Below are 72,089 nucleotides of genomic sequence, written 5' to 3' on the forward strand. Positions count from 1 at the left end.
GGAACTGAACCCAGGCTGCCAAAGTGGAGCATGTCAAACTTAACCACTATGCCCCCCCAGGCTGGCCTTTAACATTTCTTGTAGTGTGCATCTGCTGGTGTGATGAATTTTTTCAGCTTCTGTATGTCTGAAAAGTCTTTTTATCACCTTTGTTTGTGAAAGATATTTTCACTGTGTATAGAAGTCTAGGTGACAATTTGTTCTTTGAGTACTTTAAAGATGTTGTCCCCTTATATTCTCAAGCATTTCTTTCAACAAGAAATATTCTGCCATCTTTATCTTTTTTTCTCTGTGTGCATACATCTTCTTTCTCCAGCTGCTTTAAAATTTTCCTTTCTCACTTGTTTTGAGCAACTTGATTACAACATGCCTTGGTGTAGTTTTCTTGTTCCTGGGCTTTGCTGAGTTTCTTGGATCTATGGATTTGTAGTTCCATCAGATTTGAAACTGTTTCCACTATTTTTTCATTACACATTTTTTTCTGTTCCTCAAAGCCCCCTCGTCTCATTGGAGGTCTCCAATTACACATAAAAGAGGTCAACACTTCAAGTTGTCCCACAACTCAGTGATTCTTTGTCTAATTTTTATTTTATACTCTCTTTTTCATTTTGTATAGAAGTCTTCAATCCCATTAATCTTTTCTTATGTGATACCTAGTCTGCCGTTAATTCCATCCAGTTTATTTTTCATCTCAAACATTATAGTTTTCATCCCTAGATGTTTGGCTATTTAAAAAAATAACTTCCATGTTTCTGCTTAACAGCCTCAGTGTTATCACTAACTCTTAGAACATAGGAATGTGGCCATTATAACTGTTTTAATGTCCTGTCATTTGTGACATTTCTGAGTTGATTTTGATGGATTTTTTTTTGTTTGTAGCTATGGGTCACATTTTTCTGCGTTTTTGTATTCTTGATAATTTTTGATTGGATGCCTTGTGAATTTTACCTTGCTGGGTGCTTCAAACTCTTGTTCTTATAAATATTCTGTAGCTTTGTTCTGGGATGCAGTTTCTTGGAAATAGTTTGAGCCTTTGGGTCTTGCTTTTAAGCCATGCTGGCAGGACCAGTGAAGAGTTTATTTTAGAGCTGATATTGTCAGCCCTACTGAGGCACAATCCTCCTGTGTGTCCTACTCGACAGCCCATTAATTATGAGGCTCTCCAGGCTGTGAGGTGGAGACAGGCACTGTCTAATTCCTGTGTGAGCTGTAGGCACTATCCTCTGTATTCCTTTTAGAGAGTTCTTTCCTGAACTTTTGGTGGTTCAGTCTCTCAGTCTGTCTCACACACGCAGGGATCAGCACTTGGCTGAAGGCTTGGCAGGGCCCTCAGCAGGACTGCAGAGCCTGTCGGCTGTGCCCCGTCCCATGCAGGATGCTGCAGGGCGAGCGCTCCCTGCTTTGGCCTCCTAGACGCCCAGCTTTGTTTTCCCCACATGGACTGCTGCACTCCAGCCATGCCCCTCTCCTGCCTTGCAGCCTGAAACTCCCCTGAGATATCAACCTGGTGTAAGTGTGGGCCTCACATCCTGTTTCCCTTCTCTCGGGGGAGAGAGTTATCTAATGTCCATTGACTTGAAAACCGTGGTTTCATATATTTGTCTGGTGTTTTGTTGTTTCAGTCCCCATTACTTCATCTTGTATGGAAGTGGAAGTCAATTTTTTTTGTAAGAAAGAGGTTATTTTTCTAGCAAAGTCCATGCTTTGAAACTTGTTAATGAATCTCTGGTAAACAAATTTCAGTTCCCTTGAGTAAGATGTTGCCCGTGACTAATAAGGGTCATTTGGGACCACTTTCTCTGAAACCTGAGTTCTTGGATGAGGAAACTGAAACAGAGAGGTTAAGTGAATTGTTGAAGTATATACAAGTAGTGAATGACAGAGACTCAGTTTAAATTCGGGTGTGTCTTTTACCGAAGCCCACATTCTTTTCACTTCTGCATTATGCTTGCTACACATGAGTTATTTAGACCATGTTTTGTATCTAAGACTAAGTAAGTGACTGTAGTCTTATAAAAACTCCAATATTCTGAATTTCAAAGGCCAAATTACAAGGAGGTTCTCAATTGAGAATAGAATTGACCTCTACAAACAAACTAATTAACTAAATTTCTTCCAATTCTTTCTTTCCTTTTTTTATGGTTTTCTGACCATGTACTTATATTGAATTCACCAGATTCAGCACCTGACACCTAATTGAGATCAAAATCCTCTGATCAGTCACAAAAGTGGTGAAGTGGTACGCCAGCCAGGACCAGAGAAGAAAAAGCAATGAAACTGCCTATTGACGCACTGGTAACGTGGGAGCTGATCAGCAGACATACTGTTTATAAACAGACACGTTCATAAACAGACATGATATTTTCTTCAGAAACTATGTTTGTCTATTATTTAGAGTTTTTGAGCAACTTTGTTTCTCATGGAAAGAAACTTGGGAATTGGCTGACTCTGTTTGCCACTTTCAGTCTAGAGGTCCTGGCATTCGATCCCACCTAATGTGAAAAAGGGCTGAAGAAGGAATAATAAGAAGGAATAAACAGACTGCATGTCATTAAGAGTTTGAGCATGTGGATAGTCAGATGTTTGGACCATAAATGATTGTCCCTAACTGAAATGGAAAAAAGGGGGAATAAAATCTTACGTATTTTTTTTCCTTCCTCCAGATTTACAAAGGAGAAGCAGCATAGTGTACAGAAAACTGCTTAGAATATGTGTGCCCTGCTTCGATCTTTTTTAGTTTTCCTAAATCCCGGATGTTGTTCTAGTTTATCTTAAACCTTGGCTGCTGCTTTTCACCTTAACCCCTTGGATTTGCTCTAAATTTAGAAAGATGACTTTGATACACCTGGGTGCCACTTCCAGGACCCCTGAGCTGGCTGCACACACAGCAAACAAAAGCCTAGAGCCCGCCCTGCTGCTCACACACTACCAGTGCTCAGACTCCCGCACAGGCGCTGAGGGGTAGCACATGGAATCTGGAATCTAGAGGCCTGAATTTGAGCAAAAACACCGGCCTCTGCTGAATCCCTTGCTTCAGGAAACATAGCTGGGTTGAGTCATTTCAAGCACAGGTCTTCCTGTGAGTAAAACCGTTCCAAAGACGACTCTTTCTGAAGATAACTTTTATCCCTAAGTGCATCTGTGGAGGGAAATTTTCTATTTAAAGGCTTATTACAACACATTCTCTGATGTAAAGATTGAGAAAATCAATTAGAAGACCTTGATTTCGGGTGTGTTACAATGCTTGACCAAATTCCAGTATCCTACCCCAGAATGAATTAGGGTTCCAAAGCAGCCAAGAGAGATTTCAAGAGTGGAAACGAGAACAATCAGGTACAGATAATTGCATTTCTGAAATTCAGTCGGCGTGATTGGAATGCTAATAAGGTTTGCAGGCTTGGCTTATCCCAGAGGTAGCTGATAAGTGTACCTTATTGGATGGCGTCATTCAGTTATAATCATTCTGTTTTCCAAAAGTCTTTCCCTAATGAACAAAAGAGAGGCTGTGTCTAAAACAGAGTAACTAACTAACTGTCTCTAAATATCTAAAGAGGTCATTACAGATTTTATACAACTGTATTTATTTCACTTTAAGGTAACTAGGAAAACAACTATACGACCCATAACACTTTAAATGAAGAAAGTGTTGGCTCAGAAATCAAACCAATAGTAAGCTATTCTGAGTCCCAGGAGGGAAATCCCTGGTCTATAAATTGGTACAGGGGTCTGCAGTCTTTCCCATGCTTGGCAACAGGGCACATTCTGTGATTTGTTTAGTGGCAAAGTGGTCAGAGCTGTGGAGAGCCATATGCAAGCAAGCGCATGGACATGAGGAAAGCACTCTACCAGTGCACCAGTTTTGTGTTAATCTCTTGTCACTCTTTCCCTTTACATCTCAAATCTTCCAGGTTTCTGGATAGCTGAAAGCCTGAGGCCCAGCTTGGCTTTCTTCTTGATTGTCCCATATTTCTGGGGCAACCAGGCTCTAAGGAAGACAGAATATTTGCCACAGGTAGTATTGCACCTGGAACACGAGGAGATATTCAATAAGTGTGGTCAGTACTTGTGAAGCAAATGCTGACTGACTTTTTTGTCTCTTCACCTTGATTTGCTTGCAGCAATCTCGACAAGGACTTGGCATATCCCTAAATTGAAGGGTGTAGTGACACAATTGACTATAAGCCTGTAATAATAGGAGGAAGGCCACCCACTGACTTGCAGTCATGCTACTGGATAAAGACTGATATGGCCGGGGGAAGATAGCTGACTTAAAACACAAAGAATTTCTCAATCACAGGAATTTCATGAGGTTTTGTGTGTGAAACCAGTTTTCTAGATGGCAATGCTGTGGGAAGGAAGGAAAACATTTAGTTTGTAAGTTAGTTGGTTATTCTTAGTCCCAAATCTCACTGGATATAAGTATGACTATAAATAATCCTATTATGAGTGATGAGGATTTTAGGCTAGTTAATTTTAAAACTGCAGATGAGAAGCAGGCTCCGAGGAGTGGAATTTGCTCGCCCTTTGATGAGAGACAGTTGCATTTGTGAAGGAAATCTCCATGCCTCCCTCTCTGCGCCAGGAGGAAGGGGGGATGGACTTATCTCTGGAAACTCTTAATGGGGAAGGCAAGAACTTAAGTTGTTTACTGTCTGGCAACCTCATGTAACTGACCCCCCCCCCCCCAAAATCCTCCTTTGTCTTTAGCTTAAGATAATATTTAAGTGGTGACTTCTGCCATTTACTCAATCCGGTTTGATTCTTATCTAAAAGTTGTGGGACCGCCCAATGGCTGGACCCTACCGGCACTGGTACCATTTTAACTTTTTTTTGTCTTGTAAAGAGATAACTCACATACCTATGCCTTAAATTTAGCCTTACTCTCCACCCAGGTTTGCAGCAGAAGCGGCAGCAGCAGCGGCTCCTCCTGCCCATAGGCCCTGTCCCCATCCAGCAGCTCTGACTGCCTATGGGTCCTGTCCCCATGCTGGCAGCAGCAGCTCCCCGTGCCAGCAGCAGCAGCAGCAACATGCTGGCAGCAGCTCTGCCTGCTCATAGGTCCTGTCCTCATGCTATTCTATACTATTCTCTAAATAAAAGAGCACTACTGCCAGATCTTAAGAGTCTAAGAAATCTTTCTTTCGACTCCTCGGCTCACTGACCCCGCATCATGAGGAAAAAATGTATTACTTTGTGAAAACAAAAATTAAACACAATAAAAGTAGAAACAAAAGAGCTGATTGTCTATTATTTTTTGCCTTACTAATGTCTAGAGGGGAAAAAAGAGGCTTCCCTCCAAATGTAACCTCCCCGGGTTCTTTTGAAACATCGTTTTCTAAATGTTTAATTTATTAAAAAGCAAACAAACAAACAAAATTATTAGAGGCTCATCTATCAGGTAAACTATGTGTATTAGTTATCTATTGCTGCATAACAAATTACCCCCAAATTTAGCAGCTTAACACAATAAATATTTATCGTTTCACAGTTTCTGTGGGTCAAGGATCTGGGAGTGTTTTGCTGCATCTCTCATGAGGGTGCGTTCAAGCTGTTGGCTGGGGCTGCTGTCTCTGTAGCCTGACTGGGTCTGGTGGATCCACTTCCAAGCTTAACCTTTTGGCTACTGATGGGAGATGTCAGTCCTTCACTGTATGGGCCTCTCCATAGGGTTGCTGACAACATGTCTTCCCTCAGAGTGAGTGACCCAAGGGAGAGATGGCTCAAAACAACAACCAAAATGGAAGCTGCAGTTCTTTTATAACCTAATTTTGGAAGATATGTACTATTACTTCTACCTTATGCTACTGGTCACACAGATCAATGTGGGAGGCGACTACCCACGGATGTGAGTGGCAGGAGGTAATGATCTTTGGGGCCAACTTGATGGCTGGTTACTACACTATTCCAATGGTCCTGTATACATGTTTGGTCTGAAGACATGTGGCTCCTCTGTCTAGAACGCTGTGACAAAAAAGTAAGTATCTGAGGTGCGATGAACTAGTTGGTATCCATGGTACAGAGTATACCTAGTGAGAGGCCTCACTACCAGACACGTACTGTGTCATTAGTCACAAGCGAGTGTGATGGGAGTAATTCTAAATTTCATCTTATTAGAAGGCCCAGGCATGTATCTGTTAATAGTAAATTTATTGTGCTATGTTTGTATATAAAGCAAACTCATAATTAAGCACACAGTTTATAATGTATCTGGGAGACAGGATGATGTAAATGAAGGAGGATATACTGAGTTATTCATTAGTCAGAATCAGTTCTACTTTCACATGTGTTAATAACTAGCAATACAACATCAGGCAAGTCACTTAACCTCTTTGACTTCATATCAACTAAAAAATTAAGGTGTTATATTAAGTTATTTCTAATAATACAGATACTTGTAAAAATGGTTGTTTGATGGTATTCTAATTATAGAAAATTCCTGGTAAGATTCATTTCAGAGTACAATTATCTGTATAATAGCATTTCTACAGTAAGAGAAATGTATCACAAATGGGCCTGCAGTCTAACTGAATCAGGGCTAAAATAAGACATTTCTAATAAAACAAGGTTATGACAGCATTCACTTATAACAAACTACCATGTACTGGACCCACGGGATACACAAGGCTGGTATTAGAGGATGAGGGATAAGCACTGCAGAGGCTCCTCCTGTAGGGGCAAGAGGGAGTGTCCCCAAATATAGTTTTCCAAGGTCACACATGCACCGTGTGGTTGTGTCCATCCCCATAGGTCTATGTATTATACATTTTTAAGACCTTTATTGAAGCAAAGTTTACATGCCATAAAGTTCACCTATTTAAGTTACAATTCAATGATTTTTAGTAAATTACAGAGTTTAGTAAATTACAATCATCACCACAATCTAAATTCCATCATCTCCAAAAGATTCCTTATATCCATTTGTAGTCAATAATTCTTCCAACTCCCATCCCCAGGCAACCACTAAATCTACCTTTTGTTTCTATAGATTTGCCTTTTCTGGAAACTCCATATAAGTGGAATCAAACAATGTGTGATGTTTTGCATCCAGTCCTTTCACGTAGCAAGAGGTGTTTGAGGTGCCTCCGCGTGGTGGCATGTATCAGCAGGCTGTTCTTTTAATTTCTGATGGCTACTCCTTGGTGTGGACAGACCACATTTTGTTTCTCTCTTCACCAGTTGATGGGGATTTGAATTGCTTCCCCACTTTGGAGCTGTGATGAACATTTGTGTCAAATCTTTGTGAACATATGCTTTCATTTCTCTTGGGTATATACCTAATAGTGGAATTACTGGGTCATATGGGTTAAACTCTATAATTAATTTTTCAAAAAACTGCTAAACTCTTTTCCAGAGTGGATACACCACTGTACATTCTCATCAGCAATGTATGCAGGTTCACATTTCTCCACATCCTTGCCAATTCCTGTTATGTCTGTCTTTTGTTTACGTCAAGAAGCATTGATAGGCAGTGAGCAAAGTGTAAACAGGGAAGCCTCTTCCTGTCAGGGAGACCCCAGCTCCAGAAGACCCTATGCCTGACAATGAAGGTTTGGGTCAGTGGCCACTGAAACAATTGTATTCTGAACTCAATTCTTCCTGACTGTACTATGGAGCAACCCCTACTTAACTGCATAGATGGGCTGTGTGTTGTTCTTCTTCATTATCAAGACAATCCAAAGCAAAGTTCTAAAAAAGGCACCCTCTCATCTCAAATAGTTCATTTTATTGCAAAAATGCCACTCACTTTGTAGCTAATAATTAGACCTCAGAAATAGAGACAATGTATTCCAGAAAGTGGTCAAAGACATTTTTTTATTAATCTAACATTTTACATATGAAAAAGTATCCTGCAGGCAAGAAAAGTCAGGTGTATTTTGTTTAGGAAAAATTCTGTATCATTTTCCTCTATAGTTAGTGCAAAGGTTCTCTAAGGCTTTGTACAAATGTAAATATAAAACATAAAATATAATGTGCACTGTAATTTTTAGAAGCTATATTTTTTCACTAAGAAGAGCGGTTACTCCATAAAAATTTTCTGAATGAATCTGCCCTAAGAATAGATTTCTTTTTTAGAGAACTAAAATGATACAAAATAATGACTTAGTGTTGTAATAAAATTTCATCCATTTCATTAAAAGCAGATTCCATTTCTTAACATAGTTAAGTAAGTTTTGTTTTAAAAAAGCCCATTTTATTACATTATTTCCTAAGGGTAAGTTGGCTAAGTGACACTGTCACTAACAAAGACATGTACAAAGTTAGCACCACATGTCTATAAATGCAGAAAGCCACAACAACCTTTCCAATACATACAATCTCCTTTTACACGTACACATATATATATTTACAGCTAATAAATAACATTTAAAGCCAAAGCATTGCTGATACATATATTGAAGTCTGTAGAAGCCAGAGTTCCCAGGGCCATACCCCAATTTGATTCATATTTTCTTAGGTTCATGCACCATTGCTCAAAATTCAAATCCAGAAAATTAAGAAATTAGCAATAATGGGGATGCCAACAACAAATCACACAATATTTTATTTTTAGAGAAAATTCATTCCAAGCCAGCTGGCATCAATCACATTTGTCCTACTTTGTGCAGGCACAACAATATTTCTCAGATGAAGGGCTGAAGTTCTGGCAGCTCTGGAACAATTTCTCCTCCAACATGTTCCAGTACATCTCTTGATCATTTACCTTCCAAGCCATGCTGAACACTGAACATACACGTTGGGCTTCAGATGTGAGGACGTGTTCAGATGCCCACACATGTTCCCATTTGTGACTCCCAGCAATAGCCTCTGAGATATTTGACTTCTTTCTCATTCTATACTAATATCTAGAAAAACATTCTGAAAATATGAGACTTAGTTTATAAATAATTGTTGACTCACTCTTCACTAGTTGTTAAAAGCAACAACTCTCATGGCATTTCATGTCGCTATGACAATTGAAGCGTCTTTTAATTGCCCACGACGGTTTTAAGCACTGTTTATGAATACAGCCTAGCAACTTTCCCATCTCTTTACTTAATAAAAATGGTCCTTGTCTAAAATTTGTAGGAGTTTGCCTGATGCAAAATTTGACCTTGAACACATTTTCTTATCAAAACCAGGGAAGAAGGAGACATCCTCAAAGTATGACTAATAAATGACTAAGACAGGCCTAAAATTAAATAGTAATTATCAGATATTAAATGACTTCAAATTGATAAATATAATTTTGAAAGTCTGATAATAAAATTATGGTATTTTCTTTCTCCATAGTTAAAATTATCTGTAAGCTGAGGATAACAGGCTGATTTTAAACACCTACCCAGAGAACATTGTTAAAATACAATCGAGAAAAGCAGGAAAAGGAGGGGAGAGATGAAGCAATAAGCTGTAAAGCCCAGTAAGACTCAATTATTTAAATTTTATTTCTCCTTTAGTTTGTAACTTAGTTACAATGTAACCAACCACAGGGAGCGTTTAAGGATTCAGTGCTTTATGAGCGCCGTTCTCCATCCCTCCCTCCACGGCACTAGGCCCTAGCTAACCACCTGGGCTACCTCCCAACGGCAAGAGAAGTTTCCAAAGTAGTCAGGTGTTTTGACTGGTAAGTAAATGGGTTCGACTCATGCCGTAAAAATCATTTTCTATATTCAGACTTGGAGAAAACTTTGAGAAGGTATCAGTACAGAAAACGAAGAATTTCAAATAAAATAGGAGGTTCTATTAAATTTTAGGCTATGGCTAAACTCACTACACTAAAAGGTTTTATTATTTTACCATGGGCCCAAACAATTCTTATTTCTTTCTCAAAGAGCAAAATGCAGTGCTTTTCATATCTACTGTCTTTTAATATTGGAAGATGTGCTATTTGACTACTATGTTCCTTAAACTGAATTAGCCACTTTTTAGTATTTGATACTGTCTTCTAAAATAACTAATAAGGATATAGCTGGAATTAATACTCAGGAAAATCCACTTTTAACTACCTAAAGCACTGGGCACCTTTTATAAAAGTTACTTCCTTCTTTACAGAATTCATGTGATGTTCTTCCTTCTGAAGATTTGCAGTTTCTGAGAAAAAGCAGAGGAAGAGAGAGATTTATTATCTACTCAGCATTTTACAACCCTCTCCCCTCCCCCACCACCTTCATGATGAGAAAGTATTCAACTGTAAGTTCAGAACAAAGGTTGTGAGAATAAACCCAAGGGAGATATGGATAATGAATCAGAGTACATGTCAAGTTTGTAGGAATGAAAGACATTCCCATCTCTATTTAGCTATGTCGCAATAAGGGGTATTCTTTTCAGAGGACTGACCCAAATGATTTCAAAATTTAGGATGAGTTCTTACTTCTGAAATGTATCTAATGAAATGCCTGTTTCTTTTTCTTTTCTTGTGGTATGAGACTTCTAAACAGTTATATCAGAAGATAAGAGAAAGAGAGCTTTTTATCTGAGTGATGAATTTAGTCACAGAGAAGAAACTGCAGTGGTTGCTGGTTTGATTCATAATTATCTCCTAGATAAAGTTCAGATGCATTAAAAAAGCTGCCTAAATATCTGTTGTCTCAGTGATCTTATGGCCAGACCACTAATGTATCATTGGCTTTTCTCAGATAAAGTTTTGCAACTTATGTAAATAATATGACCAGAAACACTTTGTAAACAGCTACAGTTATTTCCTAATGTTTCAGGTTTTGCTTTTCCATTCACGTATTGATTTAAAGTTATGGGTGATTTTTGGATAATGTATGTGTACATGTGTGTTTGTGTATGTTTGTGATGTAAATGCACATATAAAACTTTCCAGGAGTTCCTTCCTAAGAGGTAAAGCAAATGTGAAATTGCCTTAGGTTTGTGACGAGAAAAAAATGAAGCAATGAACCTCTTAGTAGAACAGCTTCCACTTAGATAAGAATTCAGTTATTCTGTCTGGCTCAATACCAGTAACTATTTTCCCTTTTAAGTTTATCTTGAGTGTTCTTACATTAATGTTTTTAATCCAGATGGCTTCATCTTGTCACTCAAAGTATATATGGCATAATTGCAATTTTGTAAAAAATATAACTATTATATATGCATACAGAAAGTCTGAAAGGATATAAATTAAAATGTTAACTGGGGGCTGTTCCTGGGGGATAGAGCCACAATGATTTTATTTTCTTTTCACCTATTTTTCCATGGATAAATTACATTATAAAACAGAAATTAAAAATAATAGATATAAGATAAAATAATAGATATAAGGTCTTTAATATACTTTTCCTGATTAGGCAATTCTTATTTTGTACTTTTGTCTATAAATGTAACTGGGGAAAGACAAACCAAGTCAATTGCTTTTTCTATTTCCAGATGATATTGTGACCAGCCTTTCCCATTGTTTCTTGTGACATTGGCTTATATGACATGGTCTAAGCTTTCCCCCCTTATACTTGTAACCCATTAGCACTTCGCATCTGGCAGGGCAATAAGTGGAGGAATGAAAGTGGCATACTGTGGGAATTCAGGAGGGGGCGGGGAAGGTCACATGCTTAGTCTGCACTTAGTCCTGACACTCTGGAAAGATTCAGCTGACAGCTGCCATGTGGATTAGCCTTAAAGGTCAAGCTGGAAAGAGCCAGGGAGCTGTTTTGAGATGGATGCTGGTGGCTGCCCCTTCGGCTCTCTGTCCTGGAGTCTGCCGGCACTTGAGAATCAAGAAGGACTGTGTAGCTGCAGCTGACGTTTTGCTCCCCTGGACACATCCCGGGAGGGGCTGCACGCACAGGCACAATGATGACTACTAACTTGTGCTGCACACTCTGCGCACAGGATCTGTCAAGGTAGCAGTGATTCAGCACGGGAAAAAAGCAGAAGTGAGGATTTTGTGGTAGTTGCAGAAGAAAAACAAAATCTAAAAAGTGCACGTGGGATGAAGGTCAGAGCTGGCAGAAAGAACAGAAAGCAAAAGTAAAAAGAGGAAATGCTGCCAAAAGCAAAGGGACCAGCCTGACGTGTATACGGAAGGGCTAAGAGAGACCAGGTGAGGTTCTGATGACAAGAATCAGTGCAGGCCTTTAGCTGTGGGTGAAGAGCAGTGCATGAAGAGGACCCCTCTGCGTGCGTGCTCAGGATGCCCGAGAGCCTCGCCATGGCGCTCACCAGCCGGACTTCTTATTCAGAGACTTGTCATGGCACTTCACAAATACCACCGGGGCCTTTCCTTTCTGCAGATGAGACACCTTCTCCCTGGAGCAGAAGATCACCCTGTGGAAGAAAGTGGTGGTGAGACAGCCACACAGAGCAATTAAAACGGCTGTTGAGAAAGGTCTGGTTCCGCCAGGGTTGTTTAAATCCTACACGATTGCTCTGATTGTTTTCATATTTCCAATAATTAACTGTTTACCTTCAGGCCATTCTGGTTAGCCACACATCTGAATCAGAGGCTTATCTGAGGGCCAAACCCAGTGTTCAGCAATAATTAGTCAATCTAGACAGGCATACAGACAGCCTTGACATTACAAGGCTTTCTCCAAGAGAGCTGATACAAGACTGACCTCACCACCTCTCAGTATCTGTAGCAGGGAATTTGCAAATCAGCCTTCCAGTGGCCCTGCTAGAGAAACAGATGCTTTGCATAGCCTCTCCATCCACAACCTATCTTTTTTTTTCCTTTTTGGTTATAAAAGAAAATGACCGAAGAGAAATAATTTAATAATTCTAATTTAAAGAGTCAATTTTCATTAACAATAACAGCACACTATAGTTTGCAAAACCCCAGGAGATTAGTATAAAAGTTTTAAATCCTATGGGGCTCTCTATGCAATTCATTTTATAGATATATGGGGGTGGAGTGGGGAGATAGGGTGAGATTATCTTGGAATCTCATCCTTCTTGAAGAGGTTGGTTTTAATCTTTGTGTGTTAAAGTAACACCTCCACAATTCTTTCCATAACTGTTTTGTGCTTGAAAGAAACGGTGCTAAACGACAGGCTGAGATCCTTGCCATCTCATCTCTGCTCTTACTCAATAACTGGGACCAGGTCAGGGCTTATGTTTTCTTTCCATGAAATGCACCAATACTATTACTTCCCTAGTATGATAATAAAAGACCACTCCCCCTAAAATTATAGGTGTAATTATCTAGGTGATATACTTTCAAGACAAAGCTTACTAAAGTCTTACTTGAATGTTGAAAACTCCGGAAATACTATCTCTAGGCAGTGACATTAGAGTGAGTTTAAAGTGAATGGAGAAAAATAAACTTAATTACTTTTTCTGAGTCTCTCCTGCTTTTACTCTGATCTTCTGAATAGTAAAGCCAGGGCTGTTCCACCAGTTTGACCAGCTGAAGTATGAATCGCTCTTCCATTTGAGTTTCAACATTAGCAGTTCTCCAATATCCACCTCCGTGTAAATCAGGAAGGAGTATGTCTTATTTATGGAAACTTCAGGGCTGAATAAAAAATAAACATATTTGATTAGTTCTGGAAACCAGGTTTTTTCCCTTTTTCTTCCTTCCAAGATGTAAATAGCTTTATTGTTTGGGAGATATTTTAAAAATGCAAAATATGTCTAACAAAATACTCATGATGAATGTCAATGCATTTAGTGTATTTTAAAAGACATCTACACCCCTTTAATCTATTCCAATTTTTATCCTAACAATGCAAACTATTTAAGATAATTCTTAAGAGACAAAAAATCCATAAGCTGACCATTCAGAGACATCATTTTCATTTTCATATATTCTCTTTTAATTTGCATTGATATGTGAACATATGTTTACTTTGTTACAATCATAGTGAACAGACAATTCTCTATCCTTTCTTTGTTCACTTCATATTTTATTTTCTGCTTTTGGCCGTGTTTTACCTAGTTTTCTATAAATATACTTTTTAGAGGCTAGATTGATTTTATTGATTTGTTAAACCACCATTCACTCAACCATCGCCTCAATGTTGGACACTTGGTTTCTAATTTATGCTGTTATACGTACATTATATACACATATATTATATATACATTATATGTACAAATTATGGTATTATGTATATAAAGATGTTCACTGTAATGAACATCTTTTGCCATATAGGTTTTTTAAAAATCTCTGTTGAAATCATATGATTTCACTCATACATGGAAGATAAACAAACATAGGGACAAAGAGAACAGTTCAGTGGTTACCAGGGGAAGGGGGTTGGGGTGGGCACAAAGGGTGAAAGGGCACACTTATATGGCGACTGACAAATAATGTACAACTCAAACTTCGCAATGTTGTAAACTATTATGACCTCAATAAAAATAAATAAATAAAACAAAAAGTCCTTATTTTTTAGACATAAAAAAAAATCTCTGTTGGGGCTGGCCTGGTGGTGCAGCAGTAAAATTCACATGTTCTGCTCTGCCGGCCCAGGGTTCGCCGGTTCAGATCCTGGGTGCCGACCTACTCATTGCTTGTCAAGCCATGCTGTGGCAGGCATCCCACATATAAAGCAGAGGAAGATGGGCATGGATGTTAGCTCAGGGCCAGTCTTCCTCAGCAAATAAAAAGAGGAGGATTGGCAGCAGATGTTAGCTCAGGGCTAATCTTCCTCAAAAAAAAGAGATAAAAAGAAAAAAATAATCTCTGTTGAATATTTATTTCTTTTTCTGGGTGTCCCACTCTTCTGTGCTCCTCACACCAATGGTTACGGCTGGCAGCACTGCCATGACGAACCCACTTGCTGGGGTGATGTTGTGTGGCTACTCACAGTGTGAAAGGGATGTTCTCACTCTCGGCCACAGTGCCGTACAGAGAGATCTCGAAGGCCTGGTTGGTGTGTACATCACTTTCAGTCCCAGAAAAATGTATCTTTACTTGGTAATGGAAGACTATAGGGAGAAAATTGGAACAAGAGCTGATCAGTCTTTATGGAAACACCAAGCCCCCCAAATAAGCAGGCAATTCAGAACCATAGACCGTATCTCATTAATGATCCAGTAGGAAGTGCTCACACATGACTATCAGTGTGGCTTGGAAAGATTTCTTCATGTCTGTACAGTGTTTCCTACCAGAAAATTCAGACCTTGAATTCTACTCTCTTTCAGAAAAGTGTGGTCATAGTGGATAGGAAGAGTCCATGTGTTTCTGAACTGCCAAGCAGTCCTAGAAAGTAGTCACCTTTGATGGGGTACTATGGAGGTAAATCAAGAGGCCAACATACTCTTGATACTTTCTCCATGGACTCCACCCTTCCTTACCATCTATACCAAGGATATCTGGTATTTTTTACTGTCACTGTATGTGACCATGTTTCTTCATGTTTTGTGGGATGCCTGACTCTCTATCTTGTGTGTCAGCTCCTTCAGGTCAGAGGATCATTTCATCCTCCTTATTCCCCCACCATCTAGCACAGAGTAGGTATATATCAGGCTCACAATAAAACTTGTTTCACTGAATCGTCAGTGAGGCTGTAAAGACTGCTAGCTCCTAAATTATTCTGTATTAGGTAGAGCCTCAGAAGCAGGTACTTGAACTTCTACATTTCCCCTGCTCTCGCCAACTCTACCAGAAACCCTGAGGAGATGGGATGGGGAAGGGTTAAAGGGATAGGAAAGGCAGCAGGCTTAAGACACAGCTACTACAAGGTGAAGACAAAGAGTGTGGGGTTAAATGGAGCCCTTGCAGGAATCACCAGAGACCAGAGGAGGAGAAGTTGGGACTGGCACAGTACCCTCAGAGAGCCCTGATGGGTCACTGAGTGGCATTAGCAGGACACCTGGGGGCAAGTGAGACCGGTCCAAATCTTCATCAGATTACAGTCTTCCCTGTACCTCACACACACTTCCTTGTTCTGAAGAGTCAGGGAAAACAAAGCACAAACAGAGTACTCCTTGCTTAAAAGGTTTCCTTGGCTTATTGGTGCTCCAAACCTCTGGGCCGCCAAATGCACCTCTACAAATTCTAACAAACCACCTTCAAACGGGTGTCTCTATCAGAGATATTTTACATTAGGAAACTGTTCTTTAATGTCACCCCTTCCCTTGGACTTCCACCTGGACTCACACATAAGCCAGTCTTTCTGATACTAGTCGCTCATGCCAGATTCATCTGATTATCTCCTCTCCTGCCCCCCTCAATTCCTATGTCTTACTCTAAATAAGCTGCTAAGTTCGAAATTCAACTCTGAACAAATTCATGACAAAGTGGAAATATCTTAGAGGTTTTGGTAGATTCTCCCCTTCCAGGAATAGGTGGACTTTAAAATACAGGTGGTTCTTGCCTTCACTTAAAGCAAACTTTAGGAGTTGGCAAACTTTTTCGGCAAGGGGCCACATGGTAACTATTTTAGGTTTTGTGGGCCATACAATCTCTGTCCCAACTACTCAACTCTGCTGTGGTAGAATGAAAGCAGCCTCAGTCAGTGCAGAAACGAATGTGTGTGGCTGCATTCTAATAAAACTTTATTTACAAAAGCAGGTAGTTGGCTGGATTTGGCCCATGGACTATAGTTTGCTGACCCCCGATGGATGGGTGCAAATGGAGCATGGCGCTAACGGGCTGGCCCAGGCTAATGGTCACAACTGCATGGGAGAGTGGCAAGCAAGGCTGCTGCACAGGGTAGCACAGGTTGTGCACTGGGCCTTACAGAAATGGGAATTAAGAGCTTCAGAAAAATGGCTCAGTGAAACTTGCTTTCTATCAACAGAAACACAAGTGAGGACTCATGGTGAAGTAAGAACATTTCACTATCCCTGTTGCAATGGACAGAATCAGTACATGTGATGCAAAGAGCATGATGAAAATAAGATCAAATTGATTTTCCTTACTTATAACAAGTCTCCAGCCTACCTTTGTATGGCATCTGAGAACGAGTCTTCAGGTACATTTTGCTACTTCTTTTGGCTCTGACCTTATTGATCTCATAGCCCAAGTTGTTGCAACGGTTCTTTCTGCAGCTCAGGCAGAGCCCTTTCTCAAAGGCTTCCTTTGAATTACACCGGTAAGCCTTACTTGGATTTTCTTCATTCAACAGAGAGTCAATGAAGAGATGAATGGAGCGCTCGTGGGAGCACTTCACTAGTTGGTCCACATCTGGGGAGAAAGAGACACAAAGGAAATTGAAACTCTGTGAAAGTTCACAGTGGGTGTTTCATCTTGCATGTTTAAACTAGTTTAGGTGTGGTGTTAGAATAAAATGACCTCAGGATTTGGTCCTATGACTCCTTGATTCTAGGTCCTATTTAAGGAAGTATTCTCGGTGGCAGTTTCTCACCTACCTCCAAGAGCTTCAGAGTTGCAAATTTATAGGGAACTTTTGACTTTTCTGCTATCTTATATTTGTGAGTATGTTTATGAAACTATAATAAGAGGCATCCAAGGTAAAAGTTGATTCCCCCAGTTTATCACATCCTTCTCTTAAATTGAAAGCATATAATACTTCTATATGCTTCTGGAAACATACTTCTAGAAACCACATCATAAAGGACATATTGCTAACATAGTATTTTATCAATGATACTATATATAATTGAGAGCTGTATCTCTACTAATGATTTTTACATTAAATAAATCAGAGAAATAGTCAGCAATGCCATAAAAGTGTATCTACTACCATAAGCTTTTATAGCAAATGAAAATATTAACATTATGCTGTAAGTTCTATAATGTGTGCACAAAAGGCCGGAGCATCTTGACTACAGGAAGGTCCATGGTCCAAAAAGTAGGCAAAGGTCCCTTAAAACAAATCATAAATTTAACACAAACTAATACCATTATTAAAGCAAATATTAAGCTAATATTAAATTATATTTTCTTCTTAAAAATTTGGAATATTTATTGTTAGAGAATGGTGATTCATTTCTGATTTGGACATCTCTTGGAAAGACTGAAAAAAGAAATTTGGACTAATTAATATGCCCTTCATTTTGAGTAAAATGCAAAATAACTCTATTGGTTTCACAACTGTATTCAAAGTATAACACCACGTGGCCAGATAACATTTTATGCTGCTGTTATCAAAGGCAGTGGGGTTTTCTTGTCTAAATTTCACCTTTATCTTCTTTTATTACCACAAGTGCAGTACTCAGTGTAGTCTACAGTAGAATACATAAAAGATAAAATGTCTATATGTCTGCCCATCAGAGTACTAAAGCTCTAAGGTGATCGGGCTGAATATGACAGATTTCTTCAGACACATATCTTGGCTAAATGAGTATATTAAAACTATATTCTTACAAGAAAGGGTCGGACACTAAGGCAACGAGAGTTAACAGAAGTCATGTTTCATTATCTTCTAAGTCATAGTTACCTCCAAGGCCTCTCGCTGCAATCACACGGATAGCCTCCCCAATGTTACACCCTGGTTGGAAAGTGCCTCCATTAGGGTAAATGTCAACATGCCCTACTGGTTTCTGGATCCCAATGCTTCGGCCAGGTGATCCTCTGGTGAATGTGTGTAAGACGTCTACAAAATCCGCATCATCAGGGGAAAGGCGACTTGGAGCTTCTGCATACTCAAAGTTGGGGCCAGCTGGATCTAGACCTTAATGGGGGAAAAAAAAAACCTCACAGATTTTTAAATGCCAATTAGTTTCAGTCTCCATCAGTATCACCTTAGCACCACTGCTCATCATATGAATGTAGCTGGCAACCACACAGATTCTTACTAGTCCCTATGCTATCGGGATTGGATCTTTAAATTACTGAAAGCCACAAAAGTGGACTCAGCTCTTTCTAAAATGGAATTTGAGTATCTTAAGCTAGCTGTTGAATGGCAATTTTCACTCAGGATGACTTGATTTCCTTTTGTAAATTATTTCTGAACCTGGTGAGAAGGACTTTAAACAGTGTTGGGTTCTTTCTTCCTCTCTGCACAAGCCAAACCGTCTATTACCACTGGCCCAGATGACTGTTCTCCTTTTTCCAAATGCCCTCTCATATCGGTCCTTTTTCATTTTCCCAGTACTGATGTGAGAGGTGACACACGCACGTGCAACACACTACCAGAACACGGAGTGGATGTTGGGGGGGGTGGCGACTGAGCTTCTCAGAGACTCTGCAGGACTCTCCATGCTCAACTCCACTCCTTATCTTCTACTGCCAGTGGATGGTAAGCCCATAAAAGCAAGGGTCTATAGTCTATTACTCTAGGAAAAAAGCTCTCCCATGAGATAATCAAGTGGCCAGGCATACCCGGAAGAACACCACACTCATGTGGGTATTTGGCATCTCACTCTTTTGTGATAAGACAAATGACACTGCTTTCTTACCAGTAATTCTGTTGACCTTCTTATTGGTCAGACTTCCTGCAATGCCAGCAGCATGGGCTCCAAGGCTGTATCCCAACAGATGGACATTGTCCAGAGGATAGTTAAATTCCTCCTTTGGAAGAGAAAAAGAAAAAGAGGTTCTTCCTGTTCTTTGCAAAAGATCAAAGATAAAATAAATAAAGTGAATATAAATATTGTTTTCAAAATATAGGCAATACTGAAAATTAATTCTACTTAATTTATAAGTGCTACAGAAAAGAGGAATATATACTCCAGTGTTGAGATATTTTTTCCTTAACAACATATTTAAATTAGACAGTTTTTCCATATATCTGAAATTGAAATGTATGTACATCTGAATTTCCATACATCTGAAAATATGTGTATTTATGCATAGGTATCTGTGTGTGTGTGTGTGTGTGTGTATATAGATAGATAGATAGACAGATAGGTGTATGTATATGTGTGTATCTACATATAGACACACACACATATAAATATATATTTAACTTTAACCCATTATTCCCTACTCTAAATACCCTGCATCACTTTATTCTTTAAGGTTGACTTAAAATTAGAAATATTATAGGGGGAAGGGACCACAAACACAGATGGTCCAGTCCTCTCATTTGGCAAATGAGAAGCCTGCGGACGGGGAGGTGATCTGATTTGCCCAAATTCACTCTCCTGGTTAGCAAAAGAGTCAAGAAAAGAACTTTTATCTTTTAATGGCCAGTCCAAAAACCATCGCTTATTTTTTACCTTCAAGCATCTGGTTTAAATAATTAGGCCCTGTTAGAGTATCAGGTTCCTTTCAACCCCAAGACACTTTTCAAAGGTGATTTTCAGAGGATGGCCTCAAAGAGCCAAACTGGGTAAAACCAGCAGCAAAATCAGACCCCCGACCCTCAGCCACCTCATATCCTGCAGACTTGCTCTGCCGTTTTCTTTCTAGCTCTGGATCCTTAATCCACATTAAGGAATAAGTACTATTAATATTTTCATCAAAGAGATTAGTAGTCTAAAGAGTCAAAAGCAGGATGAAATTTCCACTTGCCAGCTAACTAGTTGGCAACATGCCACCTTCCCTCTGCCCTAAAATAACAAGCTTTCGTCTATGTGTCCACTTAGTTCTCGGTCTCAGCAAATCTGTTCACTATGGAAATATCAAAGAAGAGGGCAGGGCAGGACTGCACCTCAGCTTTATAGTCTTACCATTCTTATAATGCTGCTTTTGGCTTAAAAATAATGCCATGTTCATTCTGAATATTTGAATTGCCCCAGAAAATATCTGTATTTAAGTGAAACAGCACAAAGACCAGTCATTTATCCAGCTCCAGCTGAGAGATCTGTTTTGGACACACAACACTTCTTCCCCAGTCTTACCGCCATCCAGTTGATAAACCGGGCCACATCCTTTCCCACCAGCTTGGTGTACCCCGCAGACACTGGATAATGCTGCTGGGCCCGTGACAGCCAGTCCACCACAATGACATTGGAGTCTGGTTCCCTCTTGTACAGAGCAGCCACAAGTTTTGGCACCCAACTCTCATACATTCCTGTCACCTGAAGGATGATACAAGCTTTCTTACAATACCCACTACAATTTGTGATAGAAACGTCAGCCCAATGCACCTAAATTAAACGGAAAAAAAACAACCGACAAGGAAACCCACTGGCTCAGAGAGAAAAATCAAACCATACAAGAGAGTTCAGAGGCTTGTGCTTTCCCTTCTGAGGCCAATGTGAGTCTGCCAAAGAAGGGACAGGAACAGCAGACTGCGGTTTACCATGCTCTCAATGTTAAAAGCACATTTTATAAATTCAGTAAAACTTTAATAATTTATACTATTAAAAAAAGATGAATCTGAATAAGTTAACATTTTGCAGCAGAATTACAGACTATTTTAAAAGAAATTTAGTTTAATTACTTTCATTTAGGCTAATAAACGTTTCTCAATAGAATTATTTGGGGAGATATAATGCACTTTTTTTCCATATAAAGAGCCATATACAGACAACAGTTGATGTGTTAATGAAAAAAAAAAAAACAGTTTTAAACATACTAATCTATCCAAACAGAAGGTAAATTTGTTTAACAAGCTCTTTCTAAATACATAAGAAAATAATCAGCTTTAGCCCAGACTTTTTCACAGTTGTCTCAAATTCTTAATTATCAGAGTGGAAATTAATGAGCTTTAACAGTCACATTTCCAAATTATTAGATTGGTCCTGTTTGGAAATAAGCAGACTGCCAACTAATTCTTTGCTTCTTGTTAATAAAGGCCCCCAAATTCAAAGTCAAAAGAACTAGGGAGTCCTTAAATTAATTCTATTTAAATAGAATTTTAATTTATGTGTTCAGAGGGAAGACAGTGGACACCTTTGCAAAGATGCCCACTTTCAAACAATTGAAACACATTAGAAATTGCAGATTATGAAATCCTACACCATTCTGCCGTGAGCTTGTACACAGCAACAACCTGATTTAAATCCCCAAATCTAGCCATCCCTAATATGCCAGCAGCTACAGTAAAGATAACTAGACTATGTATCAACAAAGAAGATTCTGGAATCCATATTTAAGGCATATTTTAAGGGAAGACCTGTAAAACCTATGTTTTTCTTAGAGTAATTCCAATAGAAAAAATAGGAGTCTTGAATTCCCAAACTTAGGGACTTCATTTGGAACTTTGATCTCATCTAATGGGTTCTTTCATTTATGCTTCTGTTTTGTTTACTCTGTTTTCTAGACTAAAACTACCAAAACACGAGCACTTGCTTCATACTTGACAGTAATAAACTGCCAATTTGTCACCACATTGCTGAGCTTCGTGTAGGAAAAAGCAAGCCTGGGACTCAGAAGATCCTGGTTCCAGTTCCAGCTCTTCCACTGGCAACTTATATGAACACAGGCACTGTTCGAACCTTACAGGCCACCTACAAAACAAACGGCTCGGATTCAGATGATCTGGAAGTCACCTTCCACCTCACAAATTTCTTCTTGAGACCATTCTGGTTCCCAGTCTACTTGCAATGATAAAATGCCAGCATGAAGAGAAAACAAAGATGAAAAGGTACAAAGGTGATGCTAGTCCATTAGGAACTTATTTAAACCTTCTTTGAGCATGTCTCAGAGAGGCTGCTTCAAGTCTGGGTGCAGCCTGGGTCTTTGAGGCAACCTCCTGGAGCACACACCTAGCACAAAACCCTGAGGAATTGTCCTGTCCCCCTTCTCCTCTCTTGGAGATTGGGGGCTGGCCACCTTTTGTAGCTGCCATTCAAGAGAGGATGATGTCATTTCTTCAGAACGCCATGTCAGCTACTCCTCCTTTTAGCCAGGGGTGAGGACCTCTTATGTCACAATGAGAACCCTGTGCTTAAAAGCTCTGGTCTGTGAAACCCAAGCAGGTGGCAGAGCTCCAGAACAGCTGAGTCTAAGCTGCCTTCTGGGTTGTGCCCTATGCGCACATACGCTAAACATTCTTTTGGGCTTCTCGTGACAAATCTGCAGAACCTCCTCACTTCCATTAGCCCTATGCCTGTGAGTCACTGAGCAGCTTACCTCAGATGAGCAGGAAAATCTCGTTTGCCCCAAGCCCCTGTTATAAATACTTCTGTACTATCCATGTTTCCAAGTTAGGCAATCTGTCAAAGGGCAAATAACCCAACTTACTACTACAATGACAGATGCTTTTATTAACTACTTAACAACTAACCTAATCCTTTCTTTTTTAATTCAACAGAAAATAAGCAACCCCAAACAAAAGAGTTGAAAGTCCAAGTACCTACCTTCTTCAATACTGAAAAGATATTATTCACTAGGTTTTTCTTCTGAGGTTCCTTAAATTTGTGACAATTTTATGAATCTCTGATTCTCAGACAAGCAGCTGAACGGAAGCCCTCCTTGCCACCTGCACTGAGATGAGCTGAGCTCAGTTTCCAGTGTGACTGGATATCCAGTGGGATCGGATTAGTTATAACTGATATGCAATATTAGTTATATGTTAATATAATAACTACTATTAGTTAGACCAACCAGCTCTGTATGAGGAAACTCAGCCTGATAACCAGCAGCCTAGCCTCTGAGCCTTGGCACTCAAAATGCCAGGACACGTGGTGTGAAGACGACAAGTGGGCTTAGTGGGCAGCAGGATCAATGATAGAAATTGGACTATCTTCAGACATTGGGTCAGTCGTGTCATCTTAGTATGAGAAGAAAACACATTTTTCAAAAGTTCCTAAAATATAAAATTCTCTCAGGGACAACATTGCAATGCCTGAGATACTCAATTTACTCCTGTCGTATAAATGTTTATTAAGCTTAAACTTTGTGAAAAGCATTAAAAGCCAAGTTCCATATACAACCGAATTATCTCTAAAACCACCAAAGTTTATTTTTTCCTATTTAAACTTCTTAAAACATGAAAAGATTTACGTATGGAATTTGAATATGTGATTTTATCGTAAGATATGTAGTTTACTATGTTAACTTTAGTAAATACCCATATCTTATTACAATAAACATCCATGTGAATTCTGTTAGTAGTTACCTTCATCTCCATAAAAGTTATAGCAATTGTTTTATTTGTCAATAACAAAGGCACTTAAGTTACGTAGGAAAATAAATCAGGGCTAGAAGTAAATCGATCATTAGCTAATGCATTTCATTAGAATTTAGTATCTATTACCATATTCATAAGCTCTGACATAATGGAAAGATAATATCTCTTTAACCATCCATTTTCTATAAATCTTTTTTAATAAACAATGAAATTTTATTAGGAATTGAAAATATTAAAAATCAACTAAAGGAGTTAAGTAAGAACTGCACCATGTAAAGAGACTATCCAGCATAGTTAGAGAGAACTACTTTATTCATATTCTTTAAAAGTAAATTTAACCACAGTTTTCACCTTGTCTAACCACCTTGCATGACAGTTCCCTGCCTAGCCCTCTTTCGTCTCTAGAAGTTTCTTCAAGTTCACAAACGGAGATTGTTGGAAGTGGAGGGGTGTCTACTCTACCCTCTCTGTTTCACAGATCAATAAACTGAGGCCCAGAGACAAGTGGCTTGATTCCAGATCACAGAACTGGAGGGTAGCACAGCCAGAACCAGAACCAGCACCTCCTCCCTGCACTCCAGCCCTCTCCTCACTCCTACAGGATGTCTTCCTTAGAAAAGGAACTCCGGCGATGTGCTAGATGTATCAGGATCATGCCAGGTTTCTGCCAGTTCCCCAAAATGATCACTTGCATTCTGCTCTGTCGTTGAGCAGAGCCTTGTTTTCCCCCTCACGGGGACGGCTGGTTCAAAGGCACGGCCAGGTACCATGGTGTGAAATGAAGGTCGGCACTGTCTGGGAGAAGTACTCATGAACCTGTGACTTTAGATTCCAAATTCCCATCCTGAGCCAGACTTGCCTTTACTCAAGTTTAAAGCAAAGCCATTGAGGAGACCCATCACTGGGGGTCCAACAACGAGGGCAAGGGGTCGGAATGCCAGGTCCGTCCCAATGTGCTCCTGCCTCAAGAGCCTCTCTTACCGTCCAGCCGTGGATCACCACAAAGGTTTTGCTGCTTTGGTTGAAGTGACAGTTAGCCACAGATTCTGTCACTCCAGGAATGAGGTGGCAAGTGTCCTCAGCTGTGTCTTTAGGGGTCCTCAGAGCGAATTTACTTTCGATGTCTCTAAAATCTCTTCCTCCTATTATTTCTGAAAAAGAAAAATTGGTAGGAGGTTAACTGGAGAATTTTTTTATTTGCTCGAATGGTATGTTTCTGGTTCACAAGCAACCATCATCCATGCTATTTTTATTTCTAAAATTTTTTTAAAAGTGAATGTGGATTACAAGAGAATGACTGATCCTCCAGTGGTGATCAAAGTTGACAGAGATGACTTTAAAATAACTGAGAGTTAAGCAATAGTAATCTCTCCTGTGTTTTCCAGTCAAGGGGTGTGTGTGGGGGGTGGGGACGGGGGGTATATACACAATTTCAAGTAAATGAACTATTTGGGAATTCCCTAGTTAATTTAATCTTCTCTCAAGACATGAATTTAGGGACTGGCCTGGTGGCATGGAGGTTAAGTTTGCAAGCTCTGCTTTAGTGGCCCAGGGGTTGCTGGTTCAGATCCTGGGTATGGACCTACACACTGCTCATCAAGCCATGCCATGGTGGCGTCCCACATATAACCAGAAGGACTTACAACTAGGATTCACAACTATGTGCTGGGGCTTTGGAGAGAAAAAAAAGACATGAATTTTAGCGAGTTGACCAATGTTAAGCTGCTAATAGTGGGAGAGAGAGTAGGGACCAGAGCCCAGGTTTCTTGGTTCCAGTTCAAAGCTCATACTCCTTGAGAACATTGGCTCGTGGCCCTTACATTGTATAAATCCCCTTATTTCATAGATCTTTTCACCCTGTGTAAGCCTCTGATGAAGAAATGTTTTCCCACCATATGACGCAACAAGGCTTGTTTGAGGGAAGCTTGTTTCTTTTTCACTAGAGTAATTTTTTAAAAACATCAGCAACGTGAAAAGTTGGAAGCACGCGAACTTAACCACTCAGCCATGGGGCCGGCCCCTGTCTTCTGAAAGTTTTAAATAGCAAAATCTAAAATCTACAAGTTATTACGTTCTGAGGTGGATAGGTCTTTTAGCCTTTTTTACTTGACAAGAAATTAATTAACTCAAAAGTTGAAAATCTGTAATCTCAAATAACATTGCAAAAGTCAGGTCAAAATTAAAAATAAGAAGGATACAGTACAATGAGAATGCAGGTGAACAAGGCTGACATTTAGTTACCTGAGAACCGACCAACATTTTCCTTTTTAATTATTTTCCAAAATTCCTTAAACAATATAGTGGTTACTTGCTAAGTGATTCCTTATATGCAGCAAATTGATCACACATACAAATCTCTAGCGCTTAAATATTCTAAGATAATTTAAGAGACTATGGTTAACTATAATATTTAAAGCTTTTTTTATTTCCATGTAGTAGAATTGCATTGGAAATCCATTCCTCCATCAAAAACACTGCTGTGCCTCTCATCTCACTTGGAGATGTAGGTCGTCCTTTTCTCTCGTAACTAGAAAGCAGCCTGGTGGCCTTATCATTTATCTGACATTAGAAAAAAATACTGCAGATTTTTAATCGAAAACTGCTTTCAATGCCCAAGAAATTCTTTTCTTATTAGCAAGTGCTTTAGAAAACTTAAAACTAAACTAGTTCCACCCCCTCTGACATCTCTCCACATCAAAGAACTCACGCCTCCTCTCCAGCAATCTTATTTTAATATGTTCAATTCGCAATCTTTTTAAAGCAGAAATAATCTGAACAGCCTGGCAGCAGATCTTGCCTACGACCTATTTGCCAAATTGACTACTGCCTTGCACAGCTCCAAAGGATACCACTTACTTTTAGTCTATTTTTCCCTAGAATTATGCAACACGGTGGCCCTGGCATTGCTGATGGTTTTGAAATGACTAAGAATATTCTTTGAAATTATTAAGGCTGGTTTGTATATTTATACACACACACGAAATTTATTCAGTCCATAGATCCTGTATCAGATTATCTCTATGGCCCACGGAGAGCTCCAATTCCCCATGACTGACATTTTCTGTTGGGTGCATGGATTATAAAGAAAAATAATAGAAAATTCATACATTCTCAAGCAAATTTGTACGTGGAGACTTTTATTTCACTTTCCAAGAAAATTATTTTTCGTTTTACGTTACAGAAAGCATAATGAAGGCTTTGAGAGGACAACATTACCCCTCTATATGCCATGTGATGTTTTCAATTCTGTGTCAATTCTACACCTTACATCACACGTGTCATCGGCGCACAGTCTTTCCTTCTCTTTGGTGTTCTGATAGGAATTTTCACACTACTGGTGTTTGCAACCCTCAAGGATGTCTCAGCATCCTAAAGATGAACGTGCTTTCCAAACCTCTACCAGCCCTCACACAAGTGACTTAGCCGTACAGAGAAGGGGAGAAAGACAGACCCTGAGTGTGGGTCTGTCAGTATGTTTATCTGCCCCAATATACACTGAGATTGCTACTAATTGGCAGGTGAACTCATTTGAGTTGATTGTTAGTGACTCTGCACTTACCCTTTTAAGGAGATATGGACCTTTTACCAGGTCCCATTAGAAATTGAAGGCACCTTATAATAATGAAAAAAAGTGCCCAAGGTATATTCCTTCATAAAGACCTTTACCTTGAATTTGGCTTATCGTATCAGGACCACCATGCCAACCTGGCCCCATTGGACATGTCCTTATTAAACACTAAGGCAAAATTTTGGGGCACCAGGCAAGTTACAAGTTAATGGATTTTTCAACTACATAATCTTTATTCCTAAATAGATAGCTAAAAATCTAAAGTGTGTAAAGGAAGACAAGGAATTTATCTTAATGTGAATAATAACTCACAGAAATGAAATTCGGTTGTGAAGTCAAAGCACTTTAAAAGTAAATTTATAAAGGGTTCATAATTGTAGCTAGAAAAGGAGAAGCACTGAGCATCCCAGGAAATACAGCCTAAAGGTAGTTGACAGTTATCTGATGAATAAGATTAACATTTCTATGAAGACATGAGGTACAAGAGCTTTATAAGAACACAATTCTCTTTGAAGTTTCTACTTCCTCTCTTCCTCTTTTCCTCTCTCTCCCTCCCTCCCTCCTTCTCTCTCTTTCCCTCTCTCTCACACACTCCTAAGAGACTTCATCAGTAATTTATCTCCTCTCTGAGACTGATGGTCATAGGTATTGGCTCAGGTAGCTTTTGCAGAATGCCAGAAAACAAGCTGAATATTGCTATATGACTGAATTGATTGGTCCTTTCAGATATTCTAATTTAGACAACGTTCTCGACTTACCTAACAGTTTTACTTTTCATTTTTACAGAAAAAAATGTTTCTAAAAATAGAAGCAGCAGATTATATAGCCCAATTTCTCCTATCAGAATAAAGTGAAAAAGGTCTGAGCTAAAAATACACTGCCTGAAAGAAAGTGAAAATTTTCCATTGTAACTCTTCGCCAGTGCCTGACTCCCACCTTTCAATATAGCTGTTAACCAATCATTCTCTTGCTAAGCTCTGCTCCATTCACAAGTGGTATCGCTACTTTGCCCTCATCACTCAGCACGTATAACTCAGATGTTCGCCTTGAGAGTCACCGCGGCCAGTCAAATAGAACCGCGGCTCCTGAACACTGACTCCGGGTCCTCTCCTGGCTCTTCCAGTTTCCTGATGAGGCCATGAGGAGACGTGGTGGCTCCAAGAACAAGGAGCCTGAGGGCAGTGCCTTCTCTCCGTTGTTCTTCTTAGAAAGAAATCGAGAATGAATAAGTCAGAGCCCAGAGGAGGTGCTGCTTGCCATTTCCTCACTCTCTTGCCTTTCTGCTCTTAAGTTCTTACATTCCTGGAGGAATTCATTTGGAGGAGAAAGGGGGCAGAAAGTCACAGTGACAGTGAGGCCTGCCAAGAGGGAGGGCTGAAGCGAGAGTGAGAAGGAAGGGTGAGAGGGATTAATTTCAAGTCTACTTAAAAATGATTCCTCCCTGCATACACTTACAACGAGGAAAAGTTTAAAATCCAATTTAATTCATTAATTAATCCAATTTAATTCATTGATCACTTAAGTGTCCATTTAAATCAAAGAGTAAGAATTGGAGAGGCATCAGAGAACTTGGAGTTTGGTCCAAACTCCTCATTTAGAGTTAAGGCAGCTAAACCCAGAGAGGTGACACTGACCAGCCCAGAAATTGAGGGTGGTGAACCTCTAAGGGAGCCTAACAAAAACTTAAACCATGGATGAAACACACTCGCGTATATTTTATGGGAAAAGTAACATTGTACTAGGGTGTACTTTCTGAAATAAGAATTTGGAGCTGTTTCCAGCACCTTCTTGGACAGTGTTGCACACTGTCGAGGGGACCATGCCACCACATGAGGCGTTGAAGACTTTCTAATTGAACCTCCACTGTTCTCAAACTGATCTGAGAGAAAAGATAGTTGTCTTTTTATCCAATTCAGCTTTGACGGAATCTACATTTTTTTTTAACCGAACAAAAAAGTTCTTTCACAAGTCAGTACTGAAATAAAACAAAGTCATGGACAAGCGCGACCACGACTAGAGCCACTGCGGCCGCGCCGCTGAAAGCACACGGGCGACTCGGCCCTAAGCACAACGCCGCCACGGAAGAGAAAGGAGGATGCTGCCTCTTTTATCATTTGCTTCAGTCGCCTTTTTAGTTGCTGCTGTGTGTTGACTGAACCAAGGTTCACAGTACGCAGGAGGCCTCTACTGTGGGCAAGTCTCAGGCTGGGCGCTTGTCTTCCTTGCAAGAAAGAAGTTCACTCTGGTCTTGAAGGCATGAACCCTGGCGATCCGGTGGCGCCCGGCGGTGACAGGGGTTCAGCCGCGGCCTCCCCGCGCCCGGGCCCACGTGCTGACGACCGCTCGCGGGGCTGGGCGGCCGGGACGCGGATCTACCCACAGGGCGGCGAGGGCGGCCAAGTGTAAACCTGGCAAACCCCAAGTCAGCGACCGCAGACTGCTGGTCGCTGCGCCACGTTTTCAGGAGGGTCAAGCCTTCGCTAGGTTTCTTGGGCGCGAAGTAAAGCTGAGCGTGCAAGAGTGGAAGCTTGGCGAGGTACTTCGGCGCCCGAGCGCGTGAAGGACACTGCGTCCCCAGGACTCCGCGCCACGCGCCCTCGTCCTCTCCCGCCCCCCGCCCCTACTTTGACGCGGCGACCGAGTGTGTCCTGCCCTTCTCAGACGCGGACAACGCTTTCTCCCCGCCCCAGCCCGGCTTCGCCAGGAGAAGGAGCCACTTTCCGCCAGCGCTCCCACAGGCGGGGGCCGAGCCCTGGCCGCAGCCGCGCCAGGGTCACCTTGCCCCGCGTGCCTTTCATTCCAGCCTTACCTCCGCCTCTTCGGAATGGGGAGGTTAATGCCGGTCACAGCCAACTGAGACCTCCCTCTCACCTCCCTCCCACCTCCCTCCCACCTCCCTCGTCCAGCCCGGGAACTCTGCCTCAGCCAGAGTGGAGAGCACAGCGTGGGAACCCCAGAGAGACAGACAGCGGGAACCGGCTGCCGCCCCAGCAAGATCGGAGGGAGAATTCCCTCCCTGCCCCGCCAGAATCCCACCCCTGTGACCCTCCTCGGGGCTGGCGCTCGGGCTAGGAGAGTCCCCGATGCGCATCCGCAACCCCTACCGACTTCCTCCTTCCCGTCTTCACAACCGGTGGAACTGGCCACTGAGCAGAATCTGCAGATGGAGCGGAGTCTGCGCGCAAAACTTACTGTCGGCGGCGGCCAGACTCTGGAGCCACAAGCCCAGACCCACCAGGAGCAGTGCTTTGCTCTCCATCTCGGGGCGCGTCCCTCTAGGGGCTACCCGGCACCGGCGGGAGCGTCGATGGACTGATAGACCGGCTGAGCCCGAGGCAGGAGCGGGCTGGAGCCGCAGTCCGGCGTGGGGCAAGTGGCTCTTCAGAGGGGAGGGCAGAGTGGCTGGAAATGGCAGGCTTCCCTAGAGGAGGAGAAGGAGGAGGAGGAACTGAGTCTGACACTGTTTCCACCGCACGGCTGCTTATGTGACTGGAAATATGCAAATAAACCTCATCACCTATTGGCTATAAAATCATAAGTTGGGGGGGAGGGCCCTAAATTCACTTCCAAATATTTGAGCAAACTATAATTCGGATTAACTGTGCCAGCGAGAAGAGGGGGAAAGGGCAGAAGGGAAAGCTGGCTTTCTCTGTGAGGTTCCTATTTACTTTTCTTAAGGGGTCTGGCTCTGCGAGGCCCTGGCACAAGCACCAAACACGGGTTTATATGGATTTCTGTTAAATACGCTGCAATCACCAGTTTTCCAAGGAGGGTAAGTTAAGCTGTTAAACTACATTTGGTCAATAGTTAAACCCATTCCTCTTTTGACGGATCCTGTTTGTAACTTGCAGTGTTATTTTTCCCCCAAATTCTTGCAGACGATGTCTCTTTAAGGATCCTGGGACACACACAGTCGTTCAGCTTGTGCTTGCACAATCTGGTGTGGAACAAGGGCAGATGGATTAGCATGTGTGGAGAAAAGCCCTCTTGCTCGAACTAGGTCCTAATTTTTGCCTCGTGCAAATTATACCTAATCCTAAAACTCATCAAGGAAATTAAGGATAGCATTTTATCCTCAGAGGCAGAATATCGAGGTCAAATAGTCTAAAACTATATTGCTATGCTAAGTAAAAGAAGCCAGTCACAAAAGACACATATTGTATGACTCCATTTATATAAAATATCCACAAATAGGCAAATGTCAGAGACAGAAGGTAGATTAGGGGTTCCCTAGAGCTAGAGACCAGGGGAGGGAGGAGAGCAGAGGAGTTATGGGGGGATGGTGATGAAAATGTTCTAAAATGACATTATGGTGATGGTTGTACAAGCAGGTAAATACACTAACCTACATGGACTTGTACACCTTAAACAGGTGAACTTTATGGTGTGTAAATTATATCTTAATAACGCTACTACAAAAGATATATTGAGGTAGGCAAATAGAAGAATAAAAAGAATGAAATCACCTTGGATATGTATTTGTTTTTGCCAAAATGCTCAGAATGCTTTCAAATATTTATTTATTTATTTATTTTTATTTTTTCTTCTTCTTCTCCCCAAAGCCCTCCAGTACTTAGTTGTATATTCTAGTTGCGAGTGCCTCAGGGTGTGCTGTGTGGGACGCAGCCTTAGCATGGCTGGATGAGCGGTGCCATGTCCGCATCCAGGACCTGAACCAGTGAAACCCTGGGCTGCTGAAGCAGAGCGGGCAAACTTAATCACTCAGCCATGGGGCTGACCGCAAAACATCTCTTTATTTTATTTTATTTTTTAATTAGTTTATTTTGAGGAAGATCAGCCCTGAGGTAACATCTGCTGCCAATCCTCCTCTTTTTGCTGAGGAAGAATGGTCCTGAGTTAACATCTGTGACCATCTTCCTCTACTTTATATGTGGGATGCCTGCCTCAGCATGGCTTGGTAAGTGGTGTGTAGGTCTGCGCCCAGGTTCCCAATGGGCGAACCCCAGGACCCCAAAGCGGAGCTCCCAAACTTAACTGCTACGCCAGCCCCTCAAATATCTTTTTAAATGTAAAGGATTTACATTAGCCAGAAAAGTCAATTAACTCTATACTCTCCAATTTACATCTGAAAACGGGCTCATAAGTCAAAATCTCTAACTCACTGTGTATATTGGACTGTGTCTGAATATCTTTAATGCGTCCTTCCACTCTCCCCTCTCTCTCTCTCTCAGACACACACACACAATCTATATTTGTCTATTAGAAGGTTGAAAGGCCATAGAATTTAAACTAGGCTCACATTGTAAGTTTTTCTCAAAAATGAAATACATCTGATAATACCCAAATAATTCAAAGTTTGTTATTCTGTAGAATAGAGTTCTGTCTTTAAGTTGGTGCATTAAATGCTACAACACAATATATTGTCTTGTATTGCAATTATTAAACAATACATTGTGCACATTCGTTCTATCTTACATAGCATGTAGAGGAATTTTAAAACCTGCCAAGAATTAACCCCTTCAGAAAAACTTTAGAAGTGGTAGAACAGACCATGCAGAGGGGTGAACAACTATGATGTGACAGTCCTCCGAAAATGATATAGTAAATTCTAATTTTAAAAAATGACACAAGATGAGTACAGTTGCATCACATGGCCTCAAAGCATAGACGACAAACGAAAGTGCAAAAAGTTCCTACTATCTTACATAGAATGTTTATGCAGCCTATTTTTACACATAAATATCATTTGCTAAGACAACCAAACCAATGTGCATTTCTCTGCCTTTCAGAGAACTGCAAGAAGATTTTACATAATTGCTAACGGGACGTTTGATGTGTATAAGGTATGTTTAATGATTTCCCAGGTTATCATATAACAAAACCAAAGCAATCAAAAGAATAATTTTTTTTTTTTTTTTTTTGTAATTTGAAACCAGTTTTGTAGTGGTACTGTTACACTGCATGTTCATTAGAGTTGCAGAGACTAACTCCTAGCGGCTTAGCCTGATAGAAAAGCAGACACGTTGACTCCAATCCCCGGGATAAATGAGCGGGTGAGTGTGGCGGCAATGCGCTCTCCTGATTGGCTGCTCTTGGAGTCTCCCGCAGAGACTCACACGATCTCCGAGTCCGCGCTGCATGTGCGTTAGCAAAATGCCTTGTCCAAACTTCAGCAAGGTTATTTGATCCCTGATAGTTGGAGGCTTGTCTTTTTCCATAATTGGCATGACCTTTGTAACAGTCTTAGGAAGCTTCCGGTTAAAAACAGCTAAACTTTTTATAAACCTTTAACAAACCAGTACTCTTACGGCAGGACACTTGCTCCTGGTATAGGTCTAGTATGATGTAAGTACAAAGTTAAATGGGTACACCTAAAGAGAAGACCAGAGACTCCAGAACTCTTCATGTAGGCAAGTTCCATCTATGTATCTGTCAGTTTGAATGAAAGCCTGCTATTTGCAAACACTGGGAATGTTTCAACTCTTTCTGCATTTAATCCTTGCAAAAACACCACAAACTTAATAATGTTACCGTTGTACAGGCGAGGGAAGGTGAAACTCAAGGAAGATTAAATAACAGTAGCCACATATCATAACGTATTTTTTCCTTTGGTGATCCCAAGAAAATGGAAACTGTATTTGATATATTATATTTTAATGTTACTGTAATTGCAAACCAGAAAAGACTGAGAAGCAGATGTTTTTTATATATGCGTAGTTTAGTGCACATTTTAGTTTTGTGGCTTTTTTTCCAAATTAAAATAGGATAAATGTCTAAGTGGGCTCTAAAAGAGCCTCAGCACTGAAGTGGATCTGGTCTCTGTCGCAAAAATCATATTTAATGTAGAAAAAACCATGGCTAATACAAATAAAATTTACAAATACAAAATCATAAATATAAAAACTATTGAAAAATCTATTGACTTTTAATAAGAACAAAACAAAACCAAGGTGTTTACTAAAAATTGCTATAAAAGTCACCACAACCCAGCATAATATGTAGACAGGGAGGAGCACAAGCTGCATCTGAACAGAGATGGTGATGTAACAGTGAGAGTGAGGATGAAGCTAAGGTCAAAGCCCTAGGATCTCGTGCCTGGGCCTGGAGCTGTCCTACCAGGCAGTTGACAATTGGAGATGCTGGTCTTTTATTCATTACCCAACAAAGCTATGCTGAAGAAATTCTGAGCAACAATTCAAGGGAAGATTAAATTTAGACAGAATGTAGTTCTCCATGGCAAGTTGAGTGTTGTCTTTTGAAAAAATTGAAGTACAAATAAATATTATATTGAGCCAATTTGCTACTATCTCCTTCCTCCACCAGGTGTGAGTAAAGGGACCAGGGTTATTTTCTTTGCTTGGGGGTGAAGGAAGTGTGGGGTGTGGAAAGAATTGTTTCAAATGCCAAAAAGTGTGGTGTTAAATAATCTAGACACATTTCAAGGATTTTAATTTCCTTGAGTTGGGGATATTCATCCCCTCCCCCTTCCTAAAACAAAAGAAAACAAAAAACAGAGAGAAATAAAGTTGTATTTTAATATCAGCATTAAAAGATACGTCTAAATAAAGTTAAGGAGAGAAATAAAAGATAATTTAAAAAAAGAGAGAGAATAAAAAAAAAGTCGGTGCATTGCAATGACATAACCTGCAACAAGGCTTTATGGTGAGGGGGACACATCAGAACATATCAGAGAGACAAATGCTGTCACAGAAGAAGTACCACATGTCGATGGGGAGAAAGGTGTAGGCCATTTCTAGAGGACAGCTCACAAAAACTAAAAAGAATATCCCACAAATAACCCATTGGATTTATAATCTATGTTAATTTATAAATAGATTTTTTCCCTTTTCTAAAAAACCCCCCAAAACCCCAAAACTTAAAAATTTACGTCCACGTGGGGAATCAAAGGAGACTTTTTATGAGACCTAGTCAATGACTTAACTATGCAAGACTGCACATGCTTCTTGCTGAGGGCCTCCCGTTTTGAGAGAACTTCAGACGGAACATCAAAGCCGGAGGCTGAAAGGAGCTGAGCGGGACTCAGCACAGATGTGTTTCTAGTGCCCCCTGCTGGCTTTATGTGGTACTGCAAATCCCCAAAAAAAGCGATTTTAAGGGACTTGAAACAGAATTGACTCAAAGTAATCATTAATCTCCTGTATTTGAGTTTTCCTTGTTTCTTTTGTTGTAATATGTAATGTGAAGGGAGGTATCGCTCTTCTCACCTCCGTGGTACTTCCCACAGCATCAAATTGTGCTGGGAAGTTAAGAGGCTCTTAGGCAATATTTGTTGCATGAATTAATAATGCTGAGGAAGAGATGATCCAGTGCTAAATGGAGGAGAAAGCGGGACATTTTTTACTTTAAATTTTTACTAGATTTAGTAATTATGAAATTTGAACACAGACCACAAACACACATGTGCGCGCACACGCATGTCCTCCTTGCCATAATCTGCTCTAGTCAGGCCAAATCTATCTGGGATAGGGAAACGGAGGACAACGTCATTTGGCTGGAGCTTTTTGCTGGTCTCATATTATTTCTCTCCTTCCTTTGAATTAACTCTTTAGTTAAAGAAGTAATATACACTTGGGGCTGGCCCGTGGCCTAGTGGTTAGGTTCAGCATGCTGTGCTTTGGTGGCCTGCGTTTGGTTCCCTGGTGTGGACCTACACCACTCCTTGGAAGCCATGCTGTGGTGGCCACCCACATACAAAATAGAGGAAGATTGGCACAGATGTTAGCTCAGGGTGAATCTTCCTCAGCAAAAAAGAAAAAAAAAGTAAAATACTCTTGACCAAAATCAAACCACAAAAGACAAAATTTCAAGCAGTACGTAGTGTGTGCAAGCAAATAGAAGCCTTTCTCTGACCTCAGGCTTCCAATCCCCTAGTCTCTCTCCAAAAGCAACTAGTTCCCTTTCTTGTGTATTTTTATGGAAAATTCTCTGCATTTACAAGCATAAATGTGTTTGTAAATATGTGCATGTGTGTGTGTATATTCACTTCATATTCACAACTTGTTTTTTACAGTAATATCAGTCTACAATAAACACTGTTCTGTAATTATTTTTTCACCTAATAATGTGACATAAAGATGAGCTTATGCAGAAAGGCTCTTTTTGTTCTTTCTTTTTATGGCCAGGTAAGATTCTCTTACATGGTGGTACCATCACTTATTGAACTAGACATCTATTAATAGTTGTTTAGGTCTTTTGGTAATATAAACTATGCTGTAATGAACAAAGATTCTTTGAGAGTATTGAGTCAAAACGTATGAATATTTATCATTTTATTAAGTAAAGCCACTCATCCTCTAATGAAACTGCTGAATTTATATTCTTACTTATAATGTAGGTGAGTTGAGTGATTGTGGGCATTGTGGCCATTACTGTGTATTACTGAGCCATCTAATCTCTACCATCCTGGAAGGTGAAAAATGGTCTCCTGTTTTAATTTTCACTGTGAATAATAATAGTGAGACATCAGCATCATGGTGGAGTGAATCATTCCCTTTGTCTCTTTCCTTTAAGTTACAACCAGTCAGACATCCGCTGACCAACAGAGGACTCCCTACACAGCACAATAGGACACATAAGACATCCAGGCATCTATAAAGTTGCAGTGGGTAGACTGGACCCCTGGGAGGTAGAGGAACTAGAGGAGCAACCTGTTCCTCCTCCCCTGGCAGCAGGTATCCAGGGCTGGGACCCCCATACTGTCATGCACACCTGTGAGAAGACAGGCTTGGCTTGCTTGACCAGTCCTGGTAGGGTGGAGAGTGCAGATCACAATGCTCCATGCCCATTTCCCAGAGGACTTATCCTGTGCACTTGTGAGTGGTACTGGCAATGGGACAGATGGCAGATTGGACTGCTCTCTGCCTGTCTACCAGCAGATCCAATGTGTGCACCTTCTCCCCCTACTGCAGCAGTGGCCAAGTTCTTCCAACAATGGGGATAGTATACAAAACTTGGATTTTCCCAGCTGAGGTGGGGCATTCTGACTTGAGTTTTAAAAATACATCCACTAGCACTAGAGACCAGAGGCTGCACAGTAAGCAACAGCAAAGACCTTGACCTGCTTAGCCGCTGCTCCCCCCAGTGGTGGCAGGTGGAGCCTGTGACCAGAGGCTTCAGGAACCACAGTAAAACTGGTGACCCAGCCTCTAGTGGTGGCATCTCTAACAACAGCTCCACCAGAAGTGGAGGCTGCATGCAATTCCCCAGATCCCTGGGCCCCCAGCAGTGATAGTAACACTGATGAATCCACCACCCCTGGCTGCAGTACAGCTAGCACCCCAGACAATGCAGAAACAGCAGCACAGGTGGTACAAGAGGCAGCAGAATCCTAGACAGAAAGCCAGTGGAGGAACAGAAGACCAAGGTAACCCTGGAAGCAGTAGAAGTGTTCACAGCCTGGCAACCCCGGTGGCAACTCTTGAGACTAAAACAAAGGAACCAGCCATCCAGAGGCACAAGCAGCACAAGGAGGGCAGTGACAACACTCCTGGCAGAGGCAATGGAGACAAGAAAGTGTAGGCTCTCAAAAACAACCAGAAGCAGCACAGAAACAAAGTAACCAAAGCCATATTCAAATAAGAAAGGTGATTACTGCCACAATTGCCAGCAGAGGACAAATTCGTTAAACACCATGAGGAACTACAGTAACATGGCAGAACAGAAGGAGAAGAACAGCTCTCTAGAAGCCAAACTTGAAGTCACAGAAGATTACAATCTGACAAAGAATTCAAAATAACAGTCATAAAGAAACTCAATGAGTTATAAGAAAACTCAGAAAGACAGTTCAATGAGCTCAGGAATAAAATTAATGAACAGTAGTACTTCACCAAGGAGATTGCAACTCTAAGAAAAAGGGAACAAAGCCAAACAGAAATTCTGGAGATTAAAAACACAATAAGTGAGATGAGAAATAATGTTGAAAGCATTAAAAATAGAGCAGACCATGTAGAGGAGAGAATTAGTGAGCTCAAAGATAGAAAGCTAGAAATGAGTCAGGTGGATGAGGAGAGGGAACTAAGATTTAAGAAAAATGAAGAAATTCTTCAAGAAATATCTGGCTCAATTAGGAAAAGTAACAGAAGGATCATAGGTATCCCAGAAAGAGAAGAGAGAGAAAGAAGTAGAGATCTTATTCAAAGAAATAATACCTGAAACTTTGCAAACCAGGGGAAAGAATGGGACATGCAAGTACATGAAGCCAATAGAACTCCTAATTATCTCAATGCTAAAAGACCTTCTTCAAGGCATATAATACTAAAACTGTCAAAAGTCAATGACAAAGAAAAAATACTAAGGGTGGCAAGAGAGAAGACTATAACTTACAAAGGAACCTCCACCAGGCTTTCAGCAGGTTTCTCAGCAGAAACCCTGCAGGCTAGGAGAGAGTGGAATGATATATTCAAAATACTGAAAGTTAAAAACTATCAGCAAAAAGTACTCTATCCAGTGAGATTATCCTTCAGAAATGGTGGAGAAATAAAATTTTTCCCAAACAAAAGCTGAGGGAGTTCATCGCCACTAGACCTGCCTTACAAGAAACATTGAAAAGATCCCTCCTATTTTAAACCAAAAAGAAAAATTTTGCAAAACCATGAGCAAAGAGATAAATAAATAGAATCAGAAAATTGCAGCTCTATATCAGAATAAGTTAGTAAACACTTAATTATATCATAAAAGATAAGGGGAAAGAAAGCAGCAAACATAACTATAACTAATACATTTAGCTCACAAACTCACAACACAAAAAATGAAGAATATGAGAAAAAAGAAACATAGAATGGGAAGAGGAAAGGGACAGAACCTACATAGGCTAATGGAGATGAGAGGCCAACAGAAAAAGGACTATCTCATCTATGGGATCTTTTTATATAAACCTCATGATGACCACAAAATTAAAAAATCAGCAGAGTCACAAAGCACAAAGAGAAAATTGAGAAAAGCATCACAGAAAACCACCAAACTGAAATGACAGACAGAAACACAAAGAAAAAGAAGTATAGAACAGTGGAAATATAGAAAAATTGGAAAACAAATGATGAAATGGCAGTATAAAGCCCTCATATATCAATAATCACTCTAAAAGTAAATAGATTGAACTCCCCAGTCAAAAGACACAGAGTGGCTGGATGAATTAAAACACATGACCCAACAACATGCTGTCTCTAGGAAACACATCTCAGCTCTAAAGACAAACACAAGCTCAGAGTGAAGCAATGGAAGATGATACTCCAAGCTAATGGCAAGCAAAAGAAAGCAGGTGTAGGTGTACTTACTATCAGATAAAACAAAATTCAAGATAAAAACACCAAGAGACAAAGATGAGCATTACATAATGATAAAAGGGACAATCCAACAAGAAGGCATAACACATTAATATATATGAACTTAGCACAGGGGCACCAAAGTACATAAATCAACTATTAACAGACCTAAAGGGAGAAATTGACAGCACCACAATAATAATAGGAGATCTTAAGCCTGCATACATCAATGGACAGATTATCCAGATGGAAAGTCAACAAGGAAACGCTGACCTTAAATGAAACAGTAGACCAGATGGACTTAATGGATATATACATAGACCATTCCATCCAAAATCAGCAAAATATACATCTTCTCAGGTGCTCATGGAATGTTCTCAAGGATAGACCATGGGTTGTGAAACAAAGCAAGCCTCAATAAATTAAAGATTGAAATCATATCAAGCATCTTTCTGATTATCATGGTATGAAACTATAAATTAACTACAAGAAAAACCCTTGGAAAGTCACAAATGTATGGAGACTAACAACATGCTACTGATCAAGTATTAGCTCAATGAACATATCGAAGGAGAAATAAAAAATACTTGGAGACAAATGAAAATGAAGACACAGCATATCAATTCTTATGGGATGGAGCAAAAGGGATACTAAGAGGGAAATTTATAGCAATACATGCCTACCTCGACAAACAAGAAAAATCTCAAACAAGTAATCTTAAACTACAGCTGAGAGAGCTAGAAAAATAAGAACAAATAAAGCCTACAATCAGTAGAAAGAAGGAAATAAAAATCAGAGCAGAAATAAAAGAAAAATAGACTAAAAAAACAACAGAAAGGATCAATGAAACTAAGAGTTGGTTTTTTGAGAAGATAAACAAAATTGACAAACCCTTAGCCAGACTCAGTAGGAAAAAAAGAGAGAAGACTCAAATAAATAAAATTAGAAGTGAAAGAGGAGAAATTACAATGTATAGCACAGGAATACAAAGGACCATAAGAGAATACTATGAAAAGCTATACACCAACAAATTGGATAACCTAGAAGAAATAGATAAATTCTTAGACCCATACAACCTCCCAAAACTGAATCAAGAAGAAATAGAGCATCTGAATAGACTTATCACAAGCAAAGAGATTGAAACGGTAATCAAAAACCTCCCAAAAAACAAAAGTCCAGGACCAGACAGCCTCTCTGGTGAATTCTACCAAACATTCAAAGAAGATTTAATACCTAAGCTTCTCAAACTGTTCAAAAAATGGAAGAGGTTGGTACACTCTGTAACTCATCCAATGAGGCAAACATTAACCCGATACCAAAGCCAGACAAGGACAACATATAAAAGGAAAACTAAAGGCCAATATCACTAATGAGCATAGATGCAAATATCTGCAACAAAATATTAGCAAACAAAATACAATAATACATTAAAAGGATGATACACCATCATCATGTGAGACTTATTCCAGGGGTGCAGGGATGGTTCAACATCCACAAATCAATCAATGTCATACACCACATGAACAAAATGAAGACTAAAAATTGCATGGTCATCTCAATAGATGCAGAGAAAGCATTTGACAAGATCCAACATCTATTTATGATAAAAAGTCTCAACGAAATGGATGTAGAAGTAAAGTACCTCAGGATAATAAAGGTAATATATGACAACATGTAGCCAACACCATACTTAAGGGTGAAAAACTGAAAGCCATTCCTCTGAGAACAGGAAGAAGACAAAGCTGCCCAGTATCACCACTCTTATTCAACATGGTACTCGAGGTTTTGGCCAGAGCAATTAGGCAAGAAAAAAAAATAATAAAAGGAATCCAAATTGGAAAGGAAGTGAAACTCTCAGTTTGCAGATGACATGATCTTATATATAGAAAACCCTAAAGAATCCACCAGAAAACTATTAGAAATAATCAACAACTACAGCAAAGTTGCAGGGTACAAAATCAACTTACAAAAATCAGTTGCATTTCTATACACTAATAACAAACTAGCAGAAAGAAAAGTCAAGAATACAATTGCAACTAAAAGAATAAAATATCTAGGAATACATTTAACCAAGGAAGTGAAGGACTTACACACTGAAAACTATAAGACATTATTGAAAGAAATTGAAGAGGACTTAAAGAAATGGAAAGGTATTCCAGGCTCATGGAGTGGAAGAACTGACATAGTTAAACATGTCCACATTACCTAAAGCGATCTACAGATTCAGTACAATCCCATTCATTATCCCAATGACATTCTTCACAGAGATAGAACAAAGAATCCTAAAATTTATATGGAACAATGAAAGACCCTGAATAGCCAAAGCAACCCTGAGAACAAAGAACAAAGCTAGAGGTATCACAATCCCTGACTTCAAAATATACTACAAAACTATAGTAATCAAAACAGCATGGTACTGGCAGAAAAACAGACAAACAAATCAATGGAGCAGAATTGAAAGCCCAGAAGTAAAACCATAGATATAGACAGGTACTCTTTGACAAAGGAGACAAGAAAATACAATGGAGAAAAGAAAGTCTCTTCAAAAAAGTGTTGGGAAAACTGCACAGCCGTGTGCAAAAGAATGAAAGTAGACTATTATCTTACACTATACGCAAAAATTAACTCAAAATAGATTAAAGACTTGAATGTAAGACCTGAAACCATAAAACTCCCAAGAGAAAATATTGGCAGTACACTCTTTAACATTGGTCTTAGCAGCATTGTTTTGAATACCATGTCTACTCAGGTGAGGGAAACAAAAGAAAAAATAAACAAAGGGGATTACATCAGACTAAAAAGCTTCTGCAAGGCAAAGGAAACCATCAACAAAATGAAAAGACACCCCACAAACCGGTAAAAAATATTTGCAAAGCATATATCCAACAAGGGGTTAATTTCCAAAATATACGAAGAACTCATACAACTCAACACCAAAAAGCAAACAACCTGAATAAAAACTGGGCAGAGGATATGAATATACATTTTTCCAAAAAAGATATACAGATGGCCAAAAGGCACATGAAAAGATGTTCAACATCACTAATTATTAGGAAATGTAAATCAACTCTACCATGAGATATCACCTCGCTCATCAGCATGGCTATAAATAACAAGACAAAAAATAACAAGTGTTGGAGAGGATGTGGAGAAAAGGGAGCCCTCGTACACTGCTGGTGGGAATGCAAACTGGTGCAACCACTACGGAAAACAGTGTGGAGATTTCTCAAAAAATTAAAATTAGAAATACCATATGATTCAGCCATCCCAGGGCTGGGTATTTATCTGCAGAACATGAAATCAACTATGTCATGGGTGGACCAAGAGAAATAAGGCAAACAGAGCAAGACAAACACTGTATGATTTCACTCACATGTGGAAGGTAAACAAACATGTGGATAAGAGAACACATTAGTGGTTACCAGACGGGAAGTGGTGGGAAGAGGGGGAAAAGAGTAAAGGGGCACACATGTATGGTGACAGTTAAAAACTAGACTACTGGGGGTGAACATGATGTAGAGTATACAGAAATTGATATATAATAATGTGCTCCTGAAATTATACAATATTATAAGCCAATATGACCTCAATAAAATAATTTTTAAAAATAATAGTAATAGCTAACTCTCACATAGCACTTGCTATATATTCCAGGCATTATTCTAAGTGCTTTACATGTATGACTAATGTGATACAAAACAGCTTTATTAAGATAAAAGGCATATCATACAGTACATCTATTTAAGATGTACAATTAAAATCTTTTTAATATGTTCACAACATTGTGTAAACATGACCAATTTTAGAACATTTTAATCACCCCCAAAGAAGCTCTGTGCTCATTAGCTGTCACCTCCCTCTCCTCCCTCCCCTTGCCCCAGCCACGGATCACTTTCTGTCAGTATAGATTTACCTATTCTAGACATTTCACATACATGGAATCATATAACTTGTTGGCTTTGTGACTGTTTTTTTTCCCTTAGCATAATATTTTCAAGGTTCATCCATGTTGAAGCATGAGTCAGTACTTCATTCCTTTTTATTGCCAAATAATATTCCATTGTATACCTATAACACATTTTATCTATTCATTTATCAGTTGATGGATATTTGGGTTGTTCCCACTTTTTGGCTACTATGAATACGCTGCTATGAGCATTCATGAGCAAGTTTTGTGTGAACATACGCTTTCATTCTCTTGAGTATACATGGAGGAGTAGAATTGCTGGGTCATGTAACTAACTCTATGTTTAAGTCTTTGAGGAACTTTGAGAAAGTTCCTCTTTCTTCACAGAGTTGCCCAGATTTCTCTCTGAGAGTTTGTCACCACCTCCTCGTGTTGCAAAGTAGTGTTCATTTCTTTATTATTATAATTATAATGTGATATTGTTTACTGTCTGTCTACTGCATGAGATTGTGGCCTTACAAAGTTGGGGATGAAACGTCATTCAGAGCTTCTGTCTCCTTAGCACCAAACATGGAACTGGGTACCAGAGTAGGTACTCAGATATTTTTGTCAACAAATGACTGAATAGAGGAAGGAAGGAAGGAAGGAAAAGTTTGGAAAGTGAAAATCAGTACATAGTCTAACGTATTTACATTTACCTTAAAACTTATTGTCCAGTCTCCTTGGAAAAATAGTTAAGTAGAAGAGTCAGAACTAAAAGGATAAATTGAAACCTTTGAAGTCTTAAATACATTTATAGAAGAATGAAAATGACACTGTGGTGCCATTCACAAATGAAGCAAAAGTAAATTCAAGAAGCCAGAATCAAATTAAGAGGGTCCAGATCTGAGCTTTCATTGTCATAAACATTTGTGACTTTATGGTAGTAATTTTTACCTTTATTATATGACTTAGAGATATCATAGCAATTGATAGAACTTTATAGGTGATTGTTTCTCCTCCTTGAATTGATATTTTAGTGTAAAATAAATCACCATTTTAATGAATGTTTTTGTCATCACTGGTAGAGTTAGAGTACTATTTTACAAAACAAAAATGTATATATTGTCTAGTACCAATACCAATACCTTTTATTCAAGATATTTAGACAGTGTAATAATAATACAATGTGCCACATGTAAACAGTCTTCACAGTTGTAAAAGCTAAGGTGTACTCAGAATCGAGAATTTGCCTGGACCTGGCCTGGTTCTCAAAGAACTGGAAAATCAGCATGCAAATTGATCCTCAGAATTATTTCTAAAAGCTCTACTCTCTGGCTTCACACATCAATCACCATATTTCCTCTCACTACACAGGGATTTGATTGACCCTTGTCCAAAATTCTACACTGCCATCCCAAGCCTACTGCACATACCCTACCCTAGATGCACTCTTTGGACCATTTCAAACTGCAGAAGCGCAAACCAGTTGACTTATTACCTAATAGCAATGTAAGAAAGGCACAAATCTGCCAGGACCTTGAGTCTACATTGTAGAGGACTTTCTCCAGAGGCCTTGAACCCAGTTTGTCTGCTTGACCAGCCAGGAGAAATTAGGCAGTCTCATCAGCTCAGTCCTGCTCGAATGAGGAAAGCGTTTCCATGTCAGACTTCAGCTCTGGCAGTTTCAGTGAAAAGTTCCAAGGAAAGTTCAAGTTTAGAATTTGACAGAGAAGAAGATTGAGAATAGTGCCAAGATTCACAGTGAAAGGGGAGGAGACCATAAAAGTGGGAGCTCTGGGCCTGTTCCTGGTTGCTGGGACCCTGGCCCCAGACGTCACTTTGACATCAGCAGTCTCAGATACCCTGAGATGGAATGTTCTGTTCCATCAAGCACTGTAAATCTTTATCTGGGATGCACCGAAGCTGCGTTATATCAGCTCACTGAAGCTGATGATTAGATCTTTAGGAATTTTGCAAGCAGGTTGATGACATTTGCTGCTTGAAGTTAACCACTGAGGGAGTATTTACACCATGGAAATTGGCAAACAGTGCAACCTAAGGCTTTTTCCCCAAGAGAGACGGCTATTAAATATTTACCAGTATACCACTATTCCTACCCTATAAAAACCTATGTATAAATCAGTGGTTCTTAACCAGGAGTGATTTTTGGCTCACCGGTGACATTTGGCAATGTTTGAAGACATTTTTGGTTGTCATAAGCGGGAAGAAAAGGGAGTTGCTACTGACACCTAGTGGGTGAAGCCAGAGATGCTGTTAAACATCTTGATTAACAACCCCACATAACAAAGAATTATCCAGCCAAATGTCAACAGTGCTGAGGTTGAGGTTGAGAAACCTTGGTGTAAATAAACCTTGAGAAAGTAGAGCTTGCTGAAAGGCTATACTCATTAAGACTAAAATAGATTCCCAGTGGTGGAACTGGCAAACACATCCCTATAATTACTCTCTCCTTCCCCATTAAAAGGCTCATGTGGCTACCTTACAACCATTGCTAATGCTCATGTATTAAAAGCTAACCTTGCAGGTGCTTCACAACTGCACTGTTGCTGTCTCTTCTGCATCATTCATATCTACTCCTATTTCAGTCCTGCTCACCTCCCAATGACTTGTATCTCATTGCCTCTTTCTACCTATCCCAGTGACATTCTGCTACCTGCAACTAACCCCTACCCACTTATCCAATGATTTCGTTTAAAAAATACAGCTTTAGTGAGATATAATTCACATACCGTTTAAAGTGTACAATTCAATGGCTTTTAGCATATTCACAGAGTTCTGCAACCATCCCCATAATCAATTTTAGAACATTTTCATCAACTCAGAAACAAACCCTAAATCTATAAAGAGTCAGTCTCAATTTCACCCAAGCTCCTCAATCCTAGGCAACCACTAACATACTTTCTGTTTCTATAGATGTGCCTCTTCTCAATATTTAATTTGAATAGAGTCATATAATATATGGTCTTTTGTGAGCATGTTGAACTGTGTCAGTAATTAATTTCTTTTTATGACAAATAATATTCCATTGTTGGGACATACCACATTTTGTTTATCCATTTATCAGTTGAGGGGTTGTTCCCACTTTTTGACTATTTTGAATAATGCTGCTATGAAGATTTGTGGATAGAGGTTTTTGTATGGACATATGTTTTCACCTAGGAGTAGAATTGTGGAGTCATACAGTAACCCCATATCTAATCATTTGAGAAACTGCCATACTGTTTTCCAAAGTGGCTGCACCATTTTACATTTCTACCAGCAGTGTATGAAGGTTCCGATTTCTCTACATCTTCACCAACACTTGTTATTATCTGTCTTTTTGATTAAAGATGTCCTAATTGGTGTGAAGTGGTATCTCATTGTGGTTTTGATTTACATTTACCTAATAGCTAAAATGTTGAGCATTTTTGTGTGTGTGTACTGGCCATTTGCATATCTTTTTTGTAGAAATGTGTATTCAGATCTATTGCTCATTTTTCAGTTGGGTTATTTTTCATTTATTATTGAGTTATAAAGATTTTCATGAATCCTGGATTAAAATCCCTTATCAGGTGTATGACTCACAATTTTCTTTCCTAATTCCATGGATTCTTCCCTCACATTCTTGATGGTATCCTATGAAGCACAAAAATTTTTTAATTTTGATGAAGTACAATTTATGTATTTTTTCTTGTATACTGTGTGTTTTTAGTATCTAAGAAACTGCTGCCAACTCCAAAGTCGTGAAGATTAACCTCTGTTTTCTTCTAAGACTTTTATAATTTTAGCTCTTACATTTGGATCTGTAATCCATTTTGAGTTAATTTTTAGGCATGCTGTGATATAGGGGTCTAAGTTTATTCTTTTGCCCATGGATATTCTGTGTTGCAGTTCCATTTGTTGAAAAGACTATTTTTCCCCAACCTGTCAAAAATCAATTGACCACAAATGTGAAGATTTATTTCTGGATTCCTGATTCTATTCCATTGATTATATCTCTGTCCTCTTGCCCGTACTACACTGTCTTGATTGCTATAGTTTTGTAGTAAGTTTGAAATCAGGAAATGTGAGTCTTCTTTTACTCTTTCTTTTAACATTGGTTTGGTTATTCTGGGTTCCTTGAATTTCCATATGTTATTGATTTCTAATTTCATCCCATTGTGGTCAGAGGACATACTTTGTATAATTTAAATCCTTTTAAATTTATTGAGGCTTGTTTTATGGTCCGGCATATGGTCTATCTTGTATTATATTCCATATTCAACTGAGGAGAAAGAATATTTTGCTATTGTTAGGTGAAATGTTCAGTAGATGTCTGTATATTATAATGTTCTGTATATTATAGTGTTTTGACATCTTAGAAAACCTTTCTGGCTGGGGAGAGACTGTCCTTCCCTGGGCTATTCAGTTCTTAGCAATAACAAAAGATCCAGGTGGGAGCATGCTTTTGATAATGCAAACCAACCAATCCAGAGCCATACCTCCTTGATCCAGGAATTAAAATAGGCCTCTTTCTTAATCATTTCCAGGCCTGATACCAGGCAACTAGAGACCACCCTTACAGCCCAAAGCCCACTAACGTTATTTCAACTAGGCAACACTAAACCGTTCACCCTGCCCTGCCTTCTGTTTCCTGCAGAAAGCCCCAGTAAAGGCTCTGGACTAATGCTTTCCCCTTGCTCCTATCTTCTGCCTCCTAACCACCCTAGTGTATTTCCCATGTGGCCCTCCATGGCGTGGCATGCCTCTATCTCTAAGACTTGTGACGATAGTAAACTTTGTCTTTTCCTGAGCTTCTCCTATGTCTCCTCTTGTGAGCATCTCTATCTCATAAAAGAATGCAAGACGATGTCTTCTAGGTCTACTTGGTTTCTAGTGTTGTTCAAATGTTCTATTTTTTGTTCATCTTCTGCCTGGCTGTTTGATCCATTATTGAAAATGGGGTATTGAAACCTCCAACTTCTATTGTCGAATTGTCTACTCCTCCCTTCAATTCTTACAGCTTTTGTCTCATGTACTTTGGGCTTTGCTGTTAGGTGCATATGTGTTTATAATTGCCACATCTTTCTGATAGATTGACCCTTTTATCATTAAAAAATGTGCTTCTTCATCTTTAGTAACATTTTGGTTTTAAAGTCTACTCTGTGTGATATTTGTATAGCTACCCCAGATTTCTTATGGTTGCTGTTTACATGATGTATCTTTTTATATCCTTTTACTTTCAACCTATTTGTATCCTGAAATCTAAAATGTTTACCCTGTACACAGCATAGAGTTGGCTCTTGTTTTTTAAATCTAATTTGACAATATCTATTTTTATTAGATTGTTTAACCCTTTGACATTTTAGCTTTATTATTGATACAGTCAGATTTATATGTACCATTTAATTTTTTGTTTACTATATGTCATATCTCTTTCATTCCTCTATTCATCCTTTACTGCTTTCTTTTTTATTAACTGAATATTTCCTAATGTGCTCTTTAAATTTCTTTAATGATTTTTCACTATATATATACATAATTATTATATATATATATAAATATATATATATTATATATTATATATATGTACATATATATAATTATTATTTTTGAGAAAGATTCTCCCTGAGCTAACATCTGTGCCCATCTTCCTCTTTTTTGTATATGCATCACTGCCACAGCATGGCTGATGAGCCATGTGTAGGTCCAAGCCCAAGATCCAAACCCGCAAACCTGGGCCACTAAAGCAGAGTGAGCCCAACTTAACCACTATGCCATGGGGCCAGCCTCTTTCACTATATTTTTGAAGTAATTTTCTTAGTGGTTGTTATAGGTCTTATGATTTTAGGAATTCAGAACAGGTCTCCAAGATGTGCCACTCTGGTATGCAGATTATTTTGAACTAAAAACAGTCAAGTCCCAGAGGCTCAGAAAGAAACCTTGAACTTCCCTTTTGCTACTTAAAAGTATTTAGAGATGGGGGAACTGTTATGGGAAGAACTATCACCATAGATAGCTAAAGTGAAATATGAACTAGGTGTGATAGACAGAGAGAAGTCTAGCGAGGCTCATTTGATCAAAGTCCCTTCTGGGGCCCATTGCCTCAGCATGGCGAGCAAACGTTTGTTTACTAAACATTAACTCCTGTCATCTTCCTGTGAATTGTCTCTCCTCCCCTTGAAGTCTCAACCTCCTTCTTCTTAGTTTAGGATGATATATATAGGATGATAATATATATATGACTTTAGTGGACTGTCTCTGGAATTTTTCATGCTTATGTGAATTCCCCACATGCATGTATTAAATCTGATTTTCTCCTGTTAACCTGCCTTATGTCATTTTAATTATTTAATCAGCCATAAGAACCAGGAAGGGAAGGGGGAAATTTTTCCTGCCCCACATCATATACATCTTCTTTGTTGTTTTTAAGTTTTGAAAAAATTGTAGTATCCTGTGTCTCTCGGGTCAGAAAGGAGCAGTAGTTCCATAGGGGTCTGTGAGATTTCAACCAGGAAAAGAAATTGGTATTTATCTTTGCGCAGAGGAAGTTGTTGAGGTGGTTCAGGTCCCAGACGTCAGCAGACCAGGTGACATCGAGAAGCCAACTGGCTGGGAGACAAGGAAGCAAATAAAGGAAGAAACCCAGTCTAAGTGTCTGTATATTACTGTCCATGAACCTGTAATTAGAGGAGTTTATCCTGTAATGAGTGACTTTTGCAATAAGACAAAACAAATCTACTTCAAATGAAATTTTTTGGATCAAGTATCTACTTTGAAAACTTCATTATTTTGTGCTTTATTCTTGTTTTCTTTTTTTCCTGAATGAGTGTTTTACTTGAAATTCTGATGGTTGAAGTATTTCTTAATTTTAAATTAATGTTTTAAAAAAATTAGATAAAATTTACATAAAACAAAACTTTAATCATACAGTCCAATGAGTTTTTTAAATTGTGGTAAAATATCCATAATATAAACTTTATCATTTTAACCATTTTAAAGTGTACAATCAGTGTGTATTCATCGTTGTGCAGTGATCACTGCTTTCTGTCTCCAGAGCTTATTATTATCCCAAATCAAAATTCTATCCCCTTTACACTATAACTCACGGTTCCCTCCTCCTCTCCAGCCCCTGGTAACCACTATCTTAATTTATTTCTCTACAAATTTGACTATTCTAAGTTCCTCACATAAGTGAAATCATGCAGTATTTATCTTTTTTGTCTGGCTCATTTCATTTAGCAAAGTGTCTTCAAGGTTCACCCATGTAGTAGTATGTGTCAGAATTTCTGTCTTTTTTAAGGCTGAATAACATTTCCTCGTATGTATATACCACATTTTGTTTATCTGTGTTTTCATCAATGAATATCTGGGTTGTTTCCACCTTTTGGCTATTGTGAATAACGCTCCTTCGAACAGTGGAGTACAAATATGTGTTTGAATTCCTGCTTTTATTTATTTTGGTTATATGCCCCTAAGTGGAATTGCTGGATAATAGGGTAATTCTATGCTTAATCTTTTTTGAGGGATTGTCATACTGTTTTCCACAGAAACAGCACCATTTTACATTTCCACCAGCAATGCACAAAGGTATCAATTTCTCCACGTTCTCGCCAACACTTGTTATTTTCTGGTTTGGGGGGGGGATTTGTTTTGTTTTGTTTTTAATAGCAGCCATCCTACTGGATGTAAAGTCTTACTGCACCTTCTCTTCTTGGATATTCTATTGTGTGTTTTCACGCATAATCTTTTGTCTGTGGGTCTTAGTCTCCCTGAAACTTTCCTGAACAGCACCTGATGCTTTTTCTTACCTGAGATCTGAGTTGGGTAAAACTGAAAGCAGTCCTTCATGAAGCCCCCAGCTAGGTTAGAAAAGAATAAATAAGGGCTTCTCTGCTCTCTTTGGTTCAAAGGAGGGATACGGAACTGTGCTGCTCCATTCTATGGTCTATCATGTGTTTTCACCTATAATTTCTTGGTCCAGGCATCTGTGGGTTTTAGTCTCCCTCTAGCTTTTCTGAGCCCCATGACTGGGATCCGAGTTAGGGAAAATAGAAACCAGTTCTTCACATAGCCCCCCAAAAGGTTACAATCTTACAAATAAGTTCTCCTTCGTTTCTTTCAGTTCAAAGGAAGCATTGGGGAACTGGGCTGTTGCCTCCTCCAGACCAAGGCCTGTGTCACACAGGACACATGGAAGAGGGGGTCGGGAAAGGGTAGGGAAAAACATCACAAGATTTCCAACTGATGTGAATGTCTTTTACTTCATTGAATGTTCACTTAGTTGCTATAGACTTTTGACTATTTTCCAGAGCTCCTATAAACTTATTTTAGCAAAGTTTTGATTTTATTTTGTTATCTCCATAGGGGAACAAGGACTTGGAGCTTCCTAGTCTGTCATTTTGCCAGTATCGCTCCTTTCCAATGAGTTTTGACCACCATAATTAAGGTATGGAATATCTCTGTCTCATCAGAAAGTTTCCTCATTTTTCTTTCCCAGACCAGAAATAAATGTTCGCATTTCTATCACCACCGCTTAATTTTATCTGTTGTAGAATTTTACATAAAGAAAATTGAACAGTATGCACTCTTTCATGTCTGTCTCTTTCGATTAAACTAGTATTTTTGAGATTCATGCATGTTTTGTATTTCAGTAGTTTGTTCTTTGTTATTGCTCAGTAATATTTCATTGTATAAATATGAGTCAATTTGTTTAATTACCTGTTGATAGACTTTTGGACTGTTTCCAGTTTTTTTGATATTATACATAAAGGTTTTATGAATATTCTTGTGTATGTCTTTTTGTGTGTATATTTTTCATTTCACTTGGGTAAATATCTAGAGGTGGAATAGCTAGATCATAGGGAAGCTGTATGTTTATAAGAAACTGCCAAACTCTTTTCCAATATGGTTGTAGCATTTTGCACTCCCAGTAGCTAGTTATGGGAATTCCAATTCCTCCATATCCTTATCTACACTTGATATTGTCCATCTTTTCAGTTTTAGACATTCAAGTGTACATGGTAATATCACATAATTATGTTCTTCATTTCTCTGATGGTTAATAATTTTTAACATGTTTTTCCAGGTCCACACCTGGGGTCTGAACCTGTGAAGCCTTGGCCCCTGAAGCAAAGCATGTGAACTTAACCACTATGCCACCAGGCTGGCCCAGAAACTATGCTCTTTTATATGTTATACTCCCCACTCCCAAACATGTGCTTACTGACAATTGGTAGATCTTTTGTTCATGTATTTTGCCTATTTTAAAACTGTTGTTGATCTTTTTTTTAAAGATTGGCATCTGAGCTAACAACTGTTGCCAATCTTTTTTTTCCTACTTTTTCTCCCCAAACCCCCCAGTACATAGTTGTATATTGTAGTTGTGGGTCCTTCTAGTTGTGGTATGTGGGGTGCTGCCTCAGCATGGCCTGACGAGATGTGCCATGTCTGTACCCAGGATCTGAACTGGCAAAACCCCGGACCACTGCAGCGGAGCACATGAACTTAATCACTCGGCCAAGGGCTGGGCCCTGGTCTTTTTATTATTGAATTAATTTCATATATTCTGGATATGTATTTATTAGATATAATTACTACAAATATTTTCTCTCAGTCTGTGTTGTGCTTTTTTATTTTCATAAGTCTTTTTTGAAGAGCAGAAGGTTTTAATTTTAATGAAGTCCAATTTATCTTTTTTTCTTTTGTAGTTATTTTTTCTTGAGGAACTCTTTGCCAACTGGAAAGTTTACAAAGGTATTCTACTATGTATTCTTCTAGAAGTTTTATAGTTGTTACTTTTTTATTAAAGTTTATGTTCCTTAAGTTTTATGAGGTAAGGGTCAAGTTTCATTATTTTTCAAATGCGTATTAAATTATTTCGATATCATTTGTTAAAAAGACTATCCTATCTCCATTGAAATACTCTGACATCTCTATTGAAAATCAATTGACTTGATGTGTCTGGTTTCTCCATACTGTTTCTTAAATTTATTTGTCTATACTTATTCCAAGACTACACTTTCTGCGTTGTAATTTTACAGTAGGTTTTGGAATCATGTTGTTTAAGATCTCTCTCTCTTTTTTTAAGGTGATGCTGCTGACTTTCCCTGTCAAGTCAATCTCAAATCATATTTCAAGGACAATTGATTATAAAGACATTGGTAATGATAAATAAAATAGATAATGCTAATTTCTTTTAATTGAAAAAGAGGTCCATTATTTTGGGAGCTAGTCAAGATTTTGGAAGACTTACAAATATGCACTCAGGAGCAGCCATGATTCCTTCTACTTGGCTCTCCCTCTTGTTCTTCCTGGCTCTTTATCAATCCTTTACGTACCCACAACTGGCAATTATTTTATCTCCAGTTAAGAAACCATGCACCATTTTTTTTTTGGTGAGTAAGATTAGCCCTAAGCTGACATCCACCACCAATCCTCCTCCTTTTGCTAAGGAAGATTGGCCCTGAGCTAACGTCTGTTCCCATCTTCCTCTATTTTGTATGTGGGATACCTGCCACCGCATGGCTTGATAAGTGGTGCATAAGTCCACACCTGGGGTCTGAACCTGCGAACCCTTGGCCCCTGAAGCAAAGCATGTGAACTTAACCACTATGCCACCAGGCTGGCCCAGAAACTATGCTCTTTTATATGTTATACTCCCCACTCCCAACTCTGAAGTTAGAAATGACCCAAACTTTATCTTCATCCTCTGCATGCAGCCAATGAGAGAAAGTTATTCTCTATAGATTGGATTGTACATAGTACAATGAAAGAATAGTGCCAGAGGAATTAAATCATATGTGCAAGTCTATGGTACACCCATATGTAACACTACACTGACTATGCAGTCTGCAAATGGCATCTGTGAGCATCTTCTTGAAATGCTTTTCAAACATTCTCTAAATTTTAATAGGATAAAATAAACTCAATAAACTCTAGATACTAATTTAAACTTTTTAAAAACAAAATTCTTGGGGCTGGCCCAGTGGCGCAGCGGTTAAGTGTGCACGTTCTGCTTTGGTGGCCCGGGGTTTGCCTGTTCAGATCCTGGGTGCGGATATGGCACCACTTGGCAAGCCATGCTGTGGTAGGTGTCCAACATATAAAGTAGAGGAAGATGGGCATGGATGTTAGCTCAGGGCCAGTCTTCTTCAGCAAAAAGAGGATTGGCAGCAGATGTTAGCTCAGGGCTAATCTTCCTCAGAAAAAAAAAAGATAATTCTACTTTATTGTTTTATTTGTTTGCATTTTGGTGTCGAAAGGACCTTAAAAAGACAACATCCTCTTCCACTTTATGAATGAGGAAACCAAACCAGCAAGTAGTGTCTGCCTTGTAGCCACAGGACTTATCCATGTCAGAGCTACAACTCAAAGGCCCAATGCTTTGCTAATTTTTAATTTTTATTTTTTAAATGACAGCAGAAGGTCTCTTTCACTCCTCTGACAAGACATGGTATGTTTAATTTTTAAAATAAACATATTTTTGAGTTTTGTATTTCTAAGCCCCATTTTTTCAAGATATCTTTTTTATTCAACATTTTTCTCTATCTCCTAATATGCCTGGTGTTTTCAGTCTTTTAATTCTTCTGATCCCCACCCCCTGCATTTGATCTTCATTCCCTCTGGTTCTCTCTCTCTCTCTTTCTAATCAATTTCCATAGTTCACTTGTGTCTCTTTTTCTTCCTGAACATTTTCTTATGTCTCATTCCTATTTTATCTGTATTCTTTTAAAATGGATCTCCATAAACGCTACCACTCCGCCAGCATCCCTCTTTTCTTGTTTCTATCTATATTTTTTCCTTCTTCAATCTGTTTCTCTCAGACCATTTTTAGCCATTTCTTTACTTTTTTGTTTTTTTTAAAAAAAATTTAATTGACATATATTTGACATGTAACATTAGTTTCAGGTGTACAAAATAATGATTCAATATTTGTATATATTATTAAATGATCACTACAATAAGTCTGGTCAACATACATCATCACACATAGTTACAATTTTTTTTCTTGTGATGAGAACTTTTAAAATTTACTCTCTTAGCAACTTTCAAATATACAATACTATATACAAATATACAATATTATTAACTCTAGTCATCTTGCTGTACATTACATCCCTAGGACTTATTTAGTTTATAACTGAAAGTTTGTACATTTTGACCATCTTCACCCATTTTTCCCCAAACCAACCTCCCACCTCTGGCAACCAACAATCTGTTCTCTGTATTTATGAGTTTAGTTTTTTGATTTTTACTTTTGTGTGTGTGTGTGAGGAAGATTGGCCCTGAGCTGACATCTATGACAATCTTCCTCTGTTTTGTATGTGAGATGCCACCAAAGCATGGCTTAATGAATAGTGGGATCTGAACCTGTGAACTCTGGGCTGCTGAAACAGAACATGTGAACTTAACTTAAGCCACTGTGCTGGCCCCTAGTTTTTATTTTTGATTCCACATGTAAGTGAGATCATATGGTAATTGTGTATCTATATATGTATATACCTATATGTATGTATATATGCATGTGTATACACCACATCTTCTTAATCCATTCATCCATCGATGGACTCTCAGGTTGCTTCTATGTCTTGGCTATGTAAATAATGCTGCAATGAACATGCGGGTGCATGTATCTTTCTGAGTTAGTGTTTTCATTTCCTTCAGATAAATACCCAGAAGTGGAATTGCTAGATCATATGGCAGTTCTATTTTTATTTTTTGAACAGTCTCCATACTGTTTTCCATAATGGAGGTACCAGTTAACACTCTCACTAGCACTATACAAGGGCTTCCTTTTCTCTACATCCTTGCTAACACTTGTTATCGCTTGTCCGTTTGATGATAGCCATTTTAAAAAGTGTGAGGTGATATCTCATTGTGGTTTCAATTTGCATTTTCCTGATCATTAGTGATGCTGAGCATCTTTTCATGTACCTGTTGGCCATCTGTATGTTTTTGAAAAAATGTTTATTCAGATCCTATGCCCATTTTTTAATTGGGTTGTTTGTGTGGTTCTTTTTGCTATTGAGTTTGTATGAGTTCTTTATATATTTTAGATATTAACCCTTCATTAAATATATTATTTGCAAATATTTTTTTCCATTTAATAGGTTGCCTTTTTGTTTTGTAGATGATTTCTTTTGCTGTGCAAGAAGCTTTTTAGTTTGATGTAGTCCCATTTGTTTATTTTTGCTTTTGTTGCCTTTTTGTTTTCTTTTATGAAATTGTTGTGGCTGCTGTAGGTCCTTTGCATTTCCTTATAATTTTTTTTAAAAGATTTTATTTTTCCTTTTTCTCCCCAAAGCTCCCTGGTATATTGTTGTATAGTTTAGTTGTGGGTCCTTCTAGTTGTGGCATGTGGGACGCCACCTCAACGTGGCCTGACAAACAGTGCCATGTTCGTGCCCAGGATCTGAATGCGTGAAACCCTGGGCCGCTGCACTGGAGTGCGCAAACTTAACCACTCAGCCACAGGGCCAGCCCCTCCTTATAAATTCTTGAATTACCTTGCCAATTTCCACAGACAAGTATATTGGGAGTTTTGCTTGGGTGGCATTGAATCTATTTATAAATTTGGGAAAACTGACATCTTAGCAACATTAAATCTTCTGATCCATGGACATGATATATCTCTGTATTCATTTAGTCTTTAAAAAATGTCTGAATTTTTTATAATTTTCAGAATAGAAGTTTTAAACATATATTTCTAGGTATTTTATGTTTTGAAGCTATTGTCAATGGTATTTAAAATCTTACTTTCCAATTGTCACTGATATGTAGAAATAAAATTTAGTTATTTATTTTTGAATGTTGATCTACTATCTTGTAATCTTGCTAAATTCTTTGGAGATTGCTTAAGGTTTTCCATGTAAATAAACACAACGTCTTCTGTTAAAAGGTAACTGTACTTTTCCTTTTAAATTTGTATACCTTTTATTTCTGTTTATTCTCTTATCTCATTGACTAGGATCTAGTAAAATATTAAATAGAAGTATTTAATAGAGAATCTTTGCATTGCTTCCAATCTTAGGAGAAAAGTGTTAAATATTTCAACATTAAGTATGATTTTAGTTGTGATTTTCATAGATGCCTTTTACCATGTTGAGGGAGTTTCTTTTATTTCTAGTATGTTGATATTTTATTATGAATAGATGTTAAATTTTTCCAAATACTTTTTCTGCATGTACTGAAATGATAAAAAAGCTGTTATCTCCTGTTCTTTTAATGTAGTCAATCACATTGATTGAGTTTCAAATGTTGAACCAACTTTGCATTTGTGGAGATATGCCTCACTTGATAATGATGTAATATCCTTTATGTTGTTGGATTTGATTTATAACCTTTTCAAAAAGAATTTTTTGCAGTTGTGTTTATGAGTAATATTGTTCTGTAATTTTATTTCCTTGTAAAGTTTTTTCAGATTTTGCTATCAGAGTAATCTTGTATCAGGGTAATATAGGGAAGATTTTAATTAAGAATTAACTTTCTTTTGTACATAGAAAACTACTAAGATTTTCTATTTTGTCTTATCTTCACTTTGGTAAGCTGTGTATTTCAAGAAATTTATCTCCAGAGTTGTCAACTATATAAGTATAAAATTGTTCATAATGATCTATTGTTATCTTTTTGATGTCTGAAGGATCTGTAGTGCTGCCCCTCTATCATTTCTGATATTTTGTGTATTCTTTTTTTTATTAAGTCTGGCTAGGGATTTATCAGTTCTATTAATCTTTTTAAGAAACAAATTTGAGGTTTTTGATAACATTGTTTAATGGGTTTCTATTTTATGAATTTCTGCTCTTATGTTCATATACTTTCCTTTTATTTACTTTGGGTTTATTTTATTCCTCTTTACTAGCATCTTAAGATGGAAGCTTAGATCATTGATCTTAAACTTTTCTTCTTCTATAATATAAACCCCTAAACAATATATTTTTCTCTAAGCACCACTTTAACTATATGCCACAAAGTTTTTTGCAGCTTTGTTAAGATATAGTGGACATATAACACTACGTAAGTTTAAGGTGTACAACGTGTTGATTTGAACAATTATATATTACAAAATTATTGCCACCATAAAAATAGCTAACATCTCTATCAAATCACCTAATTACCATTTATATCTTTGGTGAGAACACTTCAGATCTAATCTCTTAGCAACTTTCAAATATATAATACAATATTGTTAACTATAATCACCATGCTGCACATCAGATCCACCAAATTTACTTATTTCATAATTAGAATTAAGTACTCTTTGACCAAAATCTCCCCATTTCCTCCAACCTCAGCTCCTGGTAACCACCGCTCTACTCCTCGTTTTTATGAGTGTGGCTTTTTCAGATTCCACATATAAGTGACATCATACAGTATTTGTCTTTCTTTGCCTGACATCTCACTTATTATAATGTTCTCGAGGTTCATTTATGTTGTGGCAAATGGGAGAATTTCTTTCTCATGGCTGAGTAATATTCTGTTGTATATTTATACCACGCCTTCTTTACCCATTCGTCTGTTGACAGACACTCAGGTTGTTTCCATAGCTTGGTAATTGTGAAGAATGTTGCAATGAATACAGGAGTGCAGATATCTCTTTGAGATTGTGTTTTAATTTCCACTGGATATATAGTCAGAAGTGGGATTGCTGGATCAAATGGCAGGTTTATTTTTAATTTTTTGAGGAAGCTTCATACTGTTTTCCATAATGGCTGTACCAATTTACATTACCACCAACAGTGCACAAGGGTTTTCTTTTCTCCACATCCTTGCCAAAACTTGTTATCTCATGTCCTTTTGATGATAGCCACTCAAATGATGTGAAGTGATAGTGTGGTTTTGATTTGCATTTTCCTGATGATGAGTGATGTTGAGGACATTTTCATGTACTTTTTGGCCATTGGATGTCTTCTTTGGAAAAAAGCCTATTCAGTTCCTGTGTCCAATTTTTAAATTCACTTGTTTTTTGCTATTCAGTGAATGAGTTCTTTATGTATTTTAGATAATTACTCCTTAACAGATATAGATTTGTAAATATTTTCTCACATGTCTTAGGTTGCCTTTTCATTTTTTGAATTTTTTATTTTGCTGTGCAAAATATTTTTAATTTGATTTAGCCCCACTTAATTATTTATTATTTTTTGCTTTCGTTGCTTGTGTTTTGTGTGTCATATTCAAAAAGTATTGTAAAGACCGATGTTAAGGACTTTTTTTGTACATTTTCTTCTAAAAGTTTTACAATTTCTCTTCTTATGTTTAAGTCTTTAATCTACTTTGAGTTAGTTTTCCCTGGGTGGGGTAAGATAGGGATCCAATTTCATTTTTCTGTATGTGGTTATCTAGTTTTCTCAACACCATTTGTTGAAGAGACTATCCTTTTCCTGTTGAGTGTTTTTGGCTCCCTTGTCAAATATTAGTTGCCCATATATGGCAGGGATTATTTCTAGGTTCTATTTTCTGTTCTGTTCCATTGATCTATGTGTCTATTTTATGCTAGTTTCATACTGTTTTGCTTATTATAACTTTGTAGTTTAATTTGAAATCAGGAAATGTGATGTCCACAGCTTTGTTCTTCTATCTTAGGATTGCTTTGGCTATTTGTGATCTCTTGTGGTTCCATAGAAATTTTAGAGTTTGTTTTCTATTTCTGTGAAAAATGCCATTGGGATTTTGATAGAGATTGCATTGAATCTATAGGTGGCATTGGGTAGTATGGATATTTTAATAATACTAATTCTTCTGATCCATAAACATGGGATATCTTTCCATTTTTTGTGTGTCGTCTTCAACTCCTTTCATCAAAATCTTGTAGTTTTCAGTATACAGATCTTTCACCCTCTTGGTTAAATTTATTACTAAGTAATTTATTGTTTTTGATGCTATTGTGAATGGGATAGTTTTCTTTATTTTCTTTTCAGATATTTTATTGTTACTGCATAGAAATGCAACTGATTTATGTATGTTGGAATTGTATCCTACAAGGGTATTGAATTGCTTGATTGGTTCTAACAGTTTTTTGATAGAGTCTTTAGAACCTTATCTACATAAGATCATATCACCTGCAAACAAAGACAATTTTACTTCTTCGTTTCTGATCTCAATGCCTTTCATTTCTTTTTCTTGCCTGATTGCTCTAGCTAGGACTTTCAGTACCATGTTGAATAGGAGTAGTGAGAGTGGACATCTTTGTCTTGTTTCCCATCTTAGAGTAAAAGATTCTAACTTTTCAACATTGAGTAGGACATTAGCTCTGGGCTTGTTATATATGGCCTTCATTATGTTGAAGAATGTTCCTTCAATATGTTAGTTTTTGAGCACTTTTATAATGAAAAGATGTGGTATTTTGCCAAATGCTTTTTCTGCATCTATTGAGGTGATCATATGGTTTTTATCTTTTATTCTATAATGTGGTATATTATATTTATTGATTTGCATACCTTGAACCATCCTTTCATCTTCAAGATGTCTCAATTGATCATGGTGTATGAAACTTTTACTGTGCTATTGATTTTGGTTTGCTTATAATTTTTGAGAATTTTTGCACATATATTTTCCAGGAATATTGTTCTGTAGTTTTCTTGTACTGTTCCTATCTGGCTTTGTATCAGGATAATGCTGACTTTGTAAACTGAGTTTGGGAGTATTCCTTCCTCTTCAGTTTTCTGGAAAAGTTGAAGAAGGATTGACATTCATTCTTCTTAAATGTTTGGTAGAATTTACCAGTGAAACAATCTAGTCCTGGGCTTTTCTTTGTTGGGAGCTTTTGATTCAATCTTTTTACTTACTTTCGGTCTGTTTATATTTTCAGTTTCCATAATTAAGTCTTGGTTTCTAGTAATTTATCCATTTCTTCTGGGTTATGCAATTTGTTGACATATACTTGTTCAGAGCAGTCTCTTGTGATCTTTTGTATTTTTATCAAATGTAGGGTATGGTCTTTTGTTTCTGACTTTGAGGTTTTTCCATTTTTTTCTTGGCTGGTCTAGCTAAAGGTTTGTCAATTTTGTTTATCTTTTCAAAAAACTCAGCTTTTGGTGCCATAAATCTCTTCTATTTTATTTATTTCTGTTCTAATCCTTTCTTCTGCTAACTTTGGACTTAGTTTCTTCTTCTTCTAGTTCCTTCTACTTGCTGAAGGTCTAAAATTAGATTATTTGTTTGACGTCTTTCTTTTTAAAGTAGGTGTTGACTGCTATATATTTCCTTCTTAGAACTGCTTTAGCTTCCTTCTATGGGTTTTGATATGTTGTGTTTCCATTTCCATTTATTTCAAGATATTTTTTGATTTCGCATTTGGTTTCTTTTTTGACCCACTGGTTGTTCTAGAGTTATGTTTTTTAATTTCTACATATTTGTGACTTGTCTAGCTTCCTCCTATTTTTGATTTCTGCTTTCATACCACTGTGGTTAAAGAGATACTTGGTATGATTGAATATTCTTAAATATGTGAAGACTTGCATTTTAAAGACTTGTCATATGATATATCCTGGAGAATTTCATGTGCACTTGAGAGGAATGTGTAATCTGCTGTTATTGGATGGAATATTCTGCGTATATTTGTTAGGTCCATTTGGCCTAAACTGTGGCTCAAGTTCAATCTTTCCTTGTTGGTTTTCTGTGTGGATGATCTATTCGTTGTGAAAGTGGGGTATTGAAGGCAAGTACTATTACGATACTGTTCTCTATTTCTCCCTTCAGATCTGTTAGTATTTACTTAATATATTTAGGTGCTTTGATGTTGGGTGCATATATATTTCTGATATATTTTCTTGATGAATTAAACCCTTTATCATTATATAGTGACTATTTTGTCTCTTGTTACCATTTTTGGCTTAAAGTCTTTTTGGTCTGATATAAATATAGCTACTTATGCTCTATTTTGGTTTCCACCTGCTTGGAATATCTTTTTTTATGCCATAATTTTGAGCCTATATGTGCCCTTAAAGGTAAAATTAGTCTCTTGTAGTTAGCATATAGTTGGTTCTTGAATTTATTCGTCCAGTTGCTCTATGTCTTTTTATTGGTGAATTCAATCCATTTATATTGAGAGTAATTATTGATGGATAAATCCTTACTAATGCCATCTTATTAATTGTTATCTATATTGATAATTGATAATTTTCTATAGTGGTATGCTTTGATTCCCTTGTGTTTATCTTTTGTGAATCTACTGTATCTTTTTGCTTTGTGTTTACCATGAGGCTTACACAAAACATCTTATAGATATATCAGTTTATTTTATACTGATAGCAATTAAACATCAATTGCATACAAACACTCTACCCTTTTACTCCCCCATATTTTTATGTTTTTGATGTCATAATTTACATCTTTTTATATTGTGCTTCAATTAACAAATTATTGTAGCTTTAGCCATTTTTTTACTGTATTTTCATGTATTTTTTTATATGAGATAACATTGGTTTATAATATTATATAAATTTCAGGTGAACATCATCAACTTGTGTATAGACTGAATTATTTTCAAGTTTTAGCTATTTTTAATACTTTTTTCCTATAACCTTTATAATTTAGTTAAGTAGTTCACACATAACCTTATTATAATGTTATAGTGTTCTGAATTGGACCAAATGCTTGCCTTTACTGTGTATCATATGTTTTCATATCACTAATTAGCATCTTTTTGTTTCAGTTTGAGAAACCTCTTTTAGCATTTCTTATAAGACCAGTCTAGTGGCGACAAACTCCCTCAGCTTTTGTTTGTTAGAGAAAGTCTTTATTTCTCTTTCATTTCTGAAGGACAACTTTGATAGAATAAAGTATTTTTGGTGGGCAAGTTTTTTCTTTCAGCACTTGAATATATCATCCCATTTTCTTTTGGCCTGCAAGATCTCTTCTGAGAAATATGCTTGTAGCCTTATGGGAGTTCCTTTATATGACAATATTTCTTTTCTTGCTGCTTTTAATGTTCTTCTTTTGTCTTTGTTTCTAGACAGTTTTATTATAATGTGTCTTGTAGAAGAACATTTTGGATTGAAATTTGGGGATGACCTATTAGCTTCACAACTTGGATTTGTAAATCTCTCCCCAGGTATGGGAAATTCTCACCCATTATTTCTTTAAATAAGCTTTCTACCCCTTTCTCCCTTTCTTCCCCTTCTGGGACTCCAATGATGTTTCACTTTGGTGTCCTATACATCTCATAGGCTTTCTTCACTCCTTGTTATTCTCTTTTTCTTTTTGCTCCTCTGATTGGATAATTTTCATTGATCTGTCTTCTAGGTCACTGATTCTATTGCTCTGTCAAGTCTGATATTGAGCTTTCTATTGAATTTTTCAGTTCAGTCCTCATATTCTTCAGCTCCAAAATTTGTTTTTTTCTATTTCTTTGTTGAATTTCTCATTTTTGCCTTGTATGGTTTTCCTAATATCGTTTATCTGTATTCTCCAGTAGCTCTCTGAACATGTTTTGAACAATTATTTTTGATAATTTATCAGGCAATTCCTGTATTTATATTACTTTGGGGCCAGCCACTGGAGATTTACTGTATTTCTTTGGTGGAATCCTGTCTCCCTGATTCTCCCTGATTCCTGTAGCCTTGAGTAGGTGTCCGGGCATTCGAAGAGGCAGTCAGCTTTTCCAGATGTTACTTTCACCTGCAGATATGGGCACACTTGAATGTGCTGTGACTCTGGTCTAACGGTGCAGAGTGCCAAGTGCAGGAGCATGTAGTGGCACTGGGCTGGGGAGGTGTAATGTTTCTTCTGCTTAGGCCACCAGAATTTACAGCATTGACCACTGTGTGTCCTGGGCAGCACTACTAGTGTTCCACAGTGGCTGCAAAGGCTGTCAGGTTCCTCAGTGGTGCTTCTAGGTCCGACAGCTAGAGACCAGGGCAGGCAGTGGAAGTGGCTGGCATCAGTGGTGTGCACATAATTGGCTGCAAGGGCCCACTTCTGGATCCTGTAAAGTGGCAGGGGCTAGTTAAAGACATACATATAGTCATGGGGGGCCAGGGCCAACTATAGGCTCACTGTCAGTTGTGGGTATCCTAGCTGTCAATGTGCTACCCCATGGTTACATAGTTGCCCCCAGGTATGTGCACTGTAGAGGAGGGCCATTACAGGCATCAGGCCAGCAGTGTACAAGTGCACAGCTGGAGGGGCTAGACTCAAGAATGTCTATGTTGGTGAGGAGTCAGTTGCAGGTGTCCAGGCTTGTGTCTTGCACTTGCACAGCTGCAGAGGTTTGGGCTGACTGGTTGTGTGAGTCTGAGGATCTGATTGAGGCCAGGAGAGGGAGCATGGAGGGACTCAGGTGGCTGATGTGAGTGAACATGAATACCTGAGGACTGAAAGCTGGGGAAGTTTGCGTGAGGTCCATAGTAGCTGTGCTGGCTGTCAGTTTCTTCAGTGGCAAAATCTCTGAGTTTGTCTATAGATCAGGAAAATTTGAACTGCGTTTGCTCTCACTGCATGGTTGCTGTTGTTAGCCCATCTTTTCTTCCTTGTTCCTTGCCATCTCTCTATGTCTTAGTTTCACTGGTCTGAGTGGGATGAAACTAAAGCAGGACCTTTGTTTAGTGCTCTATAAGGCTGAGGACACTGGTCACTCACCTCAGTCTTCCTTCCTCGTGAGGGAAACTCTTTCTAGCTGGCAAGTTCCCTCATGGCGCTGAGCAGTGCCACCTTGGGGGTGGGATAATGCAGGAAAACGAAGTTATATTCTTTCCCTTCTTGTGCAGTTATTCTCAGTTTTTTGTCCACTGTGTTGCTAAAGTTTCTCAAGTGGACTCTGGAGCTCTCCTAGAGCTGTTTATGTTCATGAATAGCTGCCTAATTAATTGTTGATCTTCTGGGGTGAGGGAGGCTGGGGTCTCCTATGTCATCATTTTGTTGCCAAGACAATTTACCTATACTACAACATGATAATTTGTGTTTTTATTGTCATTCAGTCCAAAATATTTTCTAATTTCTCCTGTTAATTTTCTTTGCCCCGTGAGGCTTTTAAAATAATGTATTGTCAAAATTCCAAATATTTTCTAGATATAGTTTTTAAAAATTTTACTTTAGTTCTATTGTGATTAGAGGACACAGTGTGTATGATCTCAATTCTCTGAAATTTATTAATAATTGTTTTATGGCCACCATATTCTTAGTGAATGTTTCAAGTGCATTTGAAAATAAATTTATTCTAAAGTTGTTGTGTATAGTGTTCTATAACTATCAATTAAGTAAAGTTTGCTGAGGTGATATTCAGATCTTCTATGTCCTTGCTGATTGTTTTGTTTACTTGTTTTATCAATTTCCAAGTGAAAGTTCTTAAAATCACCAAATATGATTGTAGATTTGTCTATAGCTAAGTTTATTTGTTCAGTCAGTGTTTTCTTTGTATGTTTGGAAGCTCTGTTATTAGGTGCATATGTATTTAGGATTCTTGCATTTTTTTTACATAGCCCCCTTTAATTATTAAGAAATGATCCTTCTTATCATTGGTAATACTCCATATCCTGAATTCTATATTATTATTAATACAATAATTCGTGTTTCTAATAATTAGAGTTTATACATTTTCTACTGAACCTTTTTGGTATAGAGTACTATAAGTTTAATCTTTTGCCAGCTATAGTCATGTAATCACCACCACAATCAAAATATAGAAAATTTCCATTACCCTATGTACTTCTCTCCTGTCCCTTTGTAGTTGACGTATCCTTCTCAACCTCAGTTTCTGGTCACCACTGATCTATTTTCTGGTCCTAAAATTTTTCATTTCCAGAATGTCATGTAAATGAAATCATATAGTATGCAGCCTTTTGAATCTGGCTTCAATCTGGTATTTGAAATTTAACTATATGTTGTGCATATCACTCGATTATTGCTTTTTATTGCTAATTAATGTAGCATTTTATAGAATTATGTACCATAGTTTGTTTACCCATTTAAGCACTTGAATAATAATTTAGCTTTTTCCAGTTTTTAATGATTATGAAAAAGCCAAAATCAACATTCAATACAGATTTTTTTTGTCAACATGTGCTTATTTTGCTTGAGTAAACATGTGGGAAAGAGATTACTGAGTCATAATGATGAGCATATATTTACCTTTACAAGAAGCTGCCAAACTATTTTCCCAGTGGCTGTAGCACTTTTTGCCCCCTGCAGGAATAAGAGTTATAACTGCTCTGCATCCTCCCCAGTACTGGGAATTGTCGTTTTTGAAAAATTATTTTATAGAGATCATATTGGCTTATAACATTGTATAACTTCAGGTGTATAATATTATACATCAGTTTCAGTTACATACTGGATCGTGTTCACCACCGACAGTCTAGTTTTTGTCTGTCACCATACATATGTGCTCTTTTATCCTTTCCACCCTCCCCCACATACCCTTCCCCTCTGGTAACCATTAATCTGTTCTTTTTATCCACATGTTTGTTTATCTTCTACATATGAGTGAAATCATATGGTGTTTGTCTTACTCTGTCTGGATTATTTCTCTTAGCATAATACCTTCAAGGTCCATCCATGTTGTCACAAGTGGCACAATTTTGTCTTTTTTTTATGGATGAGTAGTATTCCACTGTGTATATATACCACATCTTCTTTACCCATTCACCCATGGATGCACATTTGGGTTGTTAAAATGCCTTGGCTATTGTGAATAATGCTGTGATGAACATAGGGGTACATAATCTGTTTTAATTGTTGATTTCAGTTCTTTGGATAAATACCCAGTAGTGGAATAGCTGGATAATATGGTATTTCTATTTTTAATTTTTTGAGAAATCTCCATACTGTTTTCCATGGCATCTGTACCAGTTTGCATTTCCACCAGCAATGTATAAGGGTTTACTCTTCTCCACATCCTCTCAAACACTTGTTTTTTCTCTTGCTAATTATAGCAAAAGAAATTTTGATGGAAGTGAGTGATATCTCATTGAAGTTTTGATTTGCATTTTTCTAATAATTAGTGATGTTGAATATCCTTTCATGTGCCTGTTGGTCATCTGCATTTCTTCTTTGGAAAAATGTCCATTCATATCCTCTGCCCAGTTTTTGATTGGGTTGTTTTTTTGTTGTTGAGTTGCATGAGATCTTTATATATTTTGGAAATTAACCCCTTGCTGGATATATGGGTTGCAAACATTTTCTCCCAGCTGGTGGTGTGTCTTTTTGTTTTGTTGATGGTTTCCTTTGAATTACAGAAGTTTTTGGTCTGATGTCATCCCATTTGTTTGTTTTTTCTTTTGTTTCCCTTGCCTGAGTAGACACAGTATTTCAAATGATACTGTTAGGACCAGTGTCAAAGAATGAACTGCCACTGTCAAGGGGTGTACTTTAATCCATTTCAAGTTAATTTTTGTTTAAGGTGTAAGGTAATGGTCTACTTTCATTCTTTTGCATCTGGCTGTCCAGTTTTACCAACACCATTTATTGAAGAGACTTTCCTTTCTCCACTGTATGTTCATGGCTCGTTTGTCAAAGATTAGCTGTCCATAGATGTGTGATTTTATTTCTGGGCTTTAGATCCTATTGAGCTGATCTGTGTGTCTATTTTTGTACCAGTACCATGCTGTTTTGATTACTATAGTTTTGTAGTGTATTTGGAAGTCAGGGATTGTGATGCCTCCAGCTTTGTTCTTTTCTTTCAGGATTCCTTTGGCTATTCTGGGTCTTTTGTTGTTCCGTATACATTTTAGGATTCTTCGTTATATCCCCATAAAGAATGTCATTGGGATTCTGATTGGGATTTACTGAATCTGTAGATTGCTTTAGGTAATACGGACATTTTAACTATGCTTACTTTTCCAATCCATGAGTGTGGAATATCTTTCCATTTCTTTATGTTTTCTTCGATTTCTTTCAATAACATCTTATAGTTTTCAGTGTATAAGTCTTTCAGCTCCTCATTTAAATTTATACCTAGATATTTTAGTCTTTTTGTTGCAATTGCAGATTGGATTGCATTCTTGACTTCTCTTTCTGCTAGCTCATTATTAGTGTATTAGTATAGAAATGTAACTAATTTCTGTATGTTGATTTTGTACCCTACAAATTTTCTGTACTTGTTGATTATTTCTAATAGTTTTCTGATGGATACTTTAGGGTTTTCTATACATAGAACCATGTCATCTATGAACACTGAGAGTTTTACTTCTTCCTTTCCAATTTGGATCCCTTTTATTTTTTTTCTTGCCTAATTGCTCTGGCCAAAACTTCCAGTATTATGTTGAATAAGAGGTGAGAGTGGGCACCCATGTCTTGTTCTTGTTCTCAAAAGAATGGCTTTCAGCTTTTTACAGTCAAGTATGATGTCGCTTGTGGGTTTGTCACATATGGCCTTTATTATTTTGAGGTACTTTCCCTCCAAATCCCTTTTTTGAGCATTTTTATCATAAACGGATGTTGGATCTTGTTAAATGGTTTCCCTGCACGTATTAAGATGATCATGCAATTTTCATTCCTCATTTGACAATGTGGTGTATCACATTGGTTTATTTGCAGATGTTGAATCCCTGCATGCCTGGAATAAACACCACTTGATCATGGCATTCAATTCTTTTAATGTATTGTTGTATTCAATTTGCTAATATTTTGTTGAAAATTTTTGCATCTATGTTCATCAGCAATATTGGACTGTAGTTCCTTTTTTGTGTTGTCCTTGCCTGGTCTTGGCATCAGTGTGATGTTGGCCTTGTCAAATGAGTTAGGAAGCATCCCATCTTCTCCTATTTTTCAGAATAGTCTCAGAAGGATAGGTTTTAAATCTTTCTTTGAATATTTGGTAGAATTTGCCAGAGAAGCCTTCTGGTCCTGGGCTTTCTTTTGGGGGAGGTTTTTGATTACTGTTTCAATCTCTTTATTTGTGATTGGTCTATTCACATCTGTTTCTTCTTGGTTCAGTTTTGGGAGGTTGTATGATTCTAAGAATTTATCCATTTCTTTCAGGTTATCCAATTTGTTGGCGTATAGTTTTTCACAGTATTCTCTTATAATCCTTTGCATTTGTGTGGTATCCATTGTAATTTCTCTTCTTTCATTTCTAATTTGAGTTATTCGAGACTTTCTCTCTTTCTCTCTCTCTCTCTTTTTTTTTTTTTGCTGAGAAAGACTCACCCTGACCAAACATTTGTGCCAGTCTTCCTCTCTTTTGTCTGTTGCTCATTGCCACACTGTGGCCACTCATGAGTGATGTAGGTCTGTGCCTGGGAACTAAACCCGGGCTGTGAAAGTGGGCCATGCTGAACTGAACCACTAGGCCAAAGGCCTGGTCACTCCTCTCCTTTTTTCTTAGTGAGTCTGGTTAAGAGTTTGTCAATTTTATTTATCTTCTCCAAGAACCTGCTCTCAGTTTCATTGATCCTTTATATCATTTTTTAAGTCGCTATTTCATTTATTTATGCTCTAAGTTTTATTATTTTCCTGATTCTATTAACTTTGGGCTTTGCACAAGCAAAGTTCTTCTTTTTCTAGTTCTGTTCAGTGTAGTTTAAGATTACTTATTTGAGATTCTTTTCGTTGTTGAGGTAGGCCTATAGTGCTATATATTTCCCTCTTAGTACTGCTTTTGCTGCATCCCATAAGAGTTGTTATGTGTGTTTTAATTTTCATTTGTCTTCAGGTATTTTTTGATCTCTCCATTGATTTCTTCATTGGTCCATTCGTTGATTGGTAGCATGTTGTTTAGTCAACACATATTTGTGACTTTCCCAGATTTTTTCTTATAGTTAATTTCCAGTTTCATAGCATTGTGGTCAGAAAAGATGCTTGATATTATTTCAATCTTCTTAAATTTATTAAGACTTGCCTTGTTTCCCAGCATATGGTTTTCTTTGAGAATGTTCCATGTGAACTTGAGAAGAATGCATATTCTGCTGTTTTTGGATGGAATGTTCTCTATATATCTATTAAGTCCCTCTGGTCTTATGTTTCACTTAAGGCCAGTGATTCCTTGTTGACTTGCTGAATGATCTATCTATCTATTGATGTTAGTGGGGTATTGAAGTGCCCTACTATTATTGTCTTGCTGTCAATTTCTCCCTTTGGGTGTGTTAATAGTTGCTTAATACATTTTGGTGCTCCTGTGTTAGGTGCATCTATATTAATGTGTTATGTCCTCTTGCAGGAACGTCCCTTTTATTATTATATACTGCCACTCTTTGTCTCTCATTATCTTTTTTATGAAGTCTGCTTTGTCTGATATAAGTATGGTAACATCTCCTTTCTTTTGTTTGCCATTAGCTTGGAGTATTGTATTCCATCCTTTCACTCTGAGCCTATGTTTGTCCTTAGAGCTCAGATGTGTTTCCTGGAGGGAGCACATTGTTGGGTCTTGTTTTTTAATCCATCCCACCACTCTGTGTCTTTTGATTGGTGAATTCACTCCATTTACATTTAAAGTGATTATTGATATATGAAAGCGTAATACTGCCATTTTACTTTTTGTTTCTTGTTGTTCTATATTTCCACTGTTTCTTTTCCCTTGTATTTCTGACTGCCATTTATTTAATGGTTTTCTGTGAGGGTTTTCTCAGTTTTATCTTTATCTATGATTTGTGACTCTGCTCTAATTTTTTGTTTAGTGGTTACTATAAGGTTGTATAAAAGATCTCATAGATGAGATAGGCTATTTTCTGATAGCCTCTTATCTCCATTAGCCTAAGCATGTTCCTTCCTCTTTCTCTTCCCCTTCTGTGTTATTGTTGTCACAAATTATTATTTTTTGTGTTGTGACTAAATTCTTTATAGTTATTTTTGATGCTTTCTTTCTCTTTATCTTTTATGTTATAATTGTTTGCTAACCTATTCTATTAGAAAGCTGCGATTTTCTGATTTTGTCTGTCTATTTCCCTCCTTCTTCAAAGCTTTGTAAACCTTCCCTTTTTTCCTTCAAGAAGGAGGGCTCCCTTCATCATTTCTTGTAAGTCAGGTCTAGTGGTGATGAATTCCATCAGCTGTTGTTTATCTAGGAAAGCTTTTATTTCTCCATCATGTCTGAAGGCTAATCTGTCTAGATAGAATATTCTTGGCTGATCGTTTTCAACTTTCAGTATTTGGCATTTTGAATATATTATTCCATTGTCTCCTAGGCTGTAAGGTTTCTGCTCATGTAGCCAATTTTTTAAAAGCCTTTTTAATGGGTATATAATGATGCCTCATTGTGAGACTCATTTGCATTTCCCTGATGACTACTGATGTTGCAAAGACTTTTAAGTACTACTTAACCATCTGTGTATCTTCTTTAGTGCACGTATTTTCAAATGTTTAACCAAAGTTTTAATTGGTTCATTCATTTTCTTATTATTGAACTTTAGTAATTCTTTATATATTCCAGAAACAAACTTTACAGATATGTGTTTGCAAATTTTTCTTCCAGTATATTGCTATTCATTTTCTTAACTGTACCCTTCTAAGAATGTAAGTTTTTAAGTTTGGGAAAGTTCAATTTACTGATTTTTAAAAGTTTTATTGATCACCTTTTTCAGTGTTCTTCAGTACTTCCCATAGGTCTAAATTTCCATCTATTATTATTGCCCTTTAACCTGAATAACTTCTTTTTATAAAGTTTTGTAGTATATGTCTTCTGGCAACACATTGTTTCTGTTTTTCTTTATCTAAAAATATCTTTATTTTGCTTTTATTTCAAAGAA

The 72,089-nt window shown here is 38.1% G+C and overlaps 1 protein-coding gene and 1 long non-coding RNA gene across 3 annotated transcripts; one reads left to right on the plus strand and one right to left on the minus strand.

The window, feature by feature from the left end:
• Positions 1 to 6,759: 6,759 nt before the first annotated feature.
• On the minus strand, positions 6,760 to 30,799 carry LPL (lipoprotein lipase). Its single transcript, XM_046656991.1, has 10 exons — positions 30,556 to 30,799; positions 24,777 to 24,946; positions 20,617 to 20,796; positions 19,231 to 19,342; positions 18,270 to 18,503; positions 16,811 to 17,053; positions 14,730 to 14,850; positions 13,250 to 13,432; positions 12,139 to 12,243; positions 6,760 to 10,068 (listed from the first exon to the last, which is right to left on the minus strand). Coding segments are annotated over exons 1-10 (1,416 nt in total). The 5' UTR covers positions 30,623 to 30,799; the 3' UTR covers positions 6,760 to 10,067.
• A 202-nt stretch (positions 30,800 to 31,001) lies between these two features.
• Positions 31,002 to 53,669, plus strand: LOC124237409 (uncharacterized). Of its 2 annotated transcripts, XR_006887998.1 has the most exons (5): positions 31,003 to 31,135; positions 33,114 to 33,167; positions 51,841 to 51,922; positions 53,184 to 53,229; positions 53,564 to 53,669. It is a non-coding gene; the product is annotated as an uncharacterized LOC124237409 (long non-coding RNA). The 2 variants fall into 2 exon arrangements; XR_006887999.1 differs by lacking the exon at positions 33,114 to 33,167 and having other exon boundaries at positions 31,002 to 31,135.
• The last annotated feature ends 18,420 nt before the right edge of the window (positions 53,670 to 72,089 follow it).

Source organism: Equus quagga, chromosome 3 (genome assembly GCF_021613505.1).
Source record: "Equus quagga isolate Etosha38 chromosome 3, UCLA_HA_Equagga_1.0, whole genome shotgun sequence".
Taxonomy (NCBI): Eukaryota; Metazoa; Chordata; class Mammalia; order Perissodactyla; family Equidae; genus Equus; species Equus quagga.

Excerpts from the sequence above, each read along its gene's own strand:
- LPL (XM_046656991.1), bottom strand. The coding sequence starts at position 30,622 with ATGGAGAGCAAAGCACTGCTCCTGGTGGGTCTGGGCTTGTGGCTCCAG. Across the intron at positions 24,947-30,555 it reads GAGTCTGGCCGCCGCCGACA|AAATAATAGGAGGAAGAGAT; the intron begins GTAAGTTTTGCG and ends TTTCTTTTTCAG. Across the intron at positions 18,504-19,230 it reads GAAGGTCAACAGAATTACTG|GTCTAGATCCAGCTGGCCCC; the intron begins GTAAGAAAGCAG and ends TCCCCCATTAAG.